The sequence below is a fragment of the Lontra canadensis genome, unplaced genomic scaffold (genome assembly GCF_010015895.1).
Source record: "Lontra canadensis isolate GAN:19392208 unplaced genomic scaffold, GSC_riverotter_1.0 scaffold487, whole genome shotgun sequence".
In the NCBI taxonomy this organism is placed as follows: domain Eukaryota; kingdom Metazoa; phylum Chordata; class Mammalia; order Carnivora; family Mustelidae; genus Lontra; species Lontra canadensis.
This window is the reverse complement of record NW_022631479.1, coordinates 1-68,875: the sequence shown is the minus strand read 5'-3', so window position 1 is coordinate 68,875 and position 68,875 is coordinate 1. Positions and strand designations below refer to the sequence as shown.

General features: G+C 57.6%; 1 protein-coding gene across 10 annotated transcripts; it reads left to right on the top strand.

Moving 5' to 3' along the window:
* The first annotated feature begins 15,406 nt into the window (after positions 1-15,406).
* Positions 15,407-51,857, top strand: LOC116863051 (adhesion G protein-coupled receptor B2). 10 transcript variants are annotated; one of them, XM_032850542.1, is made up of 30 exons: positions 15,407-15,646; positions 22,598-23,426; positions 34,457-34,540; positions 34,793-34,957; positions 36,163-36,327; positions 36,933-37,097; positions 37,189-37,356; positions 37,434-37,535; positions 37,709-37,815; positions 38,622-38,816; positions 38,966-39,034; positions 39,112-39,220; positions 39,559-39,889; positions 40,221-40,326; positions 40,493-40,536; positions 40,769-40,895; positions 41,347-41,450; positions 41,554-41,656; positions 42,319-42,469; positions 42,650-42,719; positions 43,106-43,172; positions 43,318-43,403; positions 43,695-43,793; positions 45,898-46,069; positions 46,341-46,436; positions 46,768-46,807; positions 47,433-48,049; positions 50,340-50,375; positions 50,717-50,815; positions 51,385-51,570. In XM_032850542.1, the coding sequence occupies exons 2-30, from the start codon at positions 22,613-22,615 to the stop codon at positions 51,568-51,570; spliced, it is 4,677 nt and encodes a 1,558-aa protein (XP_032706433.1). In that variant the 5' UTR covers positions 15,407-15,646; positions 22,598-22,612. The 10 variants fall into 10 exon arrangements, with proteins under 10 accessions (XP_032706433.1, XP_032706439.1, XP_032706440.1 ...); XM_032850548.1 differs by lacking the exon at positions 36,163-36,327 and having other exon boundaries at positions 51,385-51,857; XM_032850544.1 differs by lacking the exon at positions 15,407-15,646 and having other exon boundaries at positions 22,613-23,426; positions 50,720-50,815; positions 51,385-51,857.
* Positions 51,858-68,875: the final 17,018 nt, after the last annotated feature.

The following is a 68,875-nucleotide window of genomic DNA, read 5'->3' as shown; positions in this document are numbered from 1 at the left end:
TCTAAGGGCCCTGAGATCATGACCTGAGCCGAAGGCAGAATTTTAACCCACTGAGCCCTTAACCCAGGTGCCCCTTGGTTTGTTTTTGTTTTTGTTTTTTTTTAAGATTTTATTTATTTATTTGTCAAAGAGAGTGAGAGCACAAAAAAGGGGAGCTGCAGGTAGAGGGAGAAGCAGGCTCCCTACGATGCAGGGCTCAGTCCCAGGACCCTGGGATCATGACCTGAGCTGAAGGTAGACGCTTAACTGACTGAGCCACCCAGGCATCCCTAAGAGGTCTGTTTTTAAAATTCTTGACAGCACAGCCGGATGGCCTTCCAGAAAAGTTGTTTTTGGGGTATCTGTCTGGCTCAGTTGGTAGAGCATGCAACTCTTGATCTCAGGGTTGTGAGTTTGAACCCCACATTGGACATTGAGCTTACTTAAAGAAAATGTAAGAAAAATTGTTCTAATTTACTCCTCTGTCAGCGGAGTCTGAGAGTGCCCCAGATTTCAGTTCACGTCAACACTGGTGCTGTCTCTAAACACACACACACACACACACACGCACACACACACACACAAAACTATTAATTTCAGTAGGTAAAACTACATCGTATTGTTGTTTTAATTTGCATGTCTTTGATTACTGGTGAGGATAAACCTTTTGTATTTTCTCTTTTGTGTCACGCACAGAACACACTGAGCTATAATTATATTTTTACATCCTGCCTCTCCCTCACCAACCTCAGCTCTTGAGGGCAGAGACTGTTTGGGTCCAATTCTCTGTATCAGGAGCAGGGACAGAGGACACATTCCCAGAGTGCTAGATGGATTGAATTGAAGACTCTGTCTTCAGCCTGAGCTTTGACATTGGGCAGAGCTGGGGTCAAGCTTAGCTCTGAGACGTGAACTTGGGCGAATCACTTTGCTTGTGTGGGTCTCAGTTTCCTATGTTAAGTGGGTTTGAGTGAGGATTAAGCAAATGAAGAGTTTGAAGAGGCGTGTAAAGTGTTGTGAGCAGTGGCTGTTGTTTGAGGTCTGCTCATGTTTTGGATGCTGGCTTCGCTGAGGGAGGAAGGAATGTTCAGGAAGAGTTAATGCCCCACTCTCAGAGATGAGATGATAGCCAGAAGCCTGGTGGTTCAGAGGCGAGCAGGGAGCTCAGAGCAAAGTATCTGGGCAAGACTGGGATGGGCCATGATAGCAGACAGGCCTAAGTTCAAGTTTGATTGAGACAAGGGGGTTTGTGCTCTTGACTCTGAGATAGGAACTGCTGGGCTTATTTACACCTGGCAGATGCCCACTAAACAGAGATGGAGAATACCTTTGGCCTGGCGGTCCAGCAGCTCTTTCTGAGATTGGATCTCTGCCACAGGGAGTGTCTTGGAGACAAACCCTAGCTGGGGGTGCCCTCACCCACTCTGGCTCAGGACATGTTCCAAGACAGATACGCACAATTTCTCTGCACATTACGAGCCTAATGATACTGTCACTCGAGTCTGGAAATGAGGAGAAATCGGCTTTTTCTTGGTAATTAACATGAGTGATGGGCCTTGAGATGGAGTGGCGGCCCCCCAAGAGAGAACCAAGCTCTCAGGGAAAGTCAGCCAGGTCATCCCCCTGCCTCCAGGAAGATCTGAATTCCGTCCCTGGCCTCTGCACGGTCTCCCTTGGAGAGGCCAACCCCCACCTCCCGCCCCTGTTCCTTCCCTGTTGCTTATTTCTTTAGAGATCATTTTAGGGGCTGAACACTGATGGTCAGCAGCTCCCTCCTTGAGTCTGCCCATAAGCCTTCATGCTGCAGTTCCATTTCCTGTGCCATTGCCATCATGAGAGCCGCCTTTTTTTTTTTTTTTTTAAGGGGGTATCCTTAGCTTAGTACGGGTTTCCTTTACGTCATTTGCTGAAAGCAGAGGTGAAAACAGCTGGATAAGAATGGGTTGAAGGGAGGTAGTCCAAGATTTGGGTAGGTGTTCGGGAAGAAAACCTGGAGGGATGGGATCTGGGCTTGGCACTGATTAACAGGGGGCTGAAAGCAGACCCAGCTTTCCTTTCTAAGTGCAGCATCCACCAGATTCATGAATATTTCTCTGGGTCTCTGCCTCAGTTTCCCCACTGTCCTCCGGGGAAATTTTTTTTTATCTCATCCCTTCATCTTCTCTGTTCGTTTGCTTTCTGTGCTGGATGAAGGAGACACAGAGTAAATCAGCTCCAGGCCCTACCCGTGAGCAGCTCCAAGCCCGGTGGGACAGGCCAACGCTGATACCAACAGCTTTGATGCAGAATGAACAGTGGCACAGAAGAAGGTGACAAAGGGAACCTGGAGGAGAGACAAATTGGTGCTTCCGGGAGGAATCTAGGAGGCAGAGGATGGGGGGCCTGGCAGGATGCATTTGGTAACAAAGAAGGGGTGTTGGGACAGCAATCCAGGCAGAGGGAACAGCAGAGTCAGAGGCTGGGAGATGGGAATGAGCTTGGAAAAATCAGGAAACGGGGTCTAGTTTTCAGGACACACCAGGTGGCTGTGGGGAGGGGGGCGCAGAAAGGAAGGGGGTTCTGCAGAGGCCGGATAGGAAAAGGCAGTGAATAGTGAGGTGGGGTGCTTGAACTTATCCTAAGGGTACCGGGGAGCCATTGAGGGTTTAAGCAAGTGACTGATTTGCTTTGTTCCTTAGGGTGATCACTTGGGGGAAAATACAGACAGGGGATGAGGGGCAGGACTGGCAGCTACAGCTACAGTCTCAGTGGTCCTGGACGAGGGCAGCGGGTTCCAGTGATGTTAAGAGGGGAGACTTGAGGGGGCCCCATGGCAGCTGTAGGTGGGATGAGTGGTTACTGGTGGCCCAGATCAGGACACAGCATGAGTCTCTGCATAGTTGCCTCCTCTTCCCCTGAGCCCTCAGTGGCTCCCAGGCCTCCAGGAGCGTGCTTCAGTCGGCTGCAATGGCATTCCCTGTCTGGCTGTAATTACCCACCTCGGCAGCCTCAGCAGCCCCCACCCCCTGCATGAGCCTGTGCTCTGGCCTAAATGCTTTCTCCATTGGACCTCAGCTCAAATGACCTGCTCAAGCATCCAAGCCTTTAACCAGTGAATTCCTGTCTCCCATTCCTCCCCATCTCCTCAATGAAGGTGGTCTTGTCTGCTTCGGCTTCCCTCTCCTTACTATCCACTCTTCCTCCCCCTCCTCTCTACCCTACTCTTAGCAAAGGTCTGGGCAGACCATGTCATCAACATAAACAGCAATTAAAGATCTTTAAAGGAGAACTGCAGACTTTGGCCCAGGACTGGGGCTGAGAGCAGGCAGCTCCTCACCTCCAGGGGCTCCAGGAGGCCCAGGCCGGATGAACGGTCTTGTGTGCAGTGATCTCCCCCCGGCCACTGGAGCTGTCGTTATTGCTCCAAATTAGGCACCATTTTGCCCGTGTAATTGTTTGCTAATTGGCATGAAATCCTAATGTAATTAGTTGGGCCCCTTATCGGGGAGCCTGGGGAGCCAGAGGCGGTGGGGGGCCTCTGGAGCAGGGAGGGCCTAGGAGGCTGGGGAAATGTTCTGAGAGACGAGGCCCTGAGCTGCCATCAGGGCTGAGATAAGGAATGAGAGAAATGGCAGAATCTCACAGTTCAAAGGGCCTTTGGAGAGCCAGCAGTGGCTGCCTATCTCACAGATGGGGAGACTGAGGGGGAAACCCCTGGGAGCTGGTGGCAGAGCCGGACCAGATATCCATGTCACCTGTCTATAATGACCACAGCCATAGCCTAGTTGCGGGTCAGGGTGATGTAGCCCATGGCTGTCTGGTCTCTGTTTCCAAAAAAAAAAAAAAAGAGAAGAAAAGAAAAGAAAAAAGGGGGGCCCCCCTCTGAGAAGGAGGCTGGAAAGTGGGTGAGATTGTGGATACCAGTCCACCTTTTGTAGGAAATGCAATGCGTAGACTCCTAGGAAGAATGTCACACAGTTGAAGTTTATGAGAGCCCGTTGTTAAAAGTTCTGGAATTTGCCAGCCAGTGGACTTCACATCGGGGCTGTTTAAATTGACCACGATGGGAGGATTTACACCATGGAAAGCGGCAAATGCTACAAATCAAGGCTGTGCCTCCCCTGCCCCTCCCCAGGGCCAGTTGTTTGACAGTTAACAATACACCAACAAAACCATCTGAAACGTGCTGAAGGAGACTCAGAAATTCTAATCCCATTAGGTCCTGCTGGAGGCTGTCCCTCGAGGCAACACAGGGGGAAATGGAGACTCAGAGGCCACCTGGGAAATCTGCAACCTTCCAGACTCTCAGTCCCGGCTCCCCTGCTCCCTGGGACTGATTCCTGCAGCGGGAGCTGCCGAAGTGAGAGGAAAGAAGCTCTAAAGGTAGACAGGTTGGCTCTGATGGTCAGGAAGGTGGCAGAGGGAACCCAGGGGACTTCCTGATGGAAACAGGCCTGCCTCTCTCCCAGGCAGCAGGGTAGACAGGCAAGTGAGGAGAGACTGTGGCCCTGAGGAAGATGGGAAGGAGGGGAAGCTAGTACCAGGATCATTGTGGGGGTGGGGATGCTATTTTGGCCACACGGTCCCCATCCCGTTCCCCATCCCCAACAGCCATTCTCCCAGAAACTGACTCCACACCGTGGGCTCCTCCCCGTTCTCCTCCCTGTCTGCCATCTATCCTTAATCTCTCTTGCTGCAGCCACGCCCGCGCCTCCATTCTCCCTCATCTCTATCTTTACCCACATCTTTCCTGTTTCCTGGGCCCTGTCCCCGGATGTCCTGAAGGCACCTCAATGCAGTATGTCCAAAATAGAAATCATCGACTTCCCATAAGTCTTCCGTGTGTGAGGGAATGGCGCACTCCCCCTCAGGACCTTTGGACTTACCATTGCCACTATAGGGACTGCTCTCCCTCTGCATATCCCTCACCTCCTTCAGGTCTCTGCTCCCATGGTACCTTCTCAGAGACAGCTTTCCTGACCACCTCACCTAGAATCCCCCCACCACCCCATTCTCCTCTAACACCCCTGCTAACACCAGACACTATTTTCCTTCTTTGTATTCATCAACATTAACCTTCCATTTATTTACACTTTTGTGTCTGCCTCCCCTCCCCCACTAGGCAGTGAACTCCACATAAACTCAGGAGTTAAGTGGTCAGGTTCTAGAAATTCCTTGAGGTCCTAGCTTGTATCCATTTCACCCTTTCTCTGCCAGACAGTTCTATTTTTTTTTTTTTTTTTAAGTAGTCTCTATGCCTGATGTGGGGCTTGAACTCACAGCCATTGATGTGATCAAGAGTCACATGCTTCACCAACTGAGCCAGCCGGGTGCCCAAGGGCCAGACACATTTAGTAAGCTCTCAATAAATATTTGCTGAATGAATAAATGAATGAATGAAAGAATGAACGAGCCTCTCACCATTCCTCTTCTCCAGTCCTGGATTCCTCAAATCCACCTTCCAGCTGCCCATCTGTTTCTCCTTAAACAAACTTGACTATGATGTTTCTTATCTGAAACCCTCCATAGAATTCGGTTGCTTTCAGAATTAAACCTACTTCTGGTTTAGCTTACAAGGCCCACAGGGATGTGTTTCCTGCCTCACCTCCAGCTTCCTGTGTCCTTTGCCCCAACATAAACACACACACACACACACACACACGTACACACACACACACACACACACACACACTGACATGCAGAGAGCCTGGGTATACTATTTCTGCCTCTGTATGGTGCTCTTTCAGCCCTTAGGTGGTCTTCTACATTCTGACTCATTTCTTTCTTTCTTTCTTTCTTTCTTTCTTTTTTCTTTTAATTGAGTTGATAGTGTTTTTGGAGCCACCCTTGGTGCCAGGCCCCTTACTGAGCCTTCCTGGGAGGAGTCAGTGCGTACCCCTTCTCAAAACGCTCCCAATCCTGCAGAAAAGGAGGACCTGAGACTGGCATCCCTCCCTAGTTCCTAATTTGTTGTCCTCTGGGCATCCTGACAGCACCTGCCTGTTCCAGCCAGGACCCTGGGGGACCTCCCATGAGAAGGCAGTCCCTGGCTCCTGCCTGCCTCTGGCTGCAGGATGGCACCTTATAGGAATGACCAGGAATAACTGGATTCGGGGTCTTTATGCCTGCATCTCCACCCTTGGTTTCTGAGAGACTGGGTGCAGGGTGAGTGAGGTCAGGGCCCAACCCAGGGCCTGACAGAGTAAAGGGAAAACGAAGTGACTTCAGGCTGCCCCTTTTCCCTAGGACTTCTGAGCTTCTGCCCCCTTCACCCCACAGGGTCCAAAACCCAGGGAGGGGTGAGTTTGTTCCTGTGAGTGCGAGATGTGCCCATGAACTTGCCTGTGTCTCTGGGTGTGTGTGTGTGTGTGTGTACACGTGCGCACACATGCTCACTCACATGCGTGCCTTCCTGGCTTGCACCAGTGGGCCTGACCCCTGGGGTGCGTGTCAGTGGCCTGGCCCACACTCCCGTGCGTGTTAAGTGTGCCCGAGAGCGTGGTCCGGTGTGTCTGAGTTAGGGTCTGTGTGTGCTGGTGCCTGTTAGATGGCAGTGGGGGGGGAGGGTCCCTGGTGGTCCTGGCCTGAGTCGGCAGTGCAGCCACAGGGCAGCGACGATCTCTCAGCGGCACAAGCTGGTGGCCAGCGACGACGGAGGAGCTGCCCCAAGCCCTCCGGGGGAAGAGAGAGCGTGAAACAGGTGCCACCCCTCCGCCCCTCCGGCTCACGGCCCATCCTCTCCGGCCATTGCCTCCCGAGAGCCCATTGAGCGCCCACGGGCGGGCGGGTGCGCGGAAAAGGGTGGGGGCGCCTTCCCACCGGCTCTCCCCGCCCTCCCCGGCTCCCCCACCCCTGCCCCGCACCGGGGCCGCTGCACACTCGCACAGACCCGCACTCTCCTTCGCGCCAGCGCTGGGGGACCCACAGTGACACAGACTCCCGGCACACGGAGGCACGGACACCCTCGCAGCCTCACGCGGAGCTGGACGCGGTCATGCTCAGATGGACACGCGTTCCTATGGACAGACGCCCGCATGGACTCACAGGTGCAAACGCGCGTACACACGTGGGCACAGACACCGGACACACCCTCACAGCCCTGCGGACGTCCACTCGGTGACACAGACAGGAGCGCCCAAACGCGTGGCCATGCTCGCAGCCACACGCAGGACCTGGGGCAAGGACACACACACACACACACACACACACACACATGGTCATGCAGACTTGTCCTAAAAATACACACTCGCAGATGCAGCGCCGGCCCCGCAAGCCCGCGCAGACACGCGGCTGTGGACGTTCACGCGGTGACAGAGCCTCCGGCCGCTCAGGCTCCCCGGCACTCGCACTCGCAGCCCACGCGGGGGCTCGCGCGCGCCCTTCAGAGGCACACTCACAAAACACGCTCACCCAGACACACACCACACACGCAGGCGCGGCTGGGCCGACACACCAGCCTGGCACACACGAGATCGCACAACGCAGACGCACTTGGGCCCCAGCAGCCTTTGAAATTCAAATCCGCGTTCCCTCCCTCAGCCCCGTGACCCCGCGGCCCCGCACCTCGCCGCCGCCCTGCTGGCTCCAGCCTCATTACGGCCGCCCGCCTGGAGCGGAAATTAAAATTCATTTCAGGGGAGACCTGGGCGGCCTCGCCGGTAGGGGTCTTTGTGAGAGAGCAGGGGAGCCGGGCGCCCCAGGAGGAGGAGCCCCTGTGCTTCCTGCCTGGCGACCTTGACCTGTGGCCGGCAGTTTCTGGGTTCCCTTGCTCCCCCCCCCCCCCCCCCCCCCCCCCCCCCCCCCCCCCCCCCCCCCCCCCCCCCACCCCCCACCCCCCAACCCCCCACCCCCGCTCCCCCCAAAGGCAAGGGCTGAGCTGGCCAAGATGGCTGGGAGTGGAGAAAGCCAGAGGTCTCAGCCTTGGGGTAGGAGGAGGCTTCCTGGGAGACATTAGCTTACAGAGTGCCCAAAGACAAGAGCAACAGGGTTATCCGTACAGATCTGTAGATACACACTATGCACCAATCCACACCCTCATCTGGGCACCTAGAGAGGACACCCAGGGCCACAACCACCCATAGCCACACACCAAATAATGCCATACACAGTGCTTACCCCGCACCCCACCTGTGCCTGCCAACACCCCCCAAATACACACAGGGAAACACCACAGGCTGGCACAGACACCTTCCAAACACCGACACACAGAGGTAGTCACACACAGACCAGCAAATGCCGTGTGCCCTGACTCATACTCCGCCAAAAGGCACAGACAACACGCCTGAAAACACACTTCCCCCCAACCACAGGCTCAAGCACGGAATACAAAGAAACACTACATTCTGGTTGCACACACACTCCAACAACCCTAAACCCAGCCCTGTCAACGCACCCCACATTCACCAGACACCGAGCAGATACACAGACGCGGGCGTCCCGTGCCTGTGTGCATTATATGCCATACGTATACACAAACAGAAAAATTATGCGTGAAACACCACACACCCTGCTTACAAAGACAAAGACACACACACACACACACGCACACACACAGAGCAGAGATCCCAGAGCCAGGCCCAGGCTTCTGACGTACGAGGCCTAAGCAGACACACACAAAACCTGCGCACAGGCACACCACAGACACACACACAGACTCTCTCCCCACGCATTGACGCACACAGCCACCCACACGTGTACCCGAGCTCAGCCCCACTCACTCCCACTCTGACACGCAGAACACTGGCTGGCGATGCACCCCGGGGCCTCGCCCTTCCAACCGCAACACTCAGAGCCTACCCCCCAACCCCCTGCCCCCTCCACAGGGCTGGCCCCCAAGCTGGGGACCCCCCTCCAGAGATCAGAGTTGTGTCAGGTTTGGCAGTAAGAGCTAGAAGGCCCACCCTCTCATCCAGCGGTGACCGCTTGACTGCCTGCATGAGGTGACGTATGTTCTAGCAAAGGAGACATCCTCCTGGGGCGCGTCAGCAAGGAGCACGGCTGTGCCCGCCTGGGAGGTGTCTGCGTACCTGTCCATGGTCCTGTGAGATGTCCTTCCCAGCACCCTCAGCCACGTCAGTTGCCTCCCCCAAATCTGGGTGTCCTGCTTCAGCCTTTCCTTAAAGCGGGCAGGCCCTGGGAGTCAGACCCCTCCAGATCTCTCATCCTGAGGGGGCTGGTTCTCCCCGGAAGATCAGCTCTAATCCTGAGCTCAATTGTTTGCCATAGTCAGTGCTTGGTCTGTCCCCCTGGGGAGGGTGTGGCAGGGGGAAGAGGGAGAGGCAAAACTAAGGCAGGGCCATTCTGAATGACGGGGGCTTGGGTTCTCCTGCTGCCTCCCTCTAAGCCATGTTTCTCATCTGGGAAATGGGGGTGACCATACCGGTAGAAGGGTTTGTTGTGACAATAAGTTAAAAGCAGCTGGCATGGCGTCAGGCCCACAGAGGGGCTCAGCAGTATGAGCTGGTCCTTCTAGACCTCTAGGTCGCCCCCACCCTTGTCTGCTACGCTCAATGTATCCTGCTTGGCATGAGCCCAGTCCAGCTGGATCCAGGTGGCACAGAGCCCGGGGGAGAGAACATGGGGCATCCCAGATGGTGGGGACACACTGGCCACCCACTGCCGGTGTGCCCCATGCCTGCCAAGTGGCCCAGACCCTCCTTGAGGGATTCCCCTTCCCTTTCCACCTGGAAAAGCAGCTCCTCTCAGGCATCTCCTCCCTCCACCGTCTGCCTGTCACCAGCCGGGGGGTGTGGGTGCAGGGGACCATGCTGTCATTTCTGGGTGTCCAGAGTGCTTGTGGGGGCTCCTTGTCCTTAAGGCCTACAGCAGGGGAGTGTGGAATTAGGCCTCAGGGAGAACTGACCAAGGGGGAGAGCATAGGCTTCCACCTGGCAACCTGGAAGGGTCACGTCTAACCCTAGCCTAGGGCAGGAGGTGACAGGATGGATGGATGAGCCAGACAGGTCCCCAGTGGCCAGAAAAATGGAGGGGGGTGTGAGTCCTGGGGTTGCGTGTTTGTGTGTGCGTGTGGTTATTTATACACCTGTGTTTCCCAGGCACATGTATGTCTGGGGGCCAGTGACTGTGTAAGTGTGTGGATGAGGGCTTGTCAGCACATGCATCCGTGTGTGCGCGTGTGTTTACACAGACGGGGAAGGCAGGAGAGGAAGAGGGACTTCCAAATAAGGAGAGGAGCTGCTGCAGAGAAGTGGATTCAGACTCAGTTTCTCTGCGGGAATCCCACACTCACACTGTCCTGGTTCACTCCGCTGGCTTCCTTCACAGCAGTGATCTCAGCAGATAAGAACTCTTCGCTCCCTGGGTGGGAGGGAGGGGGCGCTGGGAAGGCCTCAAGGTCAGAGCCCCATTCTGAGTCATCTTCATGTCCTCAGAACCTGGAACAGCTGCAGCCCTCAGTAGGTCTCAAAAGGGGCCACATGCCTGCGGCTGACCCCTCCCAGGGGCTGCCATGGTGTGAGGCCTTCATCTTTTATCATCTCTTGTGACTCACATCAGCTCTGCTAGTTTGGGATTATTATTTCCATTTTACTGAAGAAAAACTGAGGCTTAGAGAGCGTATGTGACCTGTCCAAGGTCACACAACCAGTGAGAGATAGAGGCAGAAGTCCTTCCTCGTTTACCACATGGGAAAATGCGAAACACTGTTTTATTAGACAAACACAGATCGAGGATCACAGACTGGAAGCTGGGTGAGGGCAAGATCTTTCCTTGCCCTTTGACCACTCTTTCCCTTGACAAATACCTACCTTGTACTTGACATAATGCTGTGTGCCAGGGGATCCCACTGTGAATGGAGGGACAAGGTCTCTGCCTTTACAGAACTCATAGTCCAGAGGGGAAACAGATGACACATGTGTAAACAGACAACATATTTTCAAATAATGATGTTGTGATGGAAATGCAAGGCCATGATTTGGAGCGATGAGGGGGTGGGTGGGTAGGGTTGCTTTAGAAGTGTAATCTCAGAGGCCTCCTAGAGGAGGTGATGTTGGCACTGAGACCTTCCTGGTAAACTGGGGCAAGTGCCAGGGGGAGGAAAGATTAGGACTTTTTCAAGAAGACTCGTGTTACTCCCATATTTTGTGGAGATGGTGTGAAGATGGGTAGTGGAAATGGCTCTGGAGAGGCTGGTAAGAGCCAGATCACATGGGGCTTGGAAGGTCATGGTGTTCAGTGCAGCAGGAAGACATTGGAGGGTTTAGGAAGAGGTGCTCTGATTTATAAGTTAAAAAGATGGCTCAGTGAGCCCCAGGAGAATGGACTGGGGCTGGGAGGGAGAAGGAGGGACATGGAGATTAAAGAAGGGAGGTGCAGGCACCAGATGTTGGTGGCTTGGGTTCCCATGTTGGCAGTGGGGATGTGAAGAGTGAATAGATTTGGGATATTCTGGGAGGTAGAAGCAATGGAACTTGCTGATGGCCTGGATCCCAGGGCCTAGAACATAGTAAACACTCAATAAATATTTGTTGAATGCGCGAGCAAAGGCACATTTTTGTGTCAGGCTCTCGTGTGCACCTTCCAGTGTAAGGCGTAGGACCCTAACGGTTTTCTTTCCCCTCTGCCCCGGGAACCAAAGAATGCAGGAACTGCCCAGAGGGCTGCATTCGAACCAGACTCTAAACTTCTGGGGATCTGGCTAGAGAGCAGCGAACACCCAGCCCGGGCTGCTCCAGGCTCCTAACCCATTTGGCATCTGCAGCAGGAAGGATGGAAATTGGACATGCAGGACTTCCCACAGGCAGAGAGGACCAGTCTGCCTTTTCCAGGATGCTGCTCCAGGATCCATGACATCTAGAGCAGCGAGGTATTTGTCACATGAGCTCCGGGACAGACCCTGATAGATTGCCACATGGATTTGGGTGTCTTTGGGAACATGTTATGAGCTTCTGATCGGTATCTGGGGTGGGGTTGGGGGACTAAAAGGGGACCTTGTACTCAGAGCTCTGGGCTGCCATGGGTGCCTGGCTGAGTGTCAGGGGAGGGTAGGGGCTGACCGAGGGACACTCCCAGGTCCCACCGACTGGAAGGAAACCTGAACAGGCTCTGGGCCAAATAATCACTGGGAAGAGAAGAAGAACATTTTCTCATCTGTTTAAAGGGCAACGAAGCACAGCAGTGGCTGGCCCAATGGGAGGCAGGGCTGAGGCCAGGCGGGTGAGGCCAGGCCGGGGAGGCCAGGGTTGCGACCCCCAGACCCACTACCCTCTCCTGAACCACCCCGCTGAGGGCTTGCTGCCTACGGAATGAACCGCTGGTGGTTGTCATTGTTAATCAAAATACGAATTGATTGATACTAAAACAATGACTTAAAAAGGCCCTTTTCAGGAATGCTGCTCTTGCTAATCCGTATCCATTATCTCCCTGGAGCCCTGGTGAGACCATTTATACCATTTCACAGGTAAGCAAACAGAGGCTCAGAAAGCTGGAGGGATTTTCTCAAGGTCACCTAGGGAGGCAGCTTGACTTCTTAGTTGCCCTTGGGGGATGAGTCCCCTACCTCCCATCAGAGGTTCCCAGAGGGAGCCCCAAATGAGGCTAAAAGGCTGGGGGGTCATTGTCCTTTGCCCAGTCTTTGTGTTTCAGCAGAGGGGTGGGAGGGTGGTATGCCTTTCTTCTGCCTAACCCCTCGGTGCTCAGGCTCTGGCTGGGGCCTGTTCCCTTGCCCAGTCTCTGCCCAGGGCTCCCTAGAGGCCCCTCCTGGGGCTTAGACTTGTTCTTCCCACCCCCTCCTGGGCTGTCAGAGAAGTAATTTCTCTTCAACCGGCTGGATTTGAATATGGAAACGATTTGTAATTACTCCAAGTCCTCCTGGGGCGGCATTATCACCAGAGTGAGTCTGGAAGGGCAGGGGCTCTTGGGAAAGGAGGTGGGGAAGCCCTCATGTGGGGAGGCACCTCCGGGAGAGCCTTCTAGAGGTTGGCCCTAATCTAGGCTGCTCCTGCACATCCCCTGGAGGTCTGTTCTCTCCACCCAGCTCCCACAGCCCTTGCTGCCTTGCTGACCTCGACACCGCGCCCTGTGAGCCCCCAAGGACGGGGTACCTTCTCTGTCAGTCCCTCACTCTGTCTGACCACCTGTCTTTCCCAGGGCATACATTTTTGTGGCTGAAAGAGTGGGGCTGAGAAGTCAGAGGGCTACCAAGGAACACAGAGACAGACAAAATGCTGCTGTCTTTCCAGAGCCAGCCCCTCCCCTTACCCCTGTACCCAGCTGGATCCTGGGGGGAGAGGGAGGGCCTCAAGGATCCAGCTGCATTACATCTGCGAGAGAGACCTGCCTGGGTTTCTCTGGGCTCTGGGTCTCTAGTATGCTAATGCAATGAATATTCATAAAGAAGGAGGCAGGCTCCCTGTGGGAGTGGAAGGGGCTGGAGCTCTCTGGAGTACTGGGTCCTGGAAGCTTCTGAGGACCTGTCCTTACATCCTTGTGCGTACCTCTTGTCCCGACCACTCTCCCCACCTTTGCCCACCTCCTTAAGGCCTGAATTCTAGCACACACACACACACACACACACACACACACACACTGTCCTTTGCAATGCCCAAGGAAGGCAGCCTGGGATCTCCCACTGCCCTTGGGGTGGCTCGACACACTCTGTAGATGGCAAGGCCTTTCTTGGCTTTCACAGTAGCGGCTGAGCCTCCAAACCCAGAGAACCGGGGTTTGCTTGAGATTGCCCAGCAGAAACCCAGGAGCCCTGCCTGCCAGTGCCAGGCTTAAGGCACAGGCCTCGGGCTCCCGCTGGGAAAGGAAAGGTGCCAGCCCTCCTCCCTGCCTCATACAGCCTCATAAATTCCCTTAAGGTGACGGGTGAGATTCCTTCATTGTCCCTTATTACCTCCTTCCATTAAAGTCGATAATCTCTCACAATCACTCACAACAAACGTCATCGAGACTACTGGGGGTGGGGGGAGAGAGAGGAAGTGAACAGGGGGCTTTTCTCTCTGCCTCTTCCTGGTACTGCCCCTGGGGGGATGCGGAATCTTCTCGTCCTGTCATGGTCTCCGGGGTGACAACTCAAGGGGCTTCAGTGGAGAGGTGGGCTTGGGATTGGGTGGACTGGGGACTTCCTTGCTTCCCAGGCTTAGCCCCCTCCTGGCCACAGAACCTTCAAAAAGTAGGGTTCCTGAAACGGTCCCAACCCTCACTGCAAAGCTGCCCCCTGCTGGCTCCTCCTCTGAGCAGAGTCATCCGATTAACCTACTTGTCTTTGGCCAAAGTGGTGTGTCCCTGCTCTGCCCACCTTCCTGGTGGCAACATGCCCCAGGCCACAAAACCACCGGACCAGGGCCCCAAGACATAGGCATCTCCCTGGGAACCACCTCCACCATGTGGGCTCTGGCCCCACCCAACTTCACGGTGCCAGGCTGGGGAGGGGGCAGGTCCGTACATTCCGGCTGCTTCTACGCAAACAGATGCAACATGGGGGCGCCCCTGGCACAGGAAAAGGCACTTGTGGGACTATACAGGCACTCAGGAAAACATGTAACACACTGCACACGTGTAGCATCCTCGTGCCTTGGGACATGCGACATTGCAGTTTACACTAGAGTTTCATGCACCAAGGGGACCACACTGCAGTGTCCATATGTGGCTCCTACATACAAGTGACCCAGAGCACTCAGCACATAGGTGGCACTTGTAAGCTTGTCCACATATAGTATCCCTACCCGCATGAACGGCCAACATACAAGACCTGAACACATGTTAACACACCGTGTACGTGTGTAGCAATTACATGCACAGAGCCAGACAACATTGCGGTGCACACACAGGCACCTGTGTGCACAAGCATATGCAAAGTTCAGCGCACGGGAGTGGCACCTGCATGCACAGGAATATGCAATTTGCAAAGCACAGGGGGGAGGGTGGGGCGAATGTTTCAGCCCCCCGGGGCTCCGGAGACTCTGGCTGCGCGAGCTGCGTCTGGCCTGGGGTATCGCCGGAGGGGCGTCGCGGATCGCCGCATCTTGCGGTCCAGGAGGCCGCGGGCGGGGCGGGGGCTTACCCGGGGCTTCTCCCGCGCCGGCGCCTGGGGCCCAGGGCGGGGAGGAGGAGGGTGCGCTTGGCTCGGCTGGCGCTGCTCCCCCTTTAACAGGAGGCGGCGCGCGTCGCCCCCGCCCCCCGCCCCTTCTCCCGCGGCTCCTCGCGCCCGGCCTGGCGCGCGCCCCCTCCCGGGCCCAGCCCGCGCAGGCGCCGCGTCCCGCCTCGGCCGTCACTCGGCCCGGCGCGCGCTGCGGGCAGCGGCCGGAGCGGCCGGAGGAACCGGGTTTGGCGGCGGCAGCGGCGGCGGCGGCAGCGGCGGCGGCGGCAGCGCTCAGAGACCGAGGATGCGGCGCCGGCTTTTGGAGCCCGGGGCTGCGGCCGCCGCCCGCGAATAGGAGGCGGCGCGCGGCGCGGGCGGTGCTCGGGGCGGGGGAGCGGGGGGGGGGCGGCGAGGAGGCGGCGGCAGGAGCCCGCGCCCGGCCCGGCGCCCGCCCGCCCCGCGCTGCTCCGCGGCGCCTTTTCTGCACCCGCCGCTCCGCGGAGCGGGAGCCTCGGCCCCTCCGCGCCGCTGCCTCGAACTGCCCCGAGCCCGGCCAGGCCCCCGCCTTAGGGATGGCAAACTTGCGCCCCGTGGCTGCCTCCGCCAGCGCCGGCCCCCGCTCCTGCTGCTGACGGCGCCCAGGTGAGTGCTCGGTCCCAGACCTCGACTCGGCCCCGCACTGAGCCCTCCCGGCGCGGTCCCGAGTTTCCGCACCGGCCTGGACTCCGGGCGCTCCCCTGCCCCATCTCTGTTGAATCCTCCCCCTCCCGAACTGAGTTCTTTCTGCATCTACCCACTCCCATCTCTTTGGGAACTTCCAAGCCTGGGGCCGAAGCCCCTTTCATCTCTGGTAAGTCCCTTTTCCACCCTCTTCCCCTTACCCATTTCTGCTAAAGCCCCCCCCCTCAAATCCTGACCCAGACCTTACCCCCATTGCTGTCTGGAGTCTCTTCTTATCTTAGCCTGGATCCTGGCAGTGCGCCCCCCACCTTGATTAGAGCCCCTTTCTCCAACCTGCAGCTCGACTGTGTATTCCCCCTTAATCGCCCCTCCTCGTCTGGATGCCGGACCCTGCTCCTCCCCTCCACTTCATCTCTGCCCAGAGTCCTTCCTATTCCCATCCATGTCTGCCCATAGTTACTGCCTTTCCCCGCGCCAGTACCCCGACCATGCTTCCCTTCTTATTTCTGTCCCGATGCCTCCTCCCCCATATCTGCCTGGAGTCTCTCTATCCCTCGCCAATCTCTGCTGCAGGTCTCCTCCCCCTCAGCCTGGACTTGGGGCCGTGTACCCCATGTCTGCTCCGAGCCCCCTCCTCCCCGGCCAGGATCTCGACTGGCCCTGCATCCCTGGCTCCCGTGTCCATCTTTGGTCGGAGTCTGTCCATCCCCCATCCTTCTCTTCCCACCCCTGGGGCATAGAGCCGGGCACCAAACGCACCCTCCCGCAGCCCCGGGGACTGGCATGATGGGGTGGGGGCGGGGGGGGTTGTAGGTTGTGAAGTTGGCGGCCACTCCCGCAGTCAGCTCGGTACGAGGGAAGTCCTCTGCGCCGCGGCCGGTGCAGAGCGGGTGAAGGGTCTGGTGCCCGCGGGGGGAGGGGCTCCCGGGCCAGAGATACTGTCCTCCTGCCCGCCTCGCCAGCTGCCGCCGGGCCCCTGGGCGTCCTCTGGCGCCCCCTGCCCGCAGTCCTGGACCTGCCGCCCCTTTTCCTTCCGCGGGTAGCCCCAGGTTTCCGCAGCCGGAGCAGCAGTGGTGGCTGCGGGACTGGCGCTGGGAAGTCCCTGGGGAAGAAGAGGTTGGCGGGCGAGGCCGGGTGCCCCCTCGTGCTAGCCGTGTGGGAACAGTTCTGGTTGTCAGATCCTCTGCTCTGGGGATGGGGTGGGGTGAGGTGGGGTGGGGTGGGGTAGAAGGCTTATCCCAGCAGGAATTCAGGAGCCCTTTGAGCTAGCAGGGACAGACCAGCAGTAATGACCGCTAGATTTGAGATGGTCTGGATGGGCTCTTTTAGGCTTGGGCAGGTGTCCCCAGGGAGCCTCTGTCTACCCTATGGCAGTCCCCACTAGGTGGTGGGTGGGGGCAAGGTGGGCTTAGTCCTGTTTGGGCATGGCATAGGCGGTGGGGGAGTCCACCTGGCCCTAGGACAGAGCAGGCACCTGGGGACTGTCGCCCTGCTGCCATAGGGGTCAGTGGGGACTCTGGATGGGTTATGCCTTGATGGTGGTGGTGGTGAGGCTTGAGGGAGGGTCTTCCCTGGACTGAGATTGACAGATCCCCCCCCCTTCTTCTCTGCCTTCTCTTCTCCCCTCTTCTATCCCCCTTCCCCCATCACTCTTGAGAAAGGGAGAGGTCTAGCCTGAGGTGTGTGTGTGTGTGTGTGTGTGTGTGTGCGCGCGTGCGGTAGGCATTTCTGTAACCCCAAGTGAAGTCTCAGCTGGTCTCTGCCCTCTTCTCTCCCTCCCAACACCCAGGTAACGGAGTTGAGTAAGTAGATAGTAAGTCAGCTTTTGGCCAGATGACCTGGGTTCAAAAAGCTTTGTGACCTGGGCAGGCTGTGTAACATTTCTGAGCCTCAGGTGGCCCTCTATAAAATGGGTCAGTGATAAATGCCTCATAGAGTTGCTGGGAGAATGAAATTAGATTGTATAGAATGTCTGGCACCTAGTAATGCTCAACAACGATTGGTTTATTGGGCTGTCTTTAAGAGCAAGGTCAGGCCCCTCTCCACACCATTCCTATTCCCAGAGGAAAAGTGCAGAACAGGTTCTAGTGACTTCACTCTAACCCCCAGGATCATAAAGCCAGAAACCACCCAGCTCCCAGAGAGGGTCCAGGGAGCCTGTGACTGTCAGCCTCTCCCCTCCCTCACCCATCCTTCACCATCCCACTGGACTGCTCTGGGATCTGCTCTGGCCACAGGCTCATCAGTGAAAGCCAGGCCAAGGCTTCTGAGGTTCTGGTTCAAGTGTAGGGTCTGGGGAGGTAGGATAAATGCAAGGAAGAAACCCAAGACAAGGTCCCCAAAGGTAGGCTTGCCTGTTAGGGGGGCCCACGTGGGAAATCAGCCACAGAAGAGTACATGGTGCACAGAGGAACCTCTTACCTCTCCCCAGGGGGTCAGATGCCATCGGGAACTTTCCAGGACAGTTAATGCTCCAGGTCAGAGTTAGGGGGCGACCTGGCCTGAGGACCCCAAGAGTTCGAAGAAACCTGGCTTTGCCGGGAGGAAGGGCGGGTGAGGGGGAGAGAGAACGCTCGAATCTGTGGCGTTTGGCTGCTGGAAGCCCTCTGGGCAGTGTGGCTGGGTCTGGGTCCCACCGGGGAGTTGCAGCCTCCCAGCCTCCAGTCTGCCCGGGCAGCCCTGACATTGGGGAACAAAAGCTTTCGGTTCCTGTAGCAACGGCGGCTCCAGCTGCTGCAAAGTTCCGGGGAGGCGGGCGGAGGGCGGCTGAGTCACCGCCCCCTCCCCCCCCCCGCCGCCCTCACGGCCCCGCCCCCTCCACCCCCCCGAAGTGTTGTGCGGGAGGGCCCCTCCCCCAGCCGAAAGACCCCAGAGCTAGAGGAGGAGTGGCCCTCTTTGCCTTGTGGAGAAGGCGGCGCCGCACTCGGAGAGCCCCCTCCCCTCGGTCCTGCCCACCAGCTCCAGAAACTGGATGGAGGTGGGCGCCCTCCTGGGTATCAGAGCTCCGGGAGAACCCCCCCGCCCAGGGTCTTAAGGATCCTGCCACCCGGCCGGTGCATGGGCAGGGGACCCGAAGGCCCCGAGTGGAGGGTCCCCACCCGCGTGTCGGCCTGGGCTCGGCCCCGCAGCGAGTGCCTGGGAGGCGGAGGGTGAGTGACGGGCCGGCGAATTGGAGCTGCCAGGTGGATAAACGCGACCCATGCGCGCACCGCCTCGCCCCCTCCCCCACCGCCACCCCTCCCCCGCCCGGGGCCCCGCCTCCTGGCGCTCCGCTGCCCAGCACCGCTGCTCACAGCCCGCAGGGCGCAAGGGGGTCGATCCCGGGGATCCCAGAGCCCCAGCCCTTGCCCTGAGGTGCCCCCCCCCCACCCCGCGTCTCCAGTCTTGTCCCTGCCAGCTGCTGCGAAAGCCTCCGATTCCCTCTTCGGTACAGAAGGGGAAGCCCGAGGCCGGCGGCCTGTCGGGTTGGGGAGGAACAGGGTCTCAGTGTGCTTGGGCAGAGGGTGGGATTCTCAGTTCTGCTGGCGGGTGACAGGCATGTGGTGGAAGAAGCCCAAGGGGGTAGCCCAAGTCTCCCAAGGGAGACTGAGATTATGCCAACCGGCAGCTCACCCATCTCAGCCCACTGAAATCCTGAGTGAGGGAGGAGGACTTTTGATTATCCTCTCCATTAACCTCCTGACCCAGGAAGTTCTTCCTCAGAGCTGAGCTCCATACCTGTCCTCTACAGCTCTTGGGCACGTTTGTGATCGTGCTGGGCTTGGAGGTAGCAAAGTACTTTCCGTGTTTCAGCCCAAAGGGCCTTCCCAGAGATAGTGGTGGACCTCAGTAGGGAATCAGGGAGTTTGTGAGGTTCTCAGAAGGAGGGAAGAAGGGGAAGTGAGCACGTGAGTCCTCAGCCTGGGCCAGGCTCCGTGCTAGGAACTCACCGGGAGGCTGAATGAGAAGGGTGGCCCAGTCCTGAGGGCAGGGGTCATGGTCTCCATTCCACAGAGGGGGAAACTGAGGCTCAGGGAGGGTGATCATGGCCCATGACCACCCGGGCTGCCTGTGACATAAGGATTCTTCTAGGTCCCCTCCCAGGAGAGGCTCTCTCTGACTTAGCTTGGAATTAGGCTTTTTGCTTTTTTTTTTATGGATGGGGAATGATGTTAAAATAAAGGGCCCCCAGAAGTCTTATGTCACTGAAGGAACCACGAGGGTTATAGAGACCCCAGGTGAAATTTCACAGTTGGTGTGAAGGGGGTGTCTGAAGGAGACTGAGCGGAGGAGGGGGCTTAGGCAGGGTTTCAAGGTGGCTCAGTTGTGCAGAAGCTGGGCTGCACCTCGGAGGGTCTAGACCTAGGTCTTCTTGATTGGTCAGGGCTGTGGAGGAGGGAGCGGCTGAGGCCCAGGAGGCAGGGTTGGGGGCGGGGTCTGAGCCCCCCATCTTCAGGAACTGCACACAAAGGAAGGAGCTGCAAGTCAGATCCTGCCTGACACTTAGCTGTCATGAGCTAAAGCCTCAAAGAGCCAGCTACCTGGATGTATTCACACGAGCAGAGTACATTTGCCTCCCTGTGCAAGTGTTTAAGTGGTTGGCTCTTCATGCCTTGTACATGTGAGTGCCTGTACCCTAGTGTGCGTGTGAATTCACAGTGGCTTCACTGATCTGTGTGTGTGTTTGTGTGCATGGGTATCTGTTCATGTGCAGAATGCCTGTGAACACCTGTCTTTTCATGAGTCTGTGCATATGTGCCTTGGTGCACACGGCAAAGCAATGTTCAAGCTTGTGCATGCGTGCGTGTGTGTGTGTGTGTGTACGCGTGTAGTAGTCCCCACCCTGCTCTAAGTGGGGGAGGCGAGGCCAGTTATAATGAGCCCCCACCTCCCCTCTGCTGAGCTGTAGCTATGGCCTGAATTTTGCAGCCTGCTTAAAAATAATTGGGGGCAGCGGGGGGGATCGGATGTCACTCATCATCAGCTCCTGGCTTTGCTGGTGCCGCAGCGGGCCGGGCGGGCTGCACGGTTTGGGACAGGCATGATGTGGGGCAGGGATGGCAGGGCTCCTGCGTCCCTTTGTCAGTTCTGGCGAGAGCAGTGGAGATGCAGCCTGTTCTGACTTCTGCTGAATAACTCCACACGGGTCTCTGGAAGAGGGTGGGGTGGCTCCTCCCCAGTAAATGAGCCTGCCTGAGCTGGTCCCTCTACCCACCCTCTCCCCCATAGTTGAGGAGGGGCAGGTGCGGGATCTGGGGCAGTGAGGCGTTCCTTGGATGCTGCACAGGGATTGGAATTCTGGGGTGCTAATTCCTGCCCGCCCACCCCTGCCCTGCCAGCCTCTGTTGAGGCTCCCAAAAAGCCAAGGGGAAATCTGTGCCTGAGGAGCCTTTGGGTCTTGGGAACATCTGGCTACACCTGTGAATTATTCTCTGTTTGTGACTCAAGTTCCCAGAGCTAATGGCTTGTCTTTTGGGCCTGAAGCCTGGGCAAGGAAGGGGATGGAGCAAGAGGTTGTTGGTGGACCAGAGGGAACCGCAGGCCAGGGGCTTCAGATCCAGGCTTCTACTCCCAGCTGGATCTCTCTTGTGTGATCTTGAGCAGGTTGCTGCCCCTTTTGGAGCCTCATCTTTTCTCCTCTAATGTGGAGCAACCAGGCTCTAGGGGCCCATCCAGTGCTGTGAGCTATGCTGCTGGCATGGAGGAGGGAGGCATCGTGGATCACCTCGGGGGCAGGGCTGGAAGCAGGACTGAGCCAGCCTAGGTGCCAGGCTCTGTTTTCTGGACAGCTAGGGTGGAGGCTGGGCGGGCTGTGGGCAGTGGCTCTGGCCTGGCCTGGTGGGTGGGAGGGTACCTGCAGGCGCCCTGCCCACCAGCTTTTGTCCACTTGGGCCTGACCACCCTGCGTATCTGTCAGGGTGTGGCCTGGGTCCTGGTTGCCTGCCCACACCAGGAGTACATTCACACCTGCTGGGCATTCAGCTCCGTGCAGCACTTGGCCGGGAGGGAGACATCGGTGAACTCTTGTCTCCACTCCTAGGAGATTGAAGACTCCTTGAGATGAATGAGCTAGCCTTGGGGGGACAGCAGGGGATAGAGGTGATGACCAGGGCTATGGACTCGCAGGCAAGGGCTGTAGGAGCTGCAAGCTGGGAGATGGCTTGGTGGTCTCACTGGGAGTAGCGGGCCCTGAGCCAGGCCTGGGAAGATAACCCCATGGCAGGAAGGGAAGAAAGGGTAAGGGGAAGAGTGCACCCATTTTGCAGATGCCTCCCCCCATTGTTTCCACTAGGAAACCCACCCCATAAGTACTCATGACATTCATCCTTGCTACATCCCCTCCATGCGCGTGGCTCAGGTTTCTCCAGCCCCTGGCTCGCCAGTAACTTCTCCCCTTTCCCCACCCACTCAGTAAAGCAAGTGAGAATATTGTTCCGGGAATAACCTTGAATTGCTCTGATTTATAAAAAAGCAAATTGTTGTCAAACATTGCTCCTTTGACAGTTGCCACTGGATTACGCGTGACACGCCTCACAGCTGATCACGATACACTGCGACTGAGAGCAAGGGTTCTGGAGAGTTCCGGTTGGGTGGCGGGGACGGGGCTAGATCCAAGAGTCAGGCCAGGTGCCCGTGGCTGGTGGGACTGACCGAGGAATCACAGGGTGACAGAGACAACAGAGACAATCACAGAGACAACAACTGATGTGTTTTCTTAAGGGCTGCCAGAGTCAGGCACTCTCCCACATGCTTTCATTGTACAGGTAAGGTGACCGAGGCTCCTCGCAGTGGAGTCCTCCCATCTAAGACCACACAGGTGGACATGGGTGACTTCAGAGTCGTCACCACGAGGCTCACCAGGAGTGAGCCACAGGAGACTGAGGGCTCAGGCTGGCCGTGCCTGGGACCGCTGACCACCATCTCTCTCCACAGGGCAAGGGACATAGGATGACCCCAGCCTGTCCCCTCTTACTATCTGTGATTCTGTCCCTGCGCCTGGCCGCCGCCTTCGACCCCGCCCCCAGCGCCTGCTCCGCCCTGGCCTCGGGCGTGCTCTACGGGGCCTTCTCACTGCAGGACCTCTTCCCCACCATCGCCTCGGGCTGCTCCTGGACCCTGGAGAACCCCGACCCCACCAAGTACTCCCTCTACCTGCGCTTCAACCGCCAGGAGCAGGTGTGCACTCACTTCGCCCCCCGTCTGCTGCCCCTGGACCACTATCTGGTCAACTTCACCTGCCTGCGGCCTAGCCCCGAGGAGGCGGCGGGGGCCCGGGCTGAGGCTGAGGCCGAGGCCGAGGCGGGGCAGCCAGAGGAGGAAGAGGAGGCGGCAGCGGGGCTGGAGCTGTGCGGCGGCTCGGGCCCCTTCACCTTCCTGCACTTCGACAAGAACTTCGTACAGCTGTGCCTGTCGGCAGAGCCCTCAGAGGCCCCACGCCTGCTAGCGCCCGCCGCCCTGGCCTTCCGCTTCGTCGAGGTCTTGCTCATCAACAACAACAACTCCAGCCAGTTCACCTGCGGCGTCCTCTGCCGCTGGAGCGAGGAGTGCGGCCGCGTGGCCGGCCGGGCCTGTGGCTTCGCCCAGCCCGGCTGCAGCTGCCCCGGGGAGGCGGGGGCCGCTCCCGCCACCACCACGCCTCCAGGCCCTCCTGCTGCCCACACTCTGTCCAATGCCCTGGTGCCTGGGGGCCCGGCCCCTCCCGCTGAGGCCGATTTACATTCAGGGAGCAGCAATGACCTGTTTACCACCGAGATGAGATATGGTGAGTCTGAGCAGGGCCCTGGTGGGGTGGGTACGTCAAGGCGGCCCAGGGGGCCCTCTGATGCCTGTCTGGACAGATCCCCCAGGCCATTCGTGTGGTCCTTCACCCACGTCCCCTCTGTGTCCGGCCTTGTTCCGATGTTGGGGTCCCTGAAATGAATTTGGGTTAGACCTCACTCTCGAAGAGGTTGCAGTCTGGGCAGGGTGAATGGGGGGCAGAGATCGGCCAGTGTGGTGTGGTGAACCTGGGGAGAGGACGCTCCACACTGGGCAATCAAGGAAGGCTTCCTGAAGGAAGTGATACAGGAGCAGAGATCTGAAGGACGAGTGGAAGCCAGCCAAGCCAAAGAAGCGGTCAGGGCATTCCAGGCAGAGGGAGCGGTGCGAACAAAGGCCCCAAGCTGGGAGTGAGCGTGGCAGGTTCTGGCACTGCAAGTTGACAAGTTTGCCTGGAGGCCAGAGAGTCAGCAGGGAGCAGGGACTTGTTCCTGTCCAAACGGGTCAGTGACTTTTGGCAGTGGCCCCAGGGTCAGGGCAGAGGGAGGTGCAGAAGAATGTGCCTGGGTGAAGAGGCCCCGGCTTCGAGGCTGCCTTGGAGGGCTGGACTGGCTCAGCTCCCAGCATCCCCCATCTCCCCCTCTGGGCCCATGTCTTCTGGGACCGAGGCTGCCAGCTGCTAGAGCTTCCTGCTGACTGGGCAAAAGCTCTGCGAGCCCTCAAGTCCTGGCGGCTCTTGCTCCCACAACAGCTCCCTCAGCACAGCCACCTTCAGCCCACCCTCCTTCCTGCAGCTTCAAGGCCCCCCATCCCCTCGTCTGGATCCCGAGTCCCAAGACTGGCCAGGGTACCTGGCAGGGAGTGGGTTGGGAGGAAGGTAGATCTGGGATCCGGTCCCCAGCTCTGGTGCTAAGAGGGAGTTCCCTCCCTCTCCGGGCCTCAGTTTCCCCATTTGGGGTAACAGGTCCTGGCCTACCAGTATGAGGATGTCATGCAGGGCTGGAAGTCAGAAGAAGCATCTAGATCTGCCTGCGAGTATTTACAGGGAGGCAAGGGGTCTTGTGTGAGGGCCACTAGGAATGTTGGAGTATGACCTGTCCCCGCCCCTACTTTGGAGGCCAGAGCCCTGGAGTTGGGCACCGCTTTTGACCGTCCCCTTCCGCGGATCCCATCTTTTGGCATCAGTTTCTTCATCTGTAAAATGGGGAGATATCTCTCTATTAGAGGGGCTAGTTATCGTGACCGTGGCCTCTCCCAATGCGGTGGGGGGAGGCTCCTCAGCCTCCCCCAGGAGACATCTGGCACCATGCCTATCCACGGCAAGTGCCCAGTGGCCTTGCTCTGGCCTCTTCTCCTGGCCAGCTTGGCCTTTAACATTGGTCGATGAAGCCGTCCGAGTGACAGCCAGGCCGTGGGCAGGTTACAGGCCCTGGAGGCCGGCCTGGGATTTAGTGCCTGCTGGAAGAAATTGAATTTCGCTTCTTTGTCGAACATCGGCGGAGAGTGCCAGGCGTATATCAGGAGGTTTATGGCTCTTCCTGCCTGGCGGTCACTGCCTAGGACTCTGTGGGGGCATCCCCCATCATGCTCAGCAGAGGGCAGGCTCTTTTGTCTGGATTTCCCTGTGGTCCATTGGCCCAGTGGTCCGCAGTGGACGGAGCAAGGCTCTCCCCTCATGGGCGAGCAGCATCTGGGCAGGCTGCCATGTGGAGCACGGAGCCAGGAGCAGCCAGCTGGGGTGGGGGAAGCCGGAAGCAGGAGTTGGTTGATAGTTGGGGTGTCTTTGGGAGTCAGAGAGGGCTGCTTATGGGAAGGCCACCATGGTTGCCATCATCATCACAGCCTCTGCAGGGGCCTCTGGGACTGGGGATGCGTGGAGATTGGATGCTCCCAGTCCCTGGGCACGAGGCCTGGTATCATCTCCGAGCAGGGAGCCTCAGGCTCCCAGCTGTTCCACGCCTGACCTCAGCTCTTGCTCCTTATCCTGCTTGGCCTGTTTTCAGGATGCTCTTTGGGTTGCCTGGAGGGAGGGCCCTTGGGGGGAGTTGCCAGGGCTGAGGTGGCGTCTGTCTTCCTAAGTGGGCTGGCACAGGACACTGCTGCCCAGACTTCCTTCCTTTCCCCGGCAGGCAGGCAAGAGACTTTCCCTCTCTGCCACCTCCTTCATTCTGCTCAATCTCTTCGGGGCAAGAGACAATGGACATATGGCTTAGTTCGTTCCATGTGGCAGGGGGCGTCGGAGGGCCAAGACATCATCAGGGCTCAGGGCACTTTGGCCTGGTGGCAGCACCACCCCTGCCCCGCTGGGCCAGCTGGACACACGTACCAGCCCGGGGAGAACCGGCTCGCACGTGGAACTGCCAGATTGAGGACAAGATTGGTGGGGATGGTGGCGAGCAGGGAGAGTAAGACCCTTGGCCTGGCCCCTCTGCCAGGTACTTCAGCAAGGGAGTGGTGCTCCCCTTCCCTGGGAGACCCTGAGTGGAGTGCATGGCAAGGCCAAGTAGAGTGGGGCTGGGGCGCTGCTGGAAGGGCCACGAGGCCGGGCGCTGGTGGGCAGCGCTGGAGCGGAGTGCCGGGGCCCGCCTCAGAGCTGAGTGCACTTGACAAGAGGGTACAGGCGCCTGTTAATTTCACGCAAACTGCCTTTGATAGATCTCTTGTTATTTTTGGTGAGTTGAGCCATAAATTTGTGCCATCTTGCTGCCGCAATCTGTTAAGTGGGGAGAGAGGAAGAAAGGGAAGGCAGGCAGGAAGGAGCTCAGCGGATGCCGGCCGAGGCCGGGGCAGGAATCGGGGGCGCAGTTGGGGGGTGGAAGAGAGAGCTGCCACCCCGCAGTTCCTGCCCGCAGACCCTCGTGACCTGATGAGGCACAGGCCAGTGGGGAGGGCTGTGTGGAGTGATACCCGGGAGAAGGTGTCTTTCGCTCTGGCAGCCCTCCCCCTCCTCTCTCACACACTCTGCCCTCCCCAGAGCCACTGTTCCATCCTTGGCTGGTTACCACTCACCCACCTCCCCATCACCCCGGCTCCATTCCTGCGGCAAAAGTTCACATCCCCGCTCTGCCATTGCTGTAGGGTGACTTGGACAAGGGGCTGCCCCTGGGGGCCTCAGGACCTCTCGTCCTCTGCATATCACTTCCCTGATCCAATCCCCAGACTCCCTGTCGCGTCCTAGACTCTTGAACCTGGCATTCCGGCCCCATCCCAGACCCCACTGCCCCCTGCTATTCAGTCTTCCTTCTGATTCTATCCTGCCCTTGACCGGGGCTCCTCACTGGCCCCGGAGTCCCTGCTTGCTGGACTCCCCACCTGTGCTTGGCTGTTTCCTAGAATGCCCTTTGCCCTCGGTTATCCAGATCTTCCTCATTCTTCCCAAAGCTGCTCAAGCCCTGTTTCCTCCAGGAAGCTACTTCTACCTGCCCAACCCAGTCCTCGATTGGTCTTTCTCCTCCCAGCGCTCACGCCCTGCTGTCCTCTTTTGGCCAGGCTTGTCTGGTGGCAGGAAACGCAGCCTTCACTGCTTGTTTGGGGCTCAGACACTGGGGAGGCTGGGCCTCTCTCAGAGCAGGAGCGAGAGGGCAGGGAGACCTAGAGAAGGTTCTTCCAGTCCCGACCCGTGCCGCTGGAGCTCTGTGTGCTCCGTTACAGGATGGTGGGGGCGGGGGCAGATTCCTGAGACATCTCAGCAGGGACCCAGTCCCAGCCTGTCCAACATGCACATCTTCATGTCTTTATCAGAGTGGAGTGTGTGCCAGGCCTCGGGGCGTCTCTGAGTGGATGAGATCCGAGATGAGCCAGACATACCTGCCCTCTGATTGGGGAGAGCCACCACTAGGGGACAGTGATCACAGGCTGAAGTCGCCCAGTCCCTGGTTCAGTTCCCAACCCCACCACTGACTAGCTGTGTCCTCACCTTCACTTTACCACCTGTAAAATTGCTAGTAGAGCCTATTCACGGAGTTACCATGAAGATGAAGCAAGAGACTGTGGGTCAGTGCTTAGCCCAGTGTCTCATACGTGGTAAATCCCTAGTTGGTCGCCACTTGGTGTCCTAATTTAGTTCGGTAGGTATGATGTACATGGACCAGAGGTCAAGGGAGGAGGAAGAGTGAGGGATTCAACCACAGAGTGGGGGGAAGGCAGTCTAGAGAAGGTGATTCGGAGTTGGGTTTTGAGGACTGGATAGGAATCCACTAGCCCGTGAAATTTTTTTTTAATTGAATCACTTTTAAAGTCAAATGTATTAGGAAGAAATTTCACATCATAAACAGAAAGGGAGTATCACTTATTTGAAGGAGAAGATAACGGAAGAGACAACCGTAGTGAAAACAAAGCGACGGTAGTAAATTCTAACTAGCTGCTTGTCTTTCCTCTCGATTTGTTAGAAAGAGAAATGAGCACGTGCTGGGGACTTTTATCTTGTGTGCGTTTGGAAGGATTAAAAGTAAAGCAGCCCTATAATTTATTATTTAACTGGGACATTTCTGAGGTTTTAAAGTAGGGGAAGGGGTCCTATTCCTGACATCAGGGCAGGCACAAAATATACCACCCCAGGCAGATTGGTAGGAACTCACCCTAATTAAAAGAGACCTGGAAGGGGGAACTGCCTCAGTCCACGATCCAGCGTTGTTTAATGGAATGTTTGCGAGCCACCCCAAGTCATTTCCTACTGCATGCTTTGGGGCAGCTCTGCAGGAGGAAGCAGCCCGTGCAAGAATGTGGAGGTGGGCATGTGGTTCTGGGGGCCTAGTAGACTGGCGCTACTGGGCAGTAGCCTTGGAGATGGGAGATGGGGGCCAGGCTCTGACTGCCATCCCCAGACCCTGGGACCCTGCCCCCACTGGCCGAGGGTGGTAAGGCAGCAAGAAGTTGGGTGTCATGGGGGAGGCCAGGAGGATGGATGAGGCTGGATGAGTCAGATGTGGTCCCTGCTCTCCAGGAGCCGCTGGCCACGTGGGGGAGGTGGCAGTGCCCCAGCTTGCTCTGGTGAGAGGCTGGGCCGACAGGCCCGCAGCTTGGGGGAGGGAGTCATCGGCGGGGAGCTGGCATTGTGGCTGGGCATCTGCTCTCATGGGGATACCCAGTTGCATTGGACTGCAGAGGAAGAGCTTGGGGCTCTCAAAGCCATCTCCCAGTGCAACCTCCCTGCAGGTCTGGGAGGCACTGCTGGTGGTGGGAAGCCATGGAGGGACATGACAGAGCCCTGTTTCAAGGGGATCTGTTGGTGCCTACTCAGGGCTCTGGGGCCAGCCTCAGGGAGGATGTAGAGAGCCCTGGGAGGGAGGACCGCTTTGTAAATCGCACTGCTCTCCCCGTGGAAGTGATGATTATCGTGGTTATTTTTAACACATTCATGACAAAGGAGGCTGAGGGGGCTGTACTATGTGGGGTTTGGGGGCAGGGTCTGCAGAGCATGGGGGGAGCAGGTGTCTGCAGTCCTGCTCATATGGCAGAGAGCCTGCACCCACCCTGCCTGCCAGCACCAGGGGGGAAACAAGAGCGGCTCCTGTATCACTGGGCTGGGGGAACACTCAGAGATATCTGGCCTGTGTTTCCCAAAGGCCTGTCTTCTGTCTAGCGGCTCAGAGCTAGGTCCTCAATGCGAGAGGAGCGAGGGAGATTGAGACCCTCCTGTAGTGCTCACAAGAGGGACAAGTCCAGGATACTCACAGCTGCAGGGGGCACCAATCTAGGGTCTCAGCCACAGAGGGGACCAGGGTAGCCAAACTCTTGTGTAGTCAACCTAGGAAGGCTTCCTGGAGGAGGCAGCATTTAACATGTAGAAAATTTTGGCAGATTGAGGTGGAGGAGAGGCATCCGAAGGGGAGGAAACACCAATCGCAGAGAGGAAAGCATGTGGATGACAAGAAGGAGGTGGCACTCCCTTTCCACATAGCTCTTATTGTAGTCAGGCAGTCCATCTCTCTCTCTCTCTTTTTTTAAGATTTTATTTATTTTTTGACAGAGATCACAAGAAGGCAGAGAGGCAGGCAAGGGTGGGGGAAAGCAGGCTCCCTGCTGAGCAGAGAGCCCAATGCAGGGCTCGATGCCAGGACTCTGGGATCATGACCTGAGCCTAAGGCAGAGGCTTTAACCCACTGAGCCACCCAGGCAGTCCATATTTCTTGTTTCTTTTAATTCTGAACTGTGATAGGATGTATCATTTCTATTTTCAGTCGAAGATGTTTAAGCTCAGAGAAGTGAGGCAACTTGCCCAAGGGCACACAGCAAGCCTCTGGAGTGAATTTGGGAATCAAATCTGCATCTGTCTGTCTGGCTCTTAAAGCTGTGTCCTTCACACTGGCCCACATGACCTTGCAGCGTGCTTGGCTGCCTGGTGGGGAGAGGAAAATAGGACTGGGCAGGTCAGCAGGGGCCAGCACGTGCCGGGCCCCGAGGTTTACACTGGTAGCAGTACGGAGCCAAAGAAGATTCCTTAGCGGTGGGGGTGGTTTGAGCTGGGCTCCCAGAGGATCACTTTGGAGGCTACAGAAGAGAATCAGGCTCGAGGGTGGGGAATGGATGTGCAAAGGAACAATTAGAAGGTGGTGTGAAGACTGGATCACAGTAGCAAGTGTGAGGGGCTTTGGGGAATGAGTAGGTAGGCGGAAGTGACTCGAGGGCCCATGGGAATGAAGAAAGGCGTCTCTGAGGAGGTCCCAGTTGGACTGCATTGTGTTAGAGCCAGCGTGGTTCAGAAGAAAGAGCGTGGCCGCCGGAGGAGTCAGGCAGACCTGGGTTCGAATGGCACTCAGGCTCTCTGTGGCATGGGACCTCAGAGCCGCGGTCCCTGTCAGTAACATGGGAGAACCTACGCTCGTGAGCATGAGATGAGGTGAGGGTCCATGGGTGCACGGTGACTGGCAGGGAGGGGATGTGTAGTAAACGTTGCCTCATTCAGAACCAAACACAACAGTTAAGAGCTCATCAGGGGTTGAGCAGGGACGTGGGTTCTGGGCAGTAGGTCCCTCCTGCCCAGGGCAGGCTCCTGTATGACAAAGCCCACAGACTGCAGGGCTGTGAGCATCTGAGCCCCGGATCCTCCAAGCTTGTGCTGCTCCATGGACAAGACACTTGGGAGTTCCGGAGGGCACTCACACCTCCTCCTGGACCCCTTCTTGTGCTGTTGGCTCAGCGGCCTCTTAGATTCCCCCGGTGGTGGGCCTCGAGCCGTCTGGGCCTGTCCACAGTATAGGCTGAGTAAACGTGGTTTCGGTAGTGACTTCTCTGGTCTTACCTGTGTTCCTCCCCTTCCGGTAGAACTGCCTCTCACCTGTGGGGATGAATTGCTGGCTTCCCTTTGGAGGGAAGTGGGGTGGGGATGGAAGGGAGGGCAGTCCACGTAGGCCCCGTGGCCTTGGGGTTGTCCCCTCCCCTCTCTGGTCAAGCGCAGAAGGCCACAAGAGGGACTCAAGAGCTGGGCCTGGGACATGTTCTGATTTTCAAATCGGGTGCATTCTAGAAACCACCACCGTCACCTCTGGTTCTTTCTTGGGGCTGGCCAGCAAAGGGTTGGCGCCCGGTTTGTAGAGGCCGTGGAGACCCTGGGCAGTGGTGGGGGTCCACGGCAAGCGGGTCAGACAGCTCTCTCATTGCGTCCAGGTTTGCTGGCCCCAGAAGGATGGTCTAGACACCAAAGCAGGAGCTGAATGAGGGGATTCTCAGCTGGATTGGTGATAGGGCGGGCAGCTGCAGTGTTTACTAGGACACGGGTGTCAGGATGGGGGCTGGTCTAGGCAAAGGAGTGCTGGGTGGGGCTGATACTCAAGGCTTACAAGGGACCATTTCCAGCGACCCCTGTGGGGTTGGGGGGAGAAGCTGGGAGTGGCATGTTCATTGGTGTTCACTGGTATGCCTTTGGGCCTTCTCCGGGGCCAGCATGCACTGTGCTCAGGGAGCCAGCTTCCAAGACCTTCCTCCAAAGGGGTCCACGGGCGCGGGGAGGTTCGGACGGTTGGAAGGCAAAATCCTCCGTGGGGACAGGGCCCACAGTGGAGGGGACAGCTGACGCTGCCCAGGGAGTGGGGGACGAGGAGGGCTTCACAAATGAGAGGCCGCATAAGCTGGGTTTTGAACCTCAGGTAGGAGCTTTCGAGGTGAAAAAGGTGGGAAACCAGCAGGTAGATATTTGAGAAGAAATGGTGGTCCGATTCTGGATGGGCTGAATTGGAGGACCCCTCCTCAGGAGACCTGTTCAGGAGGCAGGAGGCAACAGGGGAGTGAAGCCCAGCGTGGGGGTGCTGCAGGGGTGCCCCGGGAACAGCCACTCAGAGGGGCTAAGTCAAACCTGGGGGGTGCAGCGGAAACCCGACGAAACGTGGCTGCCCCATGTGGGAAGCAGCAGGAAGACAGAGCGGTCAGGGAGACTGGGACAGAGGCCGGACAGGTAGGAGAGAACCAGGAGAGTTGGGGAGGATGGGAGTGTTCCCAGGTAGGAAGAGTCAATGGGACCCCATGCTGGCATGGGGTCAAGTGGGACGAAGCCAGCGGCCGTAGGACTGAGCAATAAAGAGGGTGCTGATGACTTTGTCAGGAACAGTTTCAGCATAAAGATGTGGTCAGAAGCCAGACTGCGGTGGATTACCAGGCGAGGTGACATTTTGCGCCAGCATATGAGTGGCAGGTGAGAAACCAGAGTGCCAGCTGTGGAACACTTATCGATGGGGAGGAGGAGTGGGGTGGGGCACAGTGGCTAGTGGAGGAAGGAGGGTTGAAGTAGGGCTCTCCCAGAATGGAGGTCCATTTGGGGGCTGCCATGAGAAGCCCGCGCTGACCAAATGCTGAGCCAGAGGGTCATAGTTGGAGCCCTCCTGGACAGTGGGTGGGATGGGGTAGGAGCGGGGAATGCTGGGCCAGGCCAGGGTGGGGGGCTGGCCTTTGTAAGAGGGACTGCAGGGAATTTGGGAGTTGGAGAGGTAGGACAAAAAGTCAGGGCCCAGGGTTGGGAGAGGGGTTCTTAGGTCACGGCGCCTGCTTTCTCTGTAAAGGAGCTCCTTGCAGAGAGCAAGGGGGCAGAGATGAGCTCAAGGAGAGAGGTCAAGGTCTGGCACAGCTAAGGTGGGAAAGGGGAAGGCAGGGAGCTGGGGAGTGCTGCTGAGAAGCCCCAGGCGCCCGGACGGATATGCAGCCCTGAATCTGTCCTGGTGCCAGTTGGCACAGCTGTGGATTTCTTCAGCAGCCTGGGGGTGGGCGTGGAGAAGGCGGCTTGTCACAAGGCTCCGAGGCTGGGGACTGGCTGAGCGGGTGTGGTGGAAGGGCTGGGTGAGGGAATTTGGGAGTGTGCAAGCATGGCACGGGCACCCTCTCTGTGGTCCCACTGGAGGCAGGGTGCAAAGTGAGGCCGGGAGGAGTCGCAGATGCTGTTTGAAGGGAGGAGGCCCGGGGGCCGGAAGGGTGGCAAGCGAGGGTGCAGAAGAGAGGCAGGTTGTGAGGGGAGGGGGAGATGGTAAAAATAAGCCAGATGGGTCCTGCCTTCTGGAGTGCTCACCCCATGCCAAGCAGGGTGCTAAAGGCTTCATGGCCCCCTCTCAGGGAGTCCTCAAGTCAGCCTTCAAGGGAGGCAGTATTCCGAGAACTGTTCTACAGAGGTGAAAACAGAGTCAGAGAGGCAAAGACGCTTGCCCAAGGTCACACAGCATGTCAGGGCCGTGCCGCAGTTGGGATCCAGGATTGTCTGACTCCAGAGTTGTCCTGGGGGCCCAGGTTTCTGAGCTGGTGGAGAAGTTTTGGGGAAGGTATAGATTGAGTTCTGGGACTTGTGGCTGAAATGGAGGTAGGGGCCCCGGAGCTGATGAGACCAGAAGCTGGGTTGAGTGGCACTTCAAGGCCCCCTGCCCAGTGGGTTTGTTCAAGGTGGCCCTCTTCCTGCCTGGTCTGATAGAGCTTTCTCTCAGACGCAGAGCCTGGACTGGGCAGCAGGGGGCAGGAAGAGCATAGCCCTCCTGGGTTTCTTCAGACACCAGGCCTTCTTGGTGCTGACCTGGCTTTGGGATATAGAAGAGGGTCTGGGTCTGGGGGCCAGCAATACCTTCTAGTCCAGTGACAGCTTGGGCTGAGTCTTATCCCAAATGCTGCTCCTCCCTGCTCAGTAGCCTCTATATGGGCTGGGTCTTGCCCCTCTGTGTTTGTGTCAGCCCCCATCCGCACTGCCTAGCCTGTGGGAGAGGGCCTGGATGAGCTCATGTCTGAGCAGGAGGGGCCAGCTTTGGAGAATGGGAGCTCCCAGCCCCTCCTCCGGCACTGGTGGTGCCTCCAAGGCCTAGACCAGACACATAAATCAGGGTGGTCAGCTGAGAGCCTGGTGAGGCTGGGGCCGAGTTGGCAGCGGCCTCCATGAGCACCTGCTGTTCTCCCAACCGCAGGGGAAGTGGGGAGGAGGGTCTATGGGGTTGTAGGCACCTGCCTGAGGCCCTGGGGTCTTGGCGGAGCAGCATTCTGACCTGGGCCTCCGGGTCCCAGTCCAGGGCCGCATGGGAGCAGAATCCAGGCCTAACACTCAGCCCCTGGCTTGGTATGAATCATGTCCCAGCGACTGGTGTCGGTGGGGGGTGGGGGGTGGGGGTGGCTGTGGTTTGTCAGCCTGAGGACTCCCAGGGGAAAGCACCTGGGCCTCAGGCTCCCTCAGCTGTGTGCTCTTAGACAAGTCACGTCCCCTCTCTGGTCCTCAGTGTCCTCATCTTTAAACAGAGACGGTGGTCCCTGCGTCCCGGAGGAGGACTAGGGGAGCTAGGTGTGGGTAGCACATGGTCCAGAAGCCTCCTGGAGCCTGTTGATGTGAGCAGCCACTCCTCTCCGGTCTCCCTCAGTCCAGCTGAGGCGAGAGGAAGTTGTAAGACTGTGGGCAAGTCCCGCGTGGCCTTCTGAGTTGCCTTGTCTGTTAAATGGTGGTGGTGGGGCAGGGGCCATGACTTGCTTCGCCTATTGTCGGTTCCAGACCCTCGGGCTGAGGGCAAGCCAGGCCACCTTCTTTGCGCCTCTCCAGCAGGACAGAGCTCCCTTTGCTGAGCCCCTGCCACCCTCTCCGTGTTCCAGGTGAGGAGCCGGAAGAGGAACCCAAGGTGAAAACCCAGTGGCCAAGGTCTGCAGATGAGCCTGGGCTATACATGGCGCAGACAGGTAACTCGGGCCCGCCTCCCTTCCTCTGCGGCGGGGGCCCGATGGTGTGGTGTCTGGTGGCATGTGTGCTTGGCGTGTGCCCGTCTGTGTCTGTGTCCTAGAGCTCAGTCACATCTCTGCCACGTGAGGCCTGTGGGCAGGGCTGGGCGGCCTCCTTACGAGCCTGTCCCCTGGGGTCAGGGCAGGAGGATCCCTAGGAGGCTGAGTGCTTGGGAGGTGCCCCCTGCCGCCGACGCTGTCCCTCTCTCGTAGGCGACCCGGCGGCCGAGGAGTGGTCCCCGTGGAGCGTGTGTTCTCTGACGTGTGGGCAGGGTCTGCAGGTGCGGACCCGCTCCTGCGTGTCCTCCCCCTATGGGACCCTGTGCAGCGGGCCCCTGCGGGAGACCCGGCCCTGCAACAATTCGGCCACCTGCCCAGGTATGCCCGTCCTCCCACCCGCTCGGCCTGCAGGGGTAGGTCCGGCCTGGGGCTCGGGCAGATTTATCTGCCAAAGATGGTGGGTCGCCTCCTTTTTTAATTCAGCAAACTTGATTGTCCCCCACACCATGCCCAGCCCTACATAGGGCACTGGGGACACAGGTGAATCAGACCAGGGCCCACACTGGTGGGCTCAGTTCTGGGCCCCGAACTCTCCTGATGCCTGTGTCCCGGTAATCAAGGCTCATCTTTTTACCCTCATTGCCCTCTGTGTTCCCTGTGCTCTGGCCATACCAGTGCCTCTTGCACTCTCGTCTCCCAGCATTGGCTTATTCTCATCCTATCCCCACGTTGGCTGTTACAATTCAGCCTGCCCTTTAAGATCTAAGACAAATGCCACTTCTTTTTTTTTTTTTTCTTTCTAAATGAAACCTTGCCTGACCATCCCCTCCCTCCTCTGACTCCCCATCCCAGTCCCCAGGGAGCCTCCTCAGTCCAGCATGGAGTACTGAGAATGTTGCATGCGCCTGCCTGGGACAGGTGGTCCGCCAGGGGGAGGTGGGGGACCGCTTCCGCCAGTCCTGTTCCTTGTTCCCGGAGGGAGCGCAGCGGTGCCTAGGCCATGACCAGCTCCTGGCCAGGGACTTAGAATAGGGCTATCTGGGAAGGGGTCTTGGCACCCGGGGTGTGGCAAGAGCTTGCGGAAGGCTGGGGCCAAGCTGTGTTCCAGAGTGTGAGCTCTCTGTGTCAGTGTCCGTGTAGAGGTTTGTGTCTCTTTGTTTGTCCATGTGCTTGGGATCCGGAGGGGGCACTACTCTTGCCCCAGGCCTGTCATGTTGGATTCTTGCTTTGGGTCTGGGGATCGGGAGGGCTGGGGTGGGATAGGCTGGGGCGGATATGGAGACTTTTCCTGGGCTCTCCTGTGTCCCCAGGAGAGGAGGAGCCCGTCAGCCCTCCTGGGTCATTCCTAGTCTCCCTGTCCCGGTGTCCGCAGGAGGTATCCTGTGTGAGTTGGGACTAGAAGCCTGTGTCTTTGGCTCCCCCCCCCCCCCCAAGGGCGGAGTCCTGGGGACCAGTGTAGAGCCAATGAGGAGCTGTCGCAGAGCTGCCAGAGCTCCTGATTGGTGGGCGGATGGGTAGTGGGCGGATGGGCAGTGGGCGGGGCCAAGGTGCCGCCCAGCCACGGGCCACGTGCTTCCTTGCAGTGCACGGCGTGTGGGAGGAGTGGGGCTCCTGGAGCCTGTGCTCCCGCAGCTGCGGGCGGGGGTCCCGGAGCCGGATGCGGACCTGCGTGCCCCCCCAGCACGGCGGCAAGGCCTGCGAGGGTCCCGAGCTGCAGACTAAGCTCTGCAGTATGGCTGCCTGCCCGGGTCAGTAGTGCCCGTGGGCTGCCAGGCGGGCGCTGCCCAGCCGGGTGGGGGTCGGGAGACCCAGGGGAGGCAGTCAGGTCCAGTGCCCTGCCCCTGGGGGCCCATGAACTTGAACCAAGCATGGGGAGACTGGCGAAGTGTACTGGCCAGCGTGGGAGGTGATGTGTCCCGGCCCAGACTTGGAGTTGGCACACAGCAACTCCATGGAAAGAAGACTGCCCCTTTCCCTAAGTCCCGGGATACCCTTGCTGTTGTCACCCTTTGGTGCTCATGGCCAGCCTGGCTGTGAGGTGACACAAATCTGGGCTTAAGAGTGGGCAGAGATCCAGAGGCATCCCTGGGGCCCATTTCCCTAATCAGGAGAGGGCAGGTGCCACCTATGGTGCTGAATGCAGAGGGATGCTGTGTTCCTGGAGCTGGTGACAGGCAGGCAGGCCCAGGCCCAGGCACTATCTACTCACCGCAGCCCCCCCTGCATCCACCCCTCTCCCGTGGGTCTGACCTGGTTCAAATGGAATGCCTAGCAGGCTCTGCCTCCTCCCTGCCCCCACTGTTCCCCACGCCCATTGCTCAACGGCCACCCCTGCTTGTGTCTCCCCATGCAGTGGAAGGCCAGTGGCTAGAATGGGGTCCCTGGGGCCCGTGCTCCACCTCCTGTGCCAATGGGACCCAGCAGCGCAGCCGGAAGTGCAGTGTGGCAGGCCCAGCCTGGGCGACGTGTACAGGGGCACTCACAGACACCCGTGAGTGCAGCAACCTCGAATGCCCGGGTGAGTGCTCACTGCCAGGGCCGGGGGCAGGTGGCAGCCCCACCTCCGGGGGGCGACTGGGGCCACTCACGCCCCCCCCCTCCTCCCGCAGCCGCGGATAGCAAGTGGGGGCCGTGGAACGCATGGAGCCTGTGCTCCAAGACGTGCGACACGGGCTGGCAGCGCCGCTTTCGCATGTGCCAGGCCTCGGGTGCACAGGGCTACCCCTGTGAGGGCACCGGAGAGGAGGTGAAGCCTTGCAGCGAGAAGAGGTGTCCAGGTATTGGTCGCAGGCCCCCCCGGGAGGCTGAGGGGCAAGGCTGTGGGCCTGGCTGAGCCCCTACACTGCCCCCACAGCCTTCCATGAGATGTGCAGGGATGAGTATGTGATGCTGATGACGTGGAAGAAGGCAGCTGCTGGCGAGATCATTTACAACAAGTGCCCCCCCAACGCCTCAGGTTAGGGCTGTGGTGGCTCTCCCCAAAGCCCCCACCCCTGCCCTTTCTGCTCACCCCCTTTTGCTGCTCCCACCCCCCCACCCGTTTGAGCCTGCGAGCTCGGGTGTGGAGTGAAGTGGGTAGGAGTCCAGCCCCCACGCCCAACCCCGTGTCCCTTCCTATCCCCCCTGCAGGGTCTGCCAGCCGCCGCTGTCTCCTCAGTGCCCAGGGCGTGGCATACTGGGGTCTGCCCAGCTTCGCCCGCTGCATCTCCCACGAGTACCGCTACCTGTACCTGTCTGTGAGTGTGCCCCATGGGGCTGGGGCGGCACAGGATCTGTCCCAGGCTCGGGCAGGGGGTGGGGGGAGCTTGCCTCCTGCTCTGGCCCATGTGCCTTGGCAGACATATGCTGTCTGGCTGTACCTCTGCCTGGCTGTGCCCCTCCTTGCCCAGCACACTCCTACTCACATCTCAAGGCCCAACCATCAAGTGTCTTCCCTTGTTCCTGGCGGCTCCTTCTGTGCTCCTCTGGTCCCCCGAGCCTCCTGGTCATGAGGTGTCGTGAATGTTCATCAAAGTATCTGTGTCCCCTTAGACTGAGGGTTCCTTAAAGGCGGGCACAAAGTTGGATTATTTTTGTGTCCCCAGTGCCCAGCCCAGGAGGGCCTGCTGGGGGGGTAAGAATGTCGGTAGCGAATGTGGCCTCTGTATCGCGTGTGTCTGACTGTATTTGGTACCTGTGTGTTTGCACTCAGAGCTCGTGTTTGAGAGAGAGAGTGATAGTGAGGGTGCGTTACGCTTGGGAGCATGCCTGACCCCTCTGAGATGGGGAGGCGCCTCGTCCCTGTGCCATACTTGTCATCTTTTCTGTGCACATCTGAGCACCTCCCTTTTCTAGCTGTTTCTATTTCTGTCTTTTTCAAGTATCTTTAGGTCTTTTTCTTGGACTCTGTTTCCTATGAGCCCCTTTGAGCAGCTCTCTCTGACCTTTTCCCCCCTCTCTCTCCCTCTTGGAAGCAAGCAGTGGGTGGACCTGAGTGGGATGGGCCCGTGGCCGGTCCCAGCTCCTGACCCCGTGGTGACAGCAGCCCGCCTGTCCCCCGCAGCTTCGGGAGCACCTGGCCAAAGGGCAGCGCATGCTGGCAGGCGAGGGCATGTCACAGGTGGTGCGCAGCCTGCAGGAGCTGCTGGCCCGGCGCACTTACTACAGTGGGGACCTGCTCTTCTCCGTGGACATTCTCCGGAACGTCACGGACACCTTCAAGAGGGCCACCTATGTGCCCTCGGCTGATGACGTGCAGGTGCCACCCTGCCCCACCAGAAGGAAGGAGGGCACCCTAGACTGAAGTGGGGGGTTGGGACCTCATGGCAGAGTCTGTGTTTGGGGTGGCAGGGGAAGCCACTGTCCCTGGGGCTGGGACCTCCTGACTCCTGTGGCTTTTGTCCCCAGCGCTTCTTCCAGGTGGTGAGCTTCATGGTGGACGCAGAGAACAAAGAGAAGTGGGATGACGCTCAGCAGGTGAGGGACGGGGCTTGCAGGCTCCACCCCCCAGGACCCACCCCTGCCTGGGACCCTTATATATTCTCTGTCTCCAGGTATCCCCTGGCTCTGTGCACCTGCTGCGTGTCGTGGAGGACTTCATTCACCTGGTGGGCGATGCCCTCAAGGCCTTCCAGAGCTCTCTGATTGTCACAGACAACCTGGGTACCAGGAGGCAGGCTAGGGAGCCGGGGCTGGAGAAGGCAGAACCCAGGCCACTGTGGGGGAGGGATGGTTTCTGCGGGTCTCTTGCTACTTTTCTGTCTCTCTGGGTCCTCTCTTTCCTTCATTTAACCCCTTCTTTGTATCTCTGTCCCTGTCTTTTCTCCCCTTCTCCCTACCCCGACCCGGTTGTTTTTCTTTGCGCGTGTCCCCCACCTGCGTGTTTTTACCAACCTTGGTGTCTGCGTCTGCCTTCCTGTCATCTGTCTCTCCCCTTTCTGTTTCTTTTCCTGTGACTCTCCTGGCCGCCTCTGTCCCTCTGTCTCTGGTGCCGGTCGCAGTGATCAGCATTCAGCGTGAACCAGTCTCGGCTGTGTCCAGTGACATCACATTCCCCATGCGCGGCCGCAGGGGCATGAAGGACTGGGTGCGGCATTCGGAGGACCGCCTTTTCCTACCTAAGGAGGTGCTCAGCCTCTCCTCCCCGGGGAAGCCAGTTGTCTCTGGCCCAGCGGGCAGCCCTGGCAGGGGGAGGGGCCCAGGAACCGTGCCCCCTGGCCCCGGCCACTCCCACCAGCGCCTCCTGCCGGCAGACCCCGAGGAGTCGTCCTCCTACTTTGTGATCGGTGCTGTGCTCTACCGCACGCTTGGCCTCATCCTGCCTCCCCCCAGGTGAGTCCCCAGGGAAGGGTGGATGGGGCCACCCAGGTGAGAGAAGGAGGACTGAGCCTGTGCTGGCCACGGGGAGCTCCCTCCGCAGCCTCCTGGACCTTGGTCACTGTTGCCTGGCTAGGGACACAGGGGCTCCCAGAGTCTTTATGGGGACTGGGGCTGTTGGACTGAGCTCTAGAGCTCATATGAAGTCCCGGGCCCCACTGAACTCTAGGCCTTTCCTGGGCCATGGCTCCCTGGTAGCCCCCTGCCCCTGATCTAGAGCGCCTCCGGGGTTCTTGCCTGGGTCTGGGCCCCACTGGCACGAGCTGACCTCAGTACCTGTCCCCAGACCCCCACTGGCCGTCACATCCAGGGTGATGACAGTGACCGTGCGGCCACCCACCCAGCCACCAGCTGAGCCCCTAATCACAGTGGAGCTTTCGTACATCATCAACGTGAGTGGGGGTCCAGACAGTAACCTTGGGGTACCCCATTGCGGGCAGCCAAAGCCCTGTCCGATAGCAGTCTGAACCTCTGGCTTGTGGGGGGTCTGCTGTGGCAGGATGGGTAGTAGTCTGGGGGAGCTCCCCGCCCCATGCTGTGCTCATGACTTCTCCCCAGGGTACCACGGATCCCCACTGCGCCAGCTGGGACTACTCCAGAGCGTGAGTTGGGTGGGGGCTCTGCTGGGGTGGGGGGTGCAGCTCTAGCACCTCTCTGTCAGGGGGCTGTCTCTCCTGGAAAGCAAGAGAGTTCTCTGGGGCTGTCCTTGGCTGGAGGGATCCAGGGTTCATCCTGGGGCTCCCAGCCACTGGCCTCACCCTGGATTTCCTCTAGCTCTGGGGGTGGGGCCACAGAATTGGGCTGGGTATCACTCCACCTCTCCCCTGACTCCAGAGATGCCAGCTCAGGGGACTGGGACACCGAGAGCTGCCAGACGCTGGAGACACAAGCAGCCCACACTCGCTGCCAGTGCCAGCACCTGTCCACCTTTGCTGTGTTGGCCCAGCCGCCCAAGGACCTGGTGAGCAGGAGGGAGGTGCCTGGGCTGGGAGAGCGGCAGGGGATGCTCCCGGGTTGCCAGGAGCCGTATGTGGCGGTGTCGGCGGAGACCTGGGTGATCCCGCACACAGGTCCGAGCAGGTGTACTTGGGGGACTGCACACATAAGTCCGTGCCACTGGGAGGGTGCTTACAGGGACGACATGTGCCTGGGGGCAACTGCATGTGTGTACACACACGTACATGTCTGGTTGTGTGTAGTAGAGTGTGGGTGACCGAGCCTAAATGCACATCCGCGTGTGTGACTGTGTCTGCCCGTGCACACGTAGATGCGGTGGGGAGTTCCATCCCGTGTGTGAGTGTGGGTGAAGGTGTAGGTGCCCGTTGGTGCAGGACAGGGTGTGGGGAAGGGGCGGGCCCCCCAGCAGCTGCCCAGCCCTGTGCCCTCATGGACCACCTACTCATCCTCCCTAGACCCTGGAGCTGGCAGGCTCCCCCTCGGTCCCCCTCGTGATCGGCTGTGCCGTGTCCTGCATGGCACTGCTCACCCTCCTTGCCATCTACGCCGCCTTCTGGAGGTAGGTGGGACGCTGGGCGGGGTGAGGCGGTGGGGGGTGGCCAGCCAGCCTCGCTTGGACGCGGTGGCTAGCTCCTCTGCCCCTGCCTGCCATGCCCTCTCAGGTTCATAAAATCCGAGCGCTCCATCATCTTGCTGAACTTCTGCCTGTCCATCCTGGCTTCCAACATCCTGATCCTCGTGGGCCAGTCCCGGGTGCTGAGCAAGGCAGGTGCAGGTCACGGGTGCCAGGGTGAGGGAGGAGTGAAAGGGCTGAGGGCAGAAAGCGCTTGCTGGGGACCGTGCAGTGGCAGCTGTTTGTAAACACCCGAGCCCTGTGCTGGGGGAGGGACTGAGCGGGAAGGAGTGTGTGTGAGTGTATGTGGGGCCGTTGGAGAGGGGTGTGTACCCGAGGGGTGACTGTCCCTGTGCCTCTGGGAGCACGTCTGTGAGCTGAGCTCCTGTGCTCATGCATTGGGCCGCCTTGGGTCTGCGGGAGCCCGAGCAGGGCTTTTCATGCCACCTGCCTGTGGGTGACCTTGGCTGGCTGTCCCCTCTGCCCCCTCGGCCGGCTCTGCGAAGCACCAGGCGGGGGCCCGTCTGGCTATGACGTGGCAGCGGCTCCTGTCCCCTCCCTGCCAGCCCTGTCTGCGTGTGGGTGGCCTGCCCGCCCGCCTCCCGGATGTCGAGTGCTGTGTGCATGTCACTGGGCCCGTGTCGTGCTGTGTGTGGGTACAGAGAGGCGGGGGTGCCTGACAGGGCTCTGTGGGGGGACGGAATGGAGCTCAGGTGGGCGGCCATGGCAGCGCCCAGCGGTGGATGTGGGAAGCCCGGCGCCTCCCGCCCTGGTGGCTGCTCAGGGCCACTCCCTCCCTCCCGTCTCCCTGCAGGGTGTCTGCACCATGACTGCCGCCTTCTTGCACTTCTTCTTCCTCTCCTCCTTCTGCTGGGTGCTCACGGAGGCCTGGCAATCCTACCTGGCTGTCATCGGACGGATGCGTACCCGCCTCGTTCGCAAGCGCTTCCTCTGCCTGGGCTGGGGTGAGCAGGGCCTGTGCCGGACTCTGTCGCTGGGCTTTGAGGGCAGGAGCAACGGGACAGGGTCAGCTTTGGCCCTGGCCCGGCTCTCTGGGCCCAGGGTCAGCTGTGTTGGGGCTGGGAGGCTGAGAGGACGCCGAGAACCCGCAGCCATCTCACTGTGGCCCTCCCCTGCTCCTCCAGGTCTGCCGGCCCTGGTGGTGGCTGTGTCTGTCGGCTTTACCCGCACCAAAGGATACGGTACATCCAGCTAGTACGTGGGCCTCCTGCGGTGGGCAGCAGGGCGATGAGTGGACCTGTTTGCGCATCACATTGGGCGTGGGGTATACTCAGGCCGCGGTCCTAGCCCTTGCCTGCTGTGCTTGGGGCAAAATGTTGCCTCTGAGCCTCTGTATCCCTGACTGTAGAAGGATATGCTGGGATTGGGGATAATCCAATCCAAAGAACTGTTTAGCTTAGGGGTCAGATCACCGTTAGATACCCATGGTGGGCTCAGGGCTGGGTCTTTGTTAGAGAGGAAACAGGCTCAGCAGGAGCCCAAGGCTCACTGTCACCCAGCTGGAGGCTCTGCCCCACCGACAGCCCAGGGGGCACTGAGCGGTGGTGTGTCTGACGCCCCCTCTTTTCCCTCCACCCCAGCTGCTGGCTCTCCCTGGAGGGCGGCCTGCTCTATGCCTTTGTGGGCCCTGCAGCTGTCATTGTCCTGGTATGTGCCCCGTTAGCTTCCTGGGAAGGGTGTGGCCGTAGGGGCTCTATCCTCTCCCTGCACTCCAGCTCCCACCTGGGGGTTTCCCTACTAGGAGGGCACCTGGTGATCCCGTCTCTCCCCCCACCCCTCACTGGGCCCCCAGGTGAATATGCTCATTGGGATCATCGTCTTCAACAAACTCATGGCACGTGATGGCATCTCCGACAAGTCCAAGAAGCAGAGGGCCGGGTAAGGGGGCTGCGACTTGGCCTTGTGGGAAATGGTGCAGGGAGGGCAGGCCGGGCCTCTCAGAGACTCAGGGCTTGCCGATGCAGCCGGGGCTCCCTGACCTTGGTGCATCAAGGGTGCAGGCAAGGTGGGCACCTGGAGTGCTCCACTGCATCCCCTCACCCACCCTAACCCACCTCTTTCTCTCTCGTCTGCCCTCCCCCTCCCACCCCACTTGGGGCTCATGCTGCCCCGTCTCCTCCCGCTTCCCATGTGTCTCCCCCCCTCTCCCGTGTCTGTGCCGCCCCCGAGGTCGGAGCGGTGCCCCTGGGCCAGCCTGCTCCTCCCCTGCTCAGCGTGTGGAGCGGTCCCCAGCCCCCTGCTCAGCTCAGCCTCGGCCAGGAACGCCATGTTAGTTGTGCCCCCCGGGGGGGAGGGGGTGGGGGCGGGCGGGGGCAAAAGAAATGGGGGGCAGTGCCCATGGTTGGGGGGAGGAGGGATATCAGCCCAGTGCCCTGAAAAGCTTGCCCTGCCCTGCCAACTGCCACACACTCTCAAGGGCTTGGCACTGATGCAGCAAAGGGCAACGGGGAGTGAATGTCTGTGCCTCTTGGAAAATGCTGGGTTTCCTGTGCCCACCCCTTGCTCCCACCCCTGCCCCCCACTCCCAGCTTATGTTTTATCCAGGCACAGCTGCAGAGCCCTCCTTACACCACCCCCCCAACCTACAGAGGCTTTTAGAATCTTAGGCCCTTAGAATTCTTGAGCTCATAGAACCTTAGAATGATAGAATCTTAGAATAAGACAATCAGAAGCTAAGAATGTTAGAATGAGTGAATCATAGTCTTATCATTTGTCACAGAATCTGAGGTTTAGAATTTTAGAGACATTGAATCTCACAATCAATTGGGGGGACAGAGAATCTAACAGACGGAGAACTATTTCACCAACATAACCCCCGGAGGCGGAGAATCCTAAAATCAGAGCCACTTAAGAGCAGAATGAGTGAATGAATGAATCCACAGGGGCCTTGGGCCCAACCTCCTCCTACCCAGGGCCAGAAATCCATTGGAGCCTCCCTGACCAGTGGGGGTCCAGCTTTATCTTGCACACCTCCTGGGTCAGGGAAGCTCACGGCTTCTGGAAGCAGCTGGCACCATCTCTGGGAAGCTGTGTGTGGTAGAAAGCTCCCTCTCCCTCGGGCTTCCGTCTGCCTCCCTGACCCAGTCTCTCAGAACTAGCAGTTAAAAGTCTGGGCTTTGGAGGCGGCCAGGCTGGGTCTGCATTCCAGCTCTGTCTCTCTCTCCCAGTTGGGCACACTCCAGTTTCCTCATCTGTAAATTGGGATAATAATCCCCATGCCTGTTTACTGGCGTTGTTTTGATCACAGTGTGAACTAATGTATGTAAATTGTTCAGTGTAGGGCCTGGCAGAGGATTGGTGGTTAATCAATGGTAGCTCTTATGACTGTGATTAGGCCCTTTCTGAGTCTTGGCTGCGCCCCCAGGGGCTGTGGAGACCACTGTGCCCGCCCCCTGCCAGGCTGAATAGCCCCCAGCTTCTCTTCCTAGGACAGGTCTTGGCCCCCTGCCCATCTCTCTGCCTTGTCTGGGGCTGTTCCCACCCCTGCCTGACTCTCCTGCCGGGGTGTTCACGAGGCAGAGTAGGCTGGGCGTGGCACCTGGCCCAGTAGGGCAAACTTGCCCTGCTGTGCCCACGTGGGCCCTAGCTGGTGAGGGTGGGCTGGCTCTGGGGCCTGGATGCCAGGGCACGTCTACCTCTTTCCTTGGCTGTCCCTGCTCAAGGAGTGTGTGGGGGGGTGTGGGTTTGGTCATGACCCCAGCTTTTCTGGCCAGCCCCAGCTATGCACTTTCTGCCCAGGGCTCTGAGCACCGCCCCCCCCCCCCCCCTGCAGCCTGGCACAGCCTCCTTGAGGGGGAAGAGGCTCTGCTGCCCCGGGCCTGGGCCCATCCCCAAAGATGTGTGCGCTCACGTCCTCCGTGCTCTCTGACTGCTAGATCTCTGTGTCGGCCTGCCTCATGCTCTCTCCCTCCTGCGTCTGCTGTCTCTCCGTATCCGGCCCCCTCCCGCCTCTCCTGGAATCTCTGGGGGTGCATCCCAGGCCTGTGATTCCACGCAGATTGGGGCTGAAAGTCAACAGCATCTGCATCTGCCTCCCTCCCGGTCTTCTCTCCCATCCAGCTCTGTCCACTTACTTGCTCGGGTCTCCATGCCGGGACGCTGGCTCTGGCTGAGCCCCGCCCTCTCGACCCCTCCCACCTCTCCTCCGCCACGCTCTGGCCCCCGCTGCAGCCCTTCTCCGCTCTGTCTCTGGTCTCTGTCTCTCTGCCGTGGTCTCCTGGCCTCTGTCTGCTTGGGGACATGGCTGAGGTCTTGGAGTTTGGCCCTCTGCCAGTCTTGGGCGTCTTACGGGCCCCAGGCCGAGCGCGGGCCTGGACTCAGCAACCCCGTCCCCGGAGGGTCACTCTGATGGGCCCTCTGCTGCCGTTCTCAGGGCCTCGCTCTGGAGCTCCTGCGTGGTGCTGCCGCTGCTGGCGCTCACCTGGATGTCGGCCGTCCTGGCCATGACAGACCGGCGCTCCGTCCTCTTCCAGGCTCTCTTTGCGGTCTTCAACTCCGCGCAGGGTTTCGTCATCACAGCAGTGCACTGCTTCCTGCGCCGGGAGGTGGGGCTGGGCTTCTCCCCGCCCCTTCCCATCCGCCTCACCTGTGCGGACGGGGCGGAGCCAAGCCCCAAGGTTTGGGGAGGGGGCGCTCCTAGCTGGGTGCGGAAGCTGGTTGCTTGGGGAGGTCTTGACCTTGGCCTTTGGGCCTCCGGGGCTCCTTCTCCCCTCTGACCTTCCACACCCACCTGGGTGCCTGGGGTGGGAAGCACAGCCAGCTGTGGCCAGGGGGCCTGTGGTGGCCTGAAGCCCAGCAGGTGCCCGCTGCCCCCAGGTCCAGGACGTGGTGAAGTGCCAGATGGGCGTGTGCCGGGCGGATGAAAGTGAAGACTCCCCGGACTCCTGTAAGAACGGGCAGCTGCAGATCCTGGTGAGCGAGGAGGCTGAAGCAGGCTGTGGGTGGGTTCTGAACATGCTCCCCCGCTCCAGTCCTCCTGCCCCGGGATGAGAGACAGGGAGGGGACAGAGACCCGGTCTGAGTCAGGCCCAGTCACTGACAGCTTGGTGGCATCAGGCAGGTCCTCTCCCCTCTCAGTTTTCCCACCTGTTGGGTGAGGCTGGAGAAGACCCCGTCTGGGCTCTGTCAGGCACTATGCCAAGGGCAGCCCCTCTGGGTGGCTGGGGAGGGGCGAGCCCCCTGCCCCCACCCTGATACATGGATCCTCTCTCTGCCCATCTGCTCTGTTCCTCTCTGCCTATAGTCAGACTTTGAAAAGGATGTGGATCTGGCCTGTCAGACAGGTGAGTCTGCCTGAGAGCCGAGAATGGCCCCTGAGAGTGGGCAGGAAGGGAGGGCCTGTTAACGGTCTGGTTGTGGAGTTTAGTCAGAGAGCCCGAAGTTGGAGTCAAAGCTGTGAACACCACTTACTGTGTGACTTTGGGCAAAGGGCTTATTTCTCGGAGCCTTAACTGAATTAGGGGACATCAAATGCCCAACAGGATGGTTGGTATGCAGTGGCTGTCACGTTGTTGTATCATTTCCATGCTTCGTACCAGAATCCACTTTCCACTTCTGGCTCCTGGGGAGGAGCTACCGGGCCAAGGCAGGGAAAGGAGCAAGGCCATTTTGACAGTCTTGGGGCTGTGGGGGTCAGAGGTCAGGACCTGCACTGGGAGCTGACCGTGGGAGCTAGGCCTTGGCTTCATCCCTCGCCCTGCCTTGCTGTGGGGCTCTGGGCCGGTCTGACCCCTCTTCTCAACCCATCTGGTATGTGAGAGAGTGCCTCCCGCATAGCCATCTCTCCAGGACTGTTTCCTCTCCTTGGACTCAGTCCAAGCTCAGGAGCTTGGAACCCATCCAGCCTGGGCCAGGGCATCGGGGACCCCTCCTCCTCAGGACTTACCTCTCTCCCACTCCTGCCCTCAGTTCTGTTCAAGGAGGTCAACACTTGCAACCCATCTACCATCACGGGCACACTCTCCCGCCTGTCCCTGGACGAGGACGAGGAGCCCAAGTCCTGCCTCGTGGGTCCTGAGGGCGGCCTCAGCTTCTCACCGCTGCCCGGGAATATCCTGGTGCCCATGGCGGCCTCGCCAGGGCTGGGGGAGCCCCCGCCCCCGCAGGAGGCCAACCCCGTGTACATGTGTGGTGAAGGCGGCCTGCGGCAGCTGGATCTCACATGGCTGCGGCCCGAGCCGGGCTCCGAGGGGGACTACATGGTGCTGCCCCGGCGGACTCTGAGCCTGCAGCCCGGCAGCGGGGGTGGAGCTGGCGAAGAACCCCCAAGGGCCCGGCCCGAGGGCACCCCTCGGCGCGCTGCCAAGACGCTGCCCCACCCTGAAGGCTACCCCAGCTTCCTGTCTGTGGACCACTCAGGCCTGGGGCTGGGCCCTGCCTATGGGTCCCTACAGAACCCCTACGGGATGACCTTCCAGCCACCCCCGCCGACGCCCAGTGCTCGCCAAATACCTGAGCCAGGGGAGCGCAGCCGGACCATGCCCCGTACTGTGCCAGGCTCCACCATGAAGCTGGGCTCCTTGGAGGTGAGGGGCCATAGGGCGTGGGGTGGGTTGGGGGAGGCCTGCCCCCATGGGCCCCAGATGATGTCTGAGTAGCAGGCAGCAGCCAGGGAGGGACAGCAGGCGCTGCCCCCTGCCAAGCGGCTCCTTTGTGCCAAGTGGCTGGGAGTGTGTACACCATGCCTTTCTTCCTCGCTGTTGCTCCTACCGGCACAAAGGAATTCTGGCTTCTCTGGACTCAGATGGGCTGGGACTCCGTGTGCAGAGGGCGCACTTTTCATGCTTTCCTGCTTGCTTCGGTTCCTCCTTTGAGGCGACTGATTAGGACGGGTCTTCCTTGGAGGGGCGCAGTGCTGGGTTGTTAGGGAAGCCACATCAGGGGCTGGGAGCCCAGGTCGCTGAGTCTGGCAGGTCTGAGTTTGGATCTGAGCACCACCGATCAGCCGTGAGGTCCCGAGTGTCATCTTTCTCCAGGCCTCAGTCTCCTTGTTTGTAAAGAGGGCAGCCTCATTGTAGAGTTGTTCCGAGGACTAATTGAGTGGTATAAATGTTTGTGTATTTGTGGAGCAAGTAGAAAGTGCTAGATAATTGGAAATTGATGCTGTTAACATCCCTGAAATCAGCCTCAGGCACTGGCCCTAGGCCTCTGGTCGTGGACCCTTTCTTCCTGAAAAACGCCCCTGAGAAAAGCCTCTCTTCCTGAGAAAAGCCCCTTTGTCTCCCTGCCTGTGTGTTTTCTGTGGATGCCCCACCTTCCCTCCAGCTTCCTCAGGGAATTACTGGGAACAAGCAGGTGACAAGCAGTGAGCCACTGTAGAACTCTAAGACATTCTAGAACTCTGGAGGGATGATGGAAATACAGATAAGGATGGGCTGGAGTCACAGCTCAGACACCGTAGGCTGCTCGTGTTTGGCCTCCGACATCTCTCCTCATCCTCCGCACAAAGGAAATTAAGTTAGCAGCTAGAGGTTTGCAAGTTTAGTTTCTCTCCCAAAAATGTTTCTTGAACATTTGGTGCCCGCTCCTGCTGCAGATGGCAGAAACAGGAAGGCATAACAAAGACAAAACGACACCAGAGCCAGGGAGGAGCTCAGTCGGCGTCACGGCAGGTTTTGTTCTGTGGACACCTGCCCGGGGCTGGGCCACGGAGGAGGGGCCAGTTTTGGGCTCTGTGTGTGGGAGGTAGCAATAAATGTGGTGGTGTCTTGAGGGGTCAAGGATGACGTCCAGGATTCTGGTGCAGACAACTGCAGTGGAGTGGAGGCGGAGGAATGGGTTTGGGGTGGGGAATTCGGAGTTTTTTTAGTTGGGCACAGCTGTGTGTGTGGTGCCTGTGGGCAACAGGGGACAGGAAGAGATGTCCTGCTGCCTCCAGAAAGAGAGATGTGGCCAGAACAGGGAGGGCACACGCGTGGTGGTGCTTGGTCAAGGGCACGAGAAAGTCTAGGGCTGAGCATGGAGGGCCTCATCCAGGGGAAGCCAGGGATGGTGGGAAGATCAGGAGGGCGTGGTGTCATGGAGGCCAGTGGCGATGATCATGTCTGCTGGGCCCAGGACTTAGGAAATCTTAGCTGGTGGTCTTAGCATCATCCCTGAGGGCCTTGGGGGAAGTCCCTTCCCCTCCCCAGACCCCAGTTTCCCCAGGGTAACCCAGGACAGTTGACCTTGCTTTCATGAGTACTCCTGGTGCCAACACTAAGACTCTCAGGCCTCATCCTTGAACAGTACTGTACACTGCATAGGTCCACAGGGCCTTGAACGTTTCGTGCTCTTAGGCAAGCGAGGGGCTGGAGGGGTACAGAGGCCAGGGAGGCAAGACCTGGTTTGTCAGCAAGGCGGGGTCCAAGGAAGGACTGAAAACTGAGTCCTTGTGTTCACCGGGCAAGTGGAAGTTTCCAAGGAGAGGGGCGCCTATGGCTGGCAGAGAATGGGGCAGGATGGGGTGAAAGGTAAAGTCTGGGGCCCAGAGGAGGGACGGTCTACTCTGTGATCCCATGTAGAAATCCATGTTTCGGTGACACTTGGCTGGGGTGTCTGTGGTGTGTCTGTCTGCAGGTCTGGGTGTGTGTGGGCCTTGCAGGAGCGGTGGGAATGCGGGGCTGCAGTGGGGTCACACCTCAGCTCCTCATCCCCCAGGCTTCTGTCCTATTGCTCCAGTCCCAGGGCTCCCCTTAAGAGCTCCTGGCTCCTGGGCCCGGGCTGGCAGTGGGGTGTGAGGGCAGATGTGGAGTACCAGGGCTCCTGCTCTAAAGCCCCCACGTGCAGTTAAAACACTTTCTTCTCCTTCACTGTCTCCTTGTTGTCCTCTCCCAGCGAAAGAAGTTGCGATATTCAGACCTGGACTTTGAGGTAAGTGGTGCGTGTGTGTGTGCGTGTGAGTGTGTTGGGGGGCATCTGTTCCATGGTGTCTGTCCCCAGAGGGTCCATTCCTAACATGAGCCAAAGCTTCCCTGCAGAGCCTGACCCAAGGACCACAAGCACATGGCTTCCGTGGGCATCTTCCTACCATTCTCCAGTCCGAGCCCAAGCTCAGATCTGGGAAGTCGAGGGAGAGTGGGGCCTTGTCCTAGGGGGCCAGCGGCAGGCAGAGATGTGGAGTGCCAGGATGCTGGGGAGCAGGGGTAGAGGCTAGTTCACCGTGCTGCCCGGTGCAGTGCCCTTCCCCTCCTCTGACCCTCTGTGGCTCCCAGAAGGTGATGCACACCCGGAAGCGGCACTCGGAACTCTACCACGAGCTCAACCAGAAATTCCACACTTTCGACCGCTACCGCAGCCAGTCCACAGCCAAGGTGAGGGCCCCTCCCGAGTGTTCCCTGTCCACAGCTCCGGGCCCAACCCGACACAGGGCCCCCAAGGGTCGGACCTGGACCCGTGGCCCCCGTTGCAGAGGGAGAAGCAGTGGAGTGCGTCCTCAGGTGGGACAGCCGAGTGGAGCATGTGTAGTATAAGTCCCCCGGGCTGGGTCAGAGTCAGGGTCAGGCGGGCTGTGAGGGGCTTCTGCCCTCCCAGCCCTCCTCCCCTTCCTGGGCAACCTCAGCCCGCCTCACCACGGGCCTACCCATGGCATAAGTGACAGTTCTGGGGCTGCCTGGGCATGGGGAGCCTTGCTGGGGCTCCGGCAGGATCTCGAGGAGGATGGGCACATAGAAGACATGAACCCTAGGGGCCTCTCAGTGCACAGGGCTCATTCCTCCAGCTCTGGAGCCAAGCAGATCTGGGTCTGAACCCTACTCAGGCACCTGGATACTGGGTAACTTTGGGCTTTTCTGGTCCTCTCTGGGCCTCCTCTGCTTGTCCTGCCCAATGAGCGAGAGGGTATGGGTCCATCTCCACGGGTCATTCCCACTGCCTCTCACAGGAGAAGCCCAGCCCTGGGGAGCATCCCGGCTTGTCCCAACAGCGGAGACACCAGAGCTGGAGCACCTTCAAGTCGATGACGTTGGGCTCGCTTCCCCCCAAGCCCCGAGAACGGCTGGGCCTGCACCGAGCAGCCGCCTGGGAGCCCGCAGAGCCACCTGATGGTGACTTCCAGACAGAGGTGTGAGTGCACACCGGACTGCCCACTGCGTATAAATATATATATCTCTCTATTTTCACACTCCACTTTGGAACCACCCAGGAGCCGGCGCCCCCTCCCCTCTCCCAAGGGCTGGGCAGGGAGGCGCAGTGGACTCAGCCGGGCTGGGGGAGCCAGACATGGCATGGCCTGGGGGGGCCAGGGCCCTTCCCTGTTTCTCAGAGGCCCCCCATCTTCACCCCAGCTGTCTGTCCCTGTCCTGGGCTGGGGAGGGGGGAGGGAAACTTTGTCGGGAATAAACTTCACTCTGTGGATTTTGCTGCTGAGCTGTTTGCTTCCCGTGGGTGAAGGCCCAGCCCCGGGACCCCAATTTTGTTCCCCTGTCTCCTTGGTTCACCTCACTGGGTCTCCTCGAATTGTATAATGGGGTCAGGCCTACCCTGACTGGGAGGGGGCACCTGGGCTCTGACTCTGTCTTTGCCCCTGACTCCCTGGGTGACCTTGGGCACATCCTGTCTCCTGTCAGGGCCTGGGTTGGGGTAAGCAGATTGGGAATGTGGGAGGGGGCCCCTGGCAGCTGACCTTCCCCCTTGGCTGTGATGGTCATGGTTGCTATTCCCTGGGACTCACAGGCCAGACTGCCAGGGCTGGAGCCAAGGCAGAGCTTAGTGACCTTGGTTTCTGTGAAATAGGGCTGGTAATAGTACCCACCTCACAGGGTTGTTGAGAGGATGAGGCATGTTAATATGAGCAAAGTGCTGAGCGAAGGCCTGGCACGGGAGACACTTCTAAAGGCTTTTATCTATTATCTCTTGGCACTTGGTTTCGAGCTGTGCTCTGTGCTAGGAGCTTTGGACACACAACCCCTGATCCCTCAGAATAACTGGAAGGTTTTAGGTCTGTGGGTGGGAAAATCAGGCCAGAATTGGGAAGTGACTTGCTCAAGGCCACTATCAGAGTCAGAGCTGGGATTTGCAGCCCAGGCTCGGTGGGCAGTGGAGCTGCCTGCCTCCGTCTTTATCAGCCTCCCCCTGACAGGACAGGAAGCTGGAGCTCAGCTCCCTGGGACCTGAGCTTCCTGGCAGCAGGGGAGCAGCAGGGCGCTGGATGGCCATGGAGCCTCAGGGTCCAGGGCTCAGGGTGGGTGTAGAGGAGAGGGGCCAGAGGGCCAGGGTGGGAGGCTTATGCTGGGGTGTATTCCTCACACGCTGGAGTGGATGGTGGCGCCCAGGAAGAAGAGGTGTAGGATTGGCACATGGAAATGTCTTAGAGGGTGGGCAGTGGCGCTCCTGTGGTCAGGCAGCATTGTGAGCAGGGCCACAGGTGCGGCTGCCGGCCTGGTCATTCAGCAGCACAGGCACCCCTGGGCCACTCTCCAGGGACCCAGTCTCGGGTGGTTGACCCTTCAGAGGGAGGGGTTAGGTGCTGTGGGAGCCTAGATGGGGGAGAAGGGGGAAGGGACTGGCTGCTGCGGCAGGGGTCACAGCTAAAAGCCCCTGGAAGAGGGGCTGGCCACAAGGTCCAGGCTCCCCCAGTCTTCTCTGAATCCTGCCTGCTGTGGGCCTGGTCAGAGGAGCAGCAGCAGAGTCCTCAGACCTGTGCCTCTAGGCCCTGGGCTTTTCCAGGCCTCCTTGCCACCCCCCACCCCCCCGGCAGCCCAGGCACGCACAGTGCACAGGGCTCTCTCAGGAACGACCTCATTTGAGACTTGAAGGTAGGTACTGTGACTCCCCCATTTGACAGATGAGAAAATCAGGGCTCAGAGAGGGGACATGACTTTCCCAAACACACACCTTGTAAATGACTATACTGGGGCCTGTGGCTGTGAGGGGCAGACTCTTGATCCCAGCCAGCCTGCATAAAAGGGAACTTTGTTCATTCAGGAGTTGCAAGCTTCAGGGAAGATAGCGGTGGGCATGTGTGGTTGTCCATAGGTCTTGGGACCCAGGGTGAGGGTGCCTCCAGATGATCTGTCCCTTACAGCTGCTCTGTGTCAGCTTCATTCTTTTAGGCAAGCTTCCTCACTGCCCCCAACTAGGCTTCCTAGCTCCTGTCACTGGCTTTGCCCCCAAAGAGGAAGAAACTTTCTTTTTTTTTTTTTTTTTTTTTAAGAGTTTTTATTTATTTATTTGACAGAGAGAGATCACAGGTAGGCAGAGAGGCAGGCAGAGAGGCAGGCAGAGAGAGAGGAAGGGCGGGGGGAAGCAGGCTCCCTGCTGAGCAGAGAGCCCGATGCGGGACTCGATCCCAGGACCCTGAGATCATGACCTGAGCCGAAGGCAGCGGCTTAACCCACTGAGCCACCCAGGCACCCCAAGAAACTTTCTTTTAAATTCCAATCAGAAACTCCCCAAGAAAGGGCTGTGTATGGCCCAGGTAGAGGTTGGGTGCTGTGATGGGCGCAATTAGCATAAACAAAGGCCCTGGTCTTGACCTTGGGCCAGCAGTGACAACCACCACCCCCGCCCCCAGCCACGGGCCAGGCTTTCTTTTGAGCTACCACCTAGTGCCTTCTCAGTGTCTTTCCTATATTCCTATCTCCTTTCTTCCTGGCCTTGGGTTTCGCTGGCCACCACGGGGTTCTCTGGGGCTGAGCTACCATGCACTTTCCCCTCCCCTCTCGCGGTTTCTCACTGTGCATCTGGATTAAGGCAGTTTAGTATTCACCTTGTTGATTCTGCTCAAGCAGCAACCACAGCAGCAGCGCAGAGGCTCCCGAGGCAAGAAACTCACATCTGTGGTCAGGGCCAGAGCTTTCCTGGGCTGAAGCTCTGTGTTTCTTGGCCCCACAGTCCTCACTCCCCCAGGCACTGACTAGCAGCAGCAGGTGTGACCTTAGACAGCCTTGCCCCCTATCAGCAAAGCCCTATCAGCCTTGAGTTTCCTTATCTGTAGGCCTGTTAGTCCTTCTTTCAGGGCTGATAGCAATCAACCTATCGTTTCTTTCCTGTACTTGAATCTCTCTGCTCATCATCCTCCTTATTCTCTCTGCCTCCTGTCTCCAGGATTTTGTCCACCTGGCCTGCCCATTGCCCTGCCCAGAAGCCTCCTAGGGATCCTAGAATTAGCCTAGAATGCAAGACCCTTGGTGATGTGACCCTTGTCTACCTCTCCTAACCTGTCTCTCTCACCTCTGTGCCTAGGCACATGCTATTTCTTCTGCTTGGAACTCCCCTCCTGCTCACACCAGCAAATCCCTTCACCCTTCTAGATCCAGCCCAAGTGGCCCATCTATGAAGCCATCCCTGAACTCCCCATCTCAGCCCTGGCACACACTTTCTCTGTCACATTGCTCGCAGAACTGGTGATAGTCACGTTGATGTGGTTCATGTTTGTGAGCTCAGTCGAGGGCTCCAGAGTAGGCATCAGCAGATCTTTACTAACTGAACAGAGGGAATGCACAAACCAGCGTTGGTTTCTTCATCTGCAGAATGAAGATATCTATAATTCCTACCCAGCCTTCCTTGCTGGTATTATTCCTGGGGAGCATTTGCCAGTGACCTGTACACAGTACCAGGCTCAGAGGGAAGCCAGGGCGCTGTCCGGGGTGCTGAAGGGGACATGCCGCCCTCCCGAGAGATAGGACAGCCCCAGAGGCTCACCCAAGTTCAGCCGCAGCTTCCCTTGCCTTCCGGGCCATGGCAGGGTCACGGGTGAGCAGACCAGCCCTACCTTTGTAAGAACAGACCCTGGGACAATGTCCAACAAGAAAATGAAATGTACATACACAATTGTAAATTTCAAATTCTCTTGTAGCCATTTTTAAAAAGAAAAAAGGTGAGATTTATTTTATTTGTTTGTTTGTTTTTAAAGATTTTATTGCCTATTTGTCAAAGAGAGAGAGAGCACAAGCAAGGGGAGCATCAGGCAGAAGGAGAAGCAGGTTCCCTGCTGAGCAGGGAGCCTGATGGGGGATTCAGTCCCAGGACCCGGGGATCACGACCTGAGCCAAAGGGAGATGCTTAACAAACTAAGCCACCCAGGCACCCGAGATTTTAAAAAAATAATATATTTAGCCCAATATGTAGAAGACATCATTTCAACACATACTCCATAAATTACCAACGACATGCTTTATGTTCTTTTTCATACTAAGTCTTTGAAATCTAGTGTTTGTTTCACATGAACAGCACATCTCAATTCAGCCTGGTGACATTCTGAGTCTTCAGTAACCATGTGTGGCTAGTGGCTACCATACTGGATGGCACAGCTCTAGACAGAATAAAGACATTGACCTTGGACAAGTCAGTTTAGTGTCATCTGTGGAAAGGAGGTCACAAGTACCACTTGCCTCACTGAGTCATGGTGAGGGTTCAAGAAGGTGACGCAGGGAAGAGTCCCAGCACAGTACCAGCATGAAGTAGGTCCTAAGTCAGTGTTCCTAGAATCTAGGTATTCAGGGAATATAGGTGGACAGGGAGGGGGGTGTCCCAAGGAGACCTTTCCCTCACCCCACAGCCTGTCTTCCTTCCTTCTACCTGCAGCCCCAGACCCTGGGAGAAGGGAGGCAGGTTAGGACTGGCACTTGAACAGACATAATAAAACTCAGTAGGGTTTAATTCGCTTCCATTAGGCACCAATTAAAAAGAAATTAGGTGACCAAGGAGGCCTGAGGGAGACCCTGGATGCAGGATGCTGTGAACTTCTGCCTCTCTGGACTTAGTTTCCTCAAGGCTTCTTGCCTACCGTGGCAGTTCATGAGGTCCCACAGTTGGGCTTTTAAGGGCCAGTCCCTAGCACCCCCTATTATTCTTCCCTGCACTTCTCCAAGGCCACCAACCCCAGGAAGATCCCTACCCTCTCAGGCCCTCAACATACATCTTAATGTCCAGGACAGGGGAGCCTCCCACAAGGGCTTTGGCATGCGGGCTAGTGGGAAGTCAAGAAGAGTGTAGAGCCAGGGACCAGCATGATCAGATTTATTTATTAACAGGATTGCACTGAGTGGATGGGAAATGGATGGGGGTGGGTTATTAACAAAGAGTAAGGATGGATGCAGAGAGACCAGTGAGGGGACCATACATGAAGGGAACTTAGAGTAGAGGGGGCACAGAATCTATATGTATGTAGTGGGTGGAGTTGTCGGCCCCTGATAAGGACAGTATGGGAAGGAGCCAAGGACAACTCATGGGCTTCTTTCTTATGATGGACAATTGTGCCATTAGATATGGAGCACCAGAAGAGAACCAGCTTTGGGGGAGACACATTATGACTTTGGCCTTGAATGTGTTAACCTGGAAATACCTTGGAGGTAGTCAAAGGGGAATTTCAAGTAGGAAGTAGGTGGTCAGACTCACGGAAGTGGAACACAGAGCTGTACTAGGGTCATGGGTGCGGCAAGAGGCCATATTGGAGTAGGCTGTAGAGTGAGCAGGAGGTAAAGAAATGAAGACGGTATAGACAACTCTTGCAGTGGGGCTACGAAAAGGGACAGGAAGCTTAGGGTCCACTGTAGGGTCTGAAGGTAAATTAGCTGTCAAGGATGATGGAATATTTCCAAGCAATGAAGAGGTCATCCTTACCCCGTCCCCAAGTTCCTACATAATAACAGACCAAAAATAACCAGCTCTGCCATTCGGGGAGGCAGGGTCCTGAGACCGGGAATGGATATCATCATGGAGATTGATTCTACTCATTTATTGGGCTGCAGGCCAGCGGCAAGTCCTGCAGAGCAGATGGAGGGTAGAGGTGGGTGTTCAACAAAACCTCAGCCCTAAGACCTCTGGGAGGAGGGAACTTTGGATTCCCGGGGAGTTCCCAGGGTACAAGATGGAGATACAGGCACGTGCCCGGGGCTCTCTGCAGCCCTCTCTGCCTGGTCAGGGGGAGCAAGCCTCCTCACTGGGCTCCCCACTGGGCTTGCTCCAGACTGGTATGTCCCCATTCCCTGCAGTGCATGGCAGAGCCCCAGCCATCAATCCAGGCATCCCTAGAGTCAACCAGGAAAGTCAATATTTAATTTGGGCATCATGTTAATGCTATTGATCGCTGCCTCCCCTTCTCCGCTTCCTCAGGCTCATTTGTCACTTCCCACCCACTGGGGGTTGTGCGGGTGGAGTGTGCTAGAGCCCAGTGGAGGCAGAGCTTACTCCGGGGTTGCTTTGGGGAAACTGGACTGCACGTGGGGGTGCTGCCCTGAGCCACCCGCCTTCCCATTCTCCCTGAGAATCTCTGATCTGCTTTGTTTGAGTTTCCAGAGCCCTGTCTCCAGGGAGTGCATTGAGGTGGGGAAGGGAGGTCAACCTTCCTCCCCCTCGGGAACTGAGTCTAACTCCCTACAGGGTCCATAAGCAGAGCAGGTGTGGTTGGCATTGAATGATGGATAGAAACTGTGAAGTCCGCCACTGTGGGAGTAAGTAAGAAGTAAGAGTGAATCCTGGGACCCAGAGCCCAAGCCCAGAGCTTCTGTTCAAGCTTCTGGAGCCCCTCTGGGTCCCTAGCACTGTGTCTATATAATGCTGTGGGATCCACATGGAGACCTGGAGACAAGGATAAGCCCTGGGAATGGCTTAGGAGTGCTTTGAGCTTAGAGATCAGCTGGGCATCCAAAGAGGATGAGCCCACTGTAGAGCCCACCGCAAGGCTGAGCTGGGTTCAGCACCACAGTTCATTCTTCTCATCTCTGGGAATCAGATCTGGACAGATAGGCTGTGCCCCTTGGTGCTCTTGCCTTGTCTGGCCCACCCAGAGGAGGAGGGGAATGAAGTCGGCTTGGGGGCCAGTCTCATGCTTAAATTGCAACTTGATCTCCACTTGCCGAGTGACTGCAAGTTAAACAACCTTTCTGAGCCCTAGATTCTTCCTCTAAGAAGTCTCTCGGTGCCTTGGTTACTTTGTACAGTTTTCAGAGGGTCAGAAATGGGCAGGGGCATCAAAGCCTTGGTGGCCCAGGGGGTGGCATGGGTTCATGCACTGAGCCCCTGCCACATCAGGCACAGCCTTGAGGAACTGCCAATAGTGCTTCTGTGGGCCACTTGCTATCAGGCCTGGGCCACTGGGGCCACTTTGGCATTTGACGTTGTCCTGAGCTCAAAGCCAAGACCATATCACTGAGGGGACCATTGGGTCAGGCCTGCCTTCTAGCATGGTTGACCCAAGGGTCAGATAATCCAGCTTGGGGCACCTGCAAGCCAGCAGCAACACACACACACACACACAGAGAAAGAGAGAAGAAATTCTGCTTCGATGAACTTATCCAGAATTTTGCAATTGAAAAATCCCCAAAAAGAAGTTGTTTCCATTTCAGCATGCTTGTAAGTATTATGCTTCACAGAATAGTATTATTTCTATTATGAATTATGTATGAAGAATACCAGATTCTTTTCAGTGGGCAGGGCACCTAAATATATTAATCTTGCTCAGATGACTCCCATCTGAGCTGCCTGATGACTCCCCAGTGGCCCAGCTCACCCACTCTGAGCCACTCACTCATTCAAGCCTTGAGTCAGGACAGCCTGAACCGGCCATTCATTCATTCAGCAAACATTGTCTGATGCCAGCTCATGCCAAGCCCTGTGCTGGGAACTGATGATATGATTATGAGGAAGACATAGTCTTTAAGAAGGATACCAAGAGGGCGCCTAGGTGGCTCAGTCGCTAAGTGTCTGCCTTCGGCTCAGGTCATGATCCCGGAGTCCCCAGATCGAGTCCTGCATTGGGCTCCCTGCTCAGCGGGGAGCCTGCTTCTCCCTCTCCCTCTGCTGTTCCCCCTACTGTGCACTCTCTCTGTCAAATAATAAAATCTCTAAAAAAAAAAAAAAAAAAGAAGAAGAAGAAGGATACCAAGGAGAAGAGGCACAGAGAGAAGGAATAGATTTGGTTTCCTCTGCCCAGAACCTTCTAGGGGCATTCCCTTGCTCTCAGAATAAAGTTAAGTCTCCCTACTGTGTCCAAAGCTCTGATGTGTCCCCTGCCACTCTCTCCTCACTGATGGAGCTCCAGCTATGTGGCCTCCTTTCTGTTCCTCAAATACATTTCATGCTTTCTCCTACCCCAGGGCCTTTGCATGTGCTATACCCTCTGCTTGAAACGTTCTTTCCTAGTTATCTGCTTTGCTGGTTCCTCATCTTTTGATTGAAGCCATCCCCTCAGAAAGGCCTTCCTTATATACACTTTGCCCCTCTGAGTCATTTTGTATCCCATCAGCCTAATCTTTCCTTAGTACTGCTTTTCTGAAACTACAGCACCTGTTTCCTGTTTGTTGTCTGTCTCCCCCACTAGACTGTGAACCTCTGAGCGCAGGACAGGGTGATATTCACTGACATATTTGCCGCCAACTGGCACATGATGTGAACTTAAGAGCCATGGATGAAGGAATGAATGTGGAGTTTAAGGTTCCCATAGGACGTCAAGTGGGGGACACCTGGAGCTAAATCTCTGGCTCTTTATACCACAGGCTGGCCGTGTCTGTGTCTAGACCTGGGGGTGGAGGGAGGGTATTGCACGCGCAAGCCTGGGAAGGACAAAGCCCCATGGGACACCAGCCTCAGGCCATGCATATTGCAGGATGCTCATTCCTTGCATATTAACTTGCTGCTGGACTGGCATCTCTGGCTCCTGCTGAATTTCTCACTGGGCCAGTGGTTGATTGGGGAGGGGGGTTGGGTGGACAGAGAGCATCAACACCCAGAAGACCACGCACGCCTTTGCTCACGTGCCCCCATACAGGCAGGGACTTGCTCTCAGGTGGCCGCGCATGGGGAGCTACAGGTGCAGCTACACATCTGAGCGTGCTCTGCCCTTGGTGGGCCTGCAGAGCACACAGGTGAATGGTCTTCTTGCACCATCACTGCCCCGCCCAGCTGAGAGAAAGAAGGGCCATGAGAGACCATTGAGTTCCACTCCCACCCCCATAGGGTAGTGTGGAAAAGCGAGGCCCACAGAGGGGAGAGGTGGCTCGAGATCACATTGTGAGTCCACGGAGGGTTAGGACTAAGGTTCAGTGAACAGTGAGCATTTCTGGAAAGCCTACGGTGTACGTGGCAGGGTGCAGGGCACTAAAGAAACCACCACCTGGGAGCTGGGGCTAGGGGGAAGAGAGTCTGACCTGGATGTGAGCAGTCAGCTCCAGAGCCGGAGGGGTCTCCTCTGCCTTTGTGGGGAAGACATTAGGGAAGTCTTCTTAAGGAAGAAAACACTTGTGCTGAGCTTTGAAGACTGATTGAAAACTCAGTCGGTAGAGAAAGGGGCAGGGGCCAGGTAACCAAAGGGGGCACGCCCTGAAACAGGCTGGCAAGTCTGGGAAGCTATGAATCATGTGGTTTGGCTGGAGAGGAGAGGAGAGTGCAGAGTAGGGGTGGAGTGAGGGGAGGAGATGGGCTGCCTTGATGAGGCCGTGAGGGAGGCGGGTTCTGATCACAGTGGGCCTTGCTGGACAGGATAGGAGTTTGGATTTTATTCTGAGGGTTGCAGGGGAATCACTGAAACAGACATAGGTTTTAGGAAGATCTCTGTAGCTACCAAGGAAAAGTGAATTCAGCATATGTATTTTGAGCACTTACTATGTGCCAGGCACCCCGCTAAGTCCCAACAATTTAGCTCAGGATGAAGCACAGTCCCAGCCCCATGGTGCAGATACAACAGACAGGTGCGCCTGGGAGGAATCTTGGCGCACAAACTCAAGAAACACTCCATTTCTGTATTCTTGTTAAGTCAGCTCCAATCTGACCCACGCTAAGCCCTGTCCTACAAGCTGGCAGCAAATGCAATCTCAACCATCCCTGGGGTCCCCTTGCCACCTCCTCCAGAGTCTTGCACAAGGAGCTGTTGTCCCACTGGGGCTAAGCATGGAGGAGGCAGCACCTGTCTTCCAGCAACCTCGATCACAGAGATGCCCATTGTCTCAGTTCATGTGGCTGCTCAAGTTTCGAGGCTTGGCAACTCAGCCGTTCCTCTGCCACTCTGGAGCACTGAGGCTAGAACCCTAGTGCCTGGGCTCCTTCTCTGTGCCCTCTCCCTCCCCCGTGCACCACTCTCCGTCCTCCACAGCTCTCACCACCAGTCAGGGGTGGGGCTGCTGGACACACATCCCTCCAAACTTCTAGGACCCCCCTTCTGCCCACTCTGCAGCTAGCTGCTCTGCCTCTGTTCTCTGCCCTCACTGGCCCTCCTCTTCTCCCCATCCCTTGGGAATACCCAGCACAGTCACTTCCAGAAGGTTAGCTTTTTCCAAAGTCAGGATGAGCCATCAGACTTCAAACAACTTTTGTGTTCAGCCCTGCCCACTTCCCCGAGGCTAGGAAAACCAAAGGGCTGGGCTATCAGCATGGAACTGGGAGGGGAGCAAAACAATGAACATCTCTATAAATTATCCTGTCACAGGAGTGCATAAGTGATGAGACCCAGGCAGTGACGCTCTGAGAGGGGCAGGGAGGCACCCAGGACTGTGGGAGCTCAGACAAGGGGCACCAAACTCATTCTGAGAGGGGGCCAGGAATGGCCTCCCAAGGAGCAGAGTTTCTGCCAGCCTGAGTCTTGAGAACAGCAAGGAAGAGTGTTCCAGGAGAAAGGAACAGCAGGTGGGAAGGCCTCTTGGTGAGCGCCAGCAGGGATGTGTGAAGAACTGACAGCTGGCCTGTGTGAAGGAGATGGGGTTAAGTGGTGAAAAGCCTTCTAAGTCCCTAACCAAGGTCTGGCTGTTCATCTTGATCATAAAATAAATAAATATATATATATATATTTATATTTGAAAGATATTAATCAAGGAAGTGACAGGACCAGATTTCTGATTCAGAAACTCTAGTTGGCTGGCAGTAGAAGAATGGAGGGGGAAAGGGGAAAGTTGGAGGCAAGGGCAGCAGTAGGCAGGAGCTGCAGAGATCTAGGCAAAGGAGGGCAGCTGCCTGAACCCCGGGGTGGTGGCCTCGCTGGACAGAAGGGGACACCATCCATATGGATGGGGGAAAGGGGAGAACAGAGCTTCAAATGACGATCTGGGGCCAATCCCTGAGATGGAGCAGATTGGGCTGGGGAGGATGGTAGCGGTAGGGGTCAGCAGGACCTCCAGGAAGAGGAAGGATTAGAGGCGCAAAGAACACCTCTCCCTCACCCCAACTCTGCATCCTCTCTGCGATTCCCAAACTTCCCACTAGATGGAGGGCTGGTGCTAAGAGACCAGCTCCCCCCTCCCCATCCTCTGCCCCTCCCCCCTTTCCCCACCCAGGGATTGTCCTTCATTTGGGCCTCTCCAAACCCTGAACTCGCCAAGAGAACTCAAGCATTTGGGGCCATTAGCTGCCCCCACTCCCCAGCACTCAACCTCTAGAGTCCAGTGGTGGGGGTATCAGTCCAGAGACGTCTGCCTCAGGTGCCTCGGCATACCGCTCTGTGCCCGCGAATACAGCAGTGTTTCTGTGTTTCGAGGGGCCTCAGCCACTTGGGCCTCAAAAAGCGCCGGGCTCCCACAGATACGCCCTCAGCTTAGAGACCTCCCTGTCAATGGCGTTGTGGTTGACCGCCACCTCCCACCCCCACCCCGACGCTCTCCTTTTCCCCGACCCCACGCTGGGGGAGGAGGCACCCATTCCTGTCTCTTCGGTCCCGGCCTCCCGAGGCAGGCCCAGGTCCAGTCCCAGGCCGTCAGACGCCTGGCATCTAGGCCTTTCTGGACCTTGGAGGCAGGATGCAAGGCTGGCCAGGGCCGGACGGAGCCAGATGGGAGGCGAGGCCTAGTGTGGAGTCCGCGAAGCTAGCGGCCGTGGGTGTGGCCTAGGGGGCGTGGCCAGAGTAGGCTGGAGGCGTGGCGGACGGCGGGATGTGAAGGGGATCCCCCAACTTGGAAGCCTCTTCTCCTCCTTCCCTAGCCACTTGGCTCTCGCCGTGGCCCCCAGTCCCATAGCCAGCCAGACCCGCCGTCGCGAGGCTCCTGGCCCTACTTAAGAGAGGTCATTTCTCTGGGGAGGCCGCGCCCAGCTCCTTGGAACTGCCAGGCCTTGCAGGGAGGCGGGTGGAGCGGGGGACGCATGCATTCTCCGGCCTACACCTCATCCCCTGTAATTCCCCCCACCTGGTATTGTGTTTCCATTCTTTTCTAGATAGACAGCTGGAGGGCCTGGGGCTTGAGCCCTGAGCCGGAGGAGCTGGTCAGGCGCCTGCGCCCCTATGAGGCTCCCCCCCCACCTCCGCCCTTTCCTGCCCCTCTGCGCTCAAGCCTGGAGCCTGCTCTAAAAATAGACACAGGCGCCAAACGTGCCCACCCAGGAGGGGGTCTGGGATGCCTGAGTCATCCTGCACCCGGGACCTCCCCTCATCTCTGGGAGTCGGGGCCAAGTTGATGGCCAGGCAACACTCCGGCTCTGTTGGCTGGACTCTGCGCTCTTGGCTGTGCCTTGTCCCCCTCCCAGGCCCCAGGAACTGGCCAGGCGATGGCAGGCCAGGCTGGGCAGGCGTAGCGGTAGCAGCTACAGCCGGGAAGAATTAGAAGTTCCCGGCCCTGATTTATTTAGTTGTTTTTGTGAGTCTGGCGCGGATGTCCCCCCTCCCCCACATCCCTGGCAGGACAGTCAGGTCTACACCTGCCTTTCTCTCCGCCCAGGCCCACAGGGCTGTTGGAGGCTTCTGGGTGCGGACCTGGGCTCAGAGCAGCAAAGAAGTCCCAACTTGGATCTTACAGATTCTGGAGTTACCACCCCATTCTACAGAGGAGAAAACTGAGTCCCAAGGGAGGAAAGGGTCTATCCCAGAGCCGGTAACAGCCCTCCATTTAAATCTAAAGATTTTATTTATTTATTTATTTGTCAGAGAGAAAGGAACGAGAGCGAGCACAGGCAGACAGAGTGGCAGGCAGAGGCAGAGGGAGAAGCAGGCTCCCTGCCAAGCAGGGTGTCCAGTGTGGGACTCGATCCCAGGTCGCTGGAATCATGACCTGAGCTGAAGGCAGTTGCTTAACCAACTGAGCCACCCAGGCGTCCCTCCATTTAAATCTAGCTCTGCCTCTGCAAGCCGCTTTTTAGGGCCCGTTTCCTTACTATAAAGTGCTCAAGTTGAGGATGACAGCTATTCACCTGTAAAATTAGAATCAGGAGAGACACTTAGGATTGCCCTAATGATTAAGATTACTTTTTATTTTTAAAAAAGATTTTATTTATTTATTTGAGAGAGAGAGAGAGAGAGGGAGAGAGAACACAAGAGCCAGGGAAGGAGCAGAAGGAGAGGGGGAGAGAGATCATCTCCAGCAGATTCTGTAATGAGGACCTGGGAGCCATATGCGGGGTTTGATCTCATGACCCTGAGATCATAACCTGAGCCAAAGCCAAGAGTCAGACACTTAACCCACTGAGCCACCCAGGCACCCTTAAAATTACTTTTTAGAAAGCAGCAGAGGAGTATTGAGAGTTTCTTGCTCCTGGGTTGGATCCCAGTCCAGTAAGTTCGTGACTATCTCTGGTACCTGTTTTTTCTCTCCTCCCCCTCAGAGCCACTCAGCGAAGGTGGTATGGCGTGGTCACAGGGACGCTGGGATGGGTGAGGATCACTTGACTCTGAGTCGGTGGGATGGGGGTGGGAGGGAGTTGAGGTGAGGGGACATTGCGTCCTGCCCTTTGTCCAGGTCTAGCTCACCTGACCCTCTTTCCATTTCCAAGGAGAGGGCATGTTTGGGTCATTACAGGTTTAAGACCTGCAGATGTGGGGGAATGGAAGGTGCTCAAGTGTCCCCAAAGTTCAGCTTTACCTTGTTGCCAAAGGGCAGGAACCTCCCCGCTCCCTGGCCCCCAAGCCAAACAGTACATCAAAGCAGACCCTGGCCTTGAACCCAGGTCCTCAGTCTTAGGCTCTTTCCCCCTACCTTCCAGCCACCTGTGCTCTTTGTCAGGTCTTCTCTGAGTGGTCAAGGCTGACGACGACACTCCAGCTGATTTTATTTCTTTATATGTTATTTGTTATTTGGGCTTCTTCATGGAGGGAAATAAACAACCACCCTATCTTCTGTCAGAAATGTCAGTGACCTCTCAAAGCGACATGAAATCAGCTATGTAAATAGTGAAGAGGACAGGGGGGACTGTCAGATATGAACGTGGGTGTGAGGTTTGGGGCCAGAGTCCCTGGTGAATTACTAGCCCTCCCCAATAATAATAATAATGTTAATAATGAACCTTTTTTGAGTGTTTATATGGGCTTGGCTTAGTTTCATGCTTTATCTCTTTTAATCCTCCCCCAAATTCCACGTGGCTCGGTGTTATCATTATCAACCCCATTTTATAAGTATGGAAACTGAGGGCTCAGAGATGTGAAGGAATTTGCCTAAAAGAACAAAGCCAGGAAGTAGCAGAGCCAGGATCAAACCTCTCCGACCTTTGATTTGCTTTTCTGCCTTGATGAAAAAGTTGCATTTTCACCCTCAACTTTCCTTTCTCCTGTCCACTCCCTAAAGTTCCCTTCCTAGCCCAGCCGTCAGGCCTCCCCAGCCCTGCCCCAGGGCAGGCGCTACTGGGAGGAGGTGGGGCTGGGTAACAGCAAAGCTTCTCTCCACCCGGAGATTCCAGGGTTCAAAGAATTTATGATTCCAAGTGTCTGAGGCTTTTGCATGCAAAGAAAGAATCTGGGAGTCCCTGGATGCTCTCTTCCTAACCACACCAGCCGGAGGAGACTCTTTGGCCTGCCCTCCTGGGCGGGGAGTGTGTCTGTTACAGGACCTGGGCTCCTCTTTCATTCTCGAAGCAAGGATTTGTAAGGAGCTTAGTCTCTGTCATAGGCTCTGGGGATAAAATGGCAGCAAAAGCAGCTCCTTGTATGGCTTACAGTCCAGCGTGGCACAAAGACACTCAGCTAAATCAGTGGGTGATAACCGATTGCACTCCTCAGTCTTCCAAGCCTCTGTTGAGATGTGCCTTTTCTGAGAGGTTGTTCCCCACCCCGTCCTGGGAAGGAAAATGAAGACAGTCTCAAACCCAAGGGTGTAGAGGGCAGGCGGCCAGGGGAGCCTATCAAGAGATGGTGTGTGGTGGTGGTGAGGGTTATTCTCTTTCCTCGTTTGCACAGGATAGCTGCCTACTCTACTGAGTTCCAGGAGCCACGCTTAGCTCTTTCACCGTATCATCTCACAGACCCTTCACAGTGCCCTTGGGAGCTGCGAACAAGTCTGTTTTACCAACAAGGAAACAGAAGCTCCCCACTGTCCCGGGGGTGGGGGTGGGGTGATTTGCCAAAAGTCATCCAGCTTGTAAGTCAGGGGAAAGGTGGAGGGTGAACTCAATTATCCTGGGGCTAGAGGCCCTACCCTTACCTTCTGTTCGGAGTTCTTGCTCAATTTTTCCATCAAGAAACTAAGACCCGAAAGGGATTAGAGGTTGGCTCAGAGTGGCACAGCATAGCAGGACTGAGCTGTGTTGATTGCTTGGCTATAAACTCTTCCACCAGGATCTCCGGAGACCAACACTGGCCCCGAAAGGGATTACTGGAGGTGGGCAGGGCTTGGAGGAAGGCTGAGGGCCAGGTCAGCCTGGCGCTCCTTGATGCTGCTTGTGCCCCTCCACCCCGTCCTACTCCAGGAGTCCCTGTGCTGTGGCTCAGAGGCCCCTTGGGGTGCCTTGATAAATGAGGGCTACATCCCACTGCCCCTTCTGTGCTTGTTCTGAGATACCATCTCTGTTCAAGCCCAGGGAGGTGGACCGTAGACAGAAGAGGAAGCATCAGTCCTTTGCCCTCTGGAAGCTTCTAGTCTGTCTGGGGAGGTGGGGAGTTTCCCAGCTAGAGGATTGTTATGCCAGCGAGCATTTCTGAGCATTGACTAGGTGCCAGCACCTTGAGAACAGCTTTCCCTTTGTCATTATTCCCTTCAATCCTTCCAGCAAATTGAAGTGATAGATGTTACCATTATCTCTGTTTCTCAGAGGAAGAGGTTAAGCGACACCCCTCCACCCCCATCCCCCCATCCCTCTGTTACAGAGCCAGCAAAAGCCAGAGCCAGGATTTGAACCTAGGGACACGAGATCTGACACCAGGTTCTATTGCAGGGGTTCTCCATGTGGTCCCTGGGCCAGCAGCATCTGCATGGCCTGGGAACTTACTCAAAAAGCAAGTTCTATTGACTCTGAAACCCTGGGGGGCGGGGCAGTGTGGGACCAGTTCTCCAAGCTTGAGGACCTCTGCTCTCCTGCTTTGTGGCACTTGGGCGACTGCAGGTGACCTGATTCAGAACCGAAGCCCTGGGGTCAGGCGGAGCTCAGTTCAGATCTCTGCTCCACCACTTTCCAGCCCTATGACCTGAGCCTTCAGTCTTGAATCCTTGCCTTTCTGGCCCGTAAAGAGGTAAGAATAATGTCTTATTTCCTAGAATTGCTGCTGGCTGTGTTACATGAGAGAGTAGATCCTATTTGACGGATGAAAACAAAAATAAAAACAAAAGCAAAAACACCCCAGGAGGCTCAGAGAGGCCAAAGGACTTGCCCAGGACCATGCTGTGTGGACTCTTTCCCAGACAGGACTCTGCCCTGTGGGTCTGTCCCAAAATGACCAGTTCAGATCTGATTTTGTCCTTGCCAGCTGTGTGACCTTGAGCTGATGACTCACTTCTCTTTGCCTGCATCCCCGCACTTGGAACGGGCATCGCGATTGTGCCCGGGCCTCCTGTGGCTGTTGCGAGACTCAAATGAGTTTCTCCATGTTTGGTGCCAGCCAGTGCTTTAGAAAGGCCCAATAAATCTTAGCTGCCGCTATTAAAGTCAGAGCCAGAATCACCGCTACTGTCTTCTAATGGCCCCCACCCCTACTCAGAGTATGATGAAGACTTTACAGGCGGTCAGAGAGCGTGGGAATTCCGAGGAGCTGAATTTTTCCCTTGGGGTAGAGCAGAGTTTCTCCACCTTGCTGCTGCTGGCAGGTGGACCCAATAATTCTTTTATTGTGAGGGACTGTCCTGTGCCTCACAGGAGGCATCCATATCATATCCTATCACGGGATGTATAGCAGTACCCCTGGGCGCTATTCCCCGGATGCCAGTAGGCACGCCCCCAAGCTGTAACAGTCAAGAGTGTCCCCAGACGTTGCCCAGTGTCCCATGGGGAGCAAAATTGCCTCGGTGGAGAACTACTGAGGGAGAATTGTCAGACAAGGGGCTGCGAGGTGTCCTAGCACACCAGGTGAAGTGGGTTCATGGGGGGAGTCTATAGTTTACCTTATGCCACGCTGGGGAGATGGGGGCCCAGGATCCCACAGTGGGTAAAGGTAGGACTGGAATCCAGGACTCTTGTGCCTGTCACCTCCCCATAGTTCCCTCAGAACAAGCAGGCCGAGCCCAGGGGGCAATCAAGTCGGGGCTCATAATGCCTACTGTGTTCTCCCTCCTAACACCCCCCTGTCCCCGTGACCACCTTCCCTGCCATCACCGTACCTGCAG

Coding starts and splice junctions, on each gene's coding strand:
- LOC116863051 (XM_032850543.1), top strand. CDS start 22,613: ATGACCCCAGCCTGTCCCCTCTTACTATCTGTGATTCTGTCCCTGCGC. Junction 23,427..34,456: donor TACCACCGAGATGAGATATG/GTGAGTCTGAGC, acceptor TCCGTGTTCCAG/GTGAGGAGCCGGAAGAGGAA. Junction 37,098..37,188: donor CAGCAACCTCGAATGCCCGG/GTGAGTGCTCAC, acceptor CTCCTCCCGCAG/CCGCGGATAGCAAGTGGGGG.